The sequence below is a fragment of the Petromyzon marinus genome, unplaced genomic scaffold, assembly GCF_048934315.1.
Source record: "Petromyzon marinus isolate PM22_M1 ecotype Great Lakes invasive population unplaced genomic scaffold, UKy_Petmar_22M1.pri1.0 PM_G_Scaffold_10, whole genome shotgun sequence".
NCBI lineage: Eukaryota > Metazoa > Chordata > Hyperoartia > Petromyzontiformes > Petromyzontidae > Petromyzon > Petromyzon marinus.
In genome coordinates, this window is record NW_027422651.1 from 5,290,455 (window position 1) to 5,362,543 (window position 72,089).

General features: G+C 47.1%; 2 protein-coding genes across 4 annotated transcripts; one reads left to right on the forward strand and one right to left on the reverse strand.

Moving 5' to 3' along the window:
• The first annotated feature begins 3,844 nt into the window (after nucleotides 1-3,844).
• On the forward strand, nucleotides 3,845-20,466 carry LOC142908634 (E1A-binding protein p400-like). The gene is made up of 12 exons (XM_076059400.1): nucleotides 3,845-3,859; nucleotides 4,233-4,286; nucleotides 4,601-4,737; nucleotides 5,487-5,543; nucleotides 5,766-5,844; nucleotides 8,813-8,908; nucleotides 13,918-14,091; nucleotides 14,956-15,009; nucleotides 15,418-15,554; nucleotides 17,033-17,089; nucleotides 17,488-17,572; nucleotides 20,431-20,466. The coding sequence occupies exons 1-12, from the start codon at nucleotides 3,845-3,847 to the stop codon at nucleotides 20,464-20,466; spliced, it is 981 nt and encodes a 326-aa protein (XP_075915515.1).
• A 17,467-nt stretch (nucleotides 20,467-37,933) lies between these two features.
• LOC142908611 (potassium voltage-gated channel subfamily A member 3-like) lies at nucleotides 37,934-47,301 on the reverse strand. 3 transcript variants are annotated; one of them, XM_076059375.1, is made up of 3 exons: nucleotides 47,203-47,301; nucleotides 46,839-46,907; nucleotides 37,934-40,140 (listed from the first exon to the last, which is right to left on the reverse strand). In XM_076059375.1, exon 3 carries the CDS (start codon nucleotides 40,116-40,118, stop codon nucleotides 38,730-38,732), a length of 1,389 nt encoding a protein of 462 aa, XP_075915490.1. In that variant the 5' UTR covers nucleotides 40,119-40,140; nucleotides 46,839-46,907; nucleotides 47,203-47,301; the 3' UTR covers nucleotides 37,934-38,729. The 3 variants fall into 3 exon arrangements, with proteins under 3 accessions (XP_075915490.1, XP_075915491.1, XP_075915492.1); XM_076059376.1 differs by having other exon boundaries at nucleotides 46,839-46,904; nucleotides 47,203-47,261; XM_076059377.1 differs by lacking the exons at nucleotides 46,839-46,907; nucleotides 47,203-47,301 and adding an exon at nucleotides 41,317-41,528.
• Nucleotides 47,302-72,089: the final 24,788 nt, after the last annotated feature.

Consider the following 72,089-nt stretch of genomic DNA (forward strand, 5'->3'; position numbering starts at 1 on the left):
GGGTGCACATACACACACGAGCGCTTACTTGCAGACACGGACGAGTGGAGATGCACGCACGAGTGTGGTCACCACCTGGCTAGCTACACTAGTCACGTGATAACTAGTATACTAAACTATACACTACACTATACACTACACTATACACTACACTATACACTACACTCTACACTGCACTATATACTACATTTCTATACACTACACTATACACTACACTACTATACACTACACTATACTAAACACTATTTTACACTACACTATACACTTATACACTACAATATGCACTACTTTACACTACACTATACACTACACTATACACTACACTATACACTACACTATACACTACACTATACACTACTTTACAATACACTATTATACACTACACTATACACTACACTACTATACACTACTATACACTACACTATACACTATACACTACACTATACACTACACTATACACTACTACACACTAGTGCTGCACTAGTCCCCAAACTGCAAAGACAAAGGCTCCCCAATGTAGACTGACGCATCCACAGACCCACACGTGGACCCACGGATTCGCACAGAAACCCACGGACTCATCGACTCCCACTGGGCGTGCGCTGTTAGCGAGCACCGGTGAGGGTCGCGATGGAACAACACCAGGGGCTGGTGTGGACAGAACCACGGCTGGCCGCTTGTCTCTCAAATTCTGATGTTAGCACCCCCACCCACCTCACCACCTTAATTATGGCTGAGTCCACCTAAGTGACGCTCAGGACTGCTTCAGGTAAGGGGCCGACCTTAAATGACGTCACGCGATTTTAGAGGATTTTTGACCCCCCATCGTCATACGACGTCACACAAAGTCAGACCCCTCCCCCTCAATTATGACGTCACAAAGTTCTGCCCCCCTCCCCCCCCCCAAAAAAAAACATGCTTCAAATCCCTTTAAACTGTTGTCATTGTAGTGCGTATTTAATGTAGCGCTGCACTCTGTGTGTGTGTGTACACACACACAGTGTGTGTACACATACACACTGTGTGTATGTACACACAGTGTGTATACACAATAATGTCCACGTTGTTACTGAGTTCACGCACCCAAGGGAGGGGGCAATGGAAAATTAATCTAAATCAACTTAAACTCCATCCCCGCTCTGTGACGTCACCACGAGCATGACCTCTTCGGCATGAAGTGCCTACGGGAGGTGTAACTCGCTAGTGACGTCATGTCACCAAGGTATTCACACTCCCCCAAACCCGTCCACGGCGCTCTTCAGCGTGACGTCACCTCCGCTTGGGTCACCGCCGATATCAATCCAGTGCCAATCCTTATTTGGGCAAAGGTACGCGCAGTGACTGGCGGTTCATTAACATAATGTATTCGTTGAAGCCGTTGAGTGTTTATTGCGACGGGTTCAGCAGCCACGCCCCATCCCTCGACATATGGCCCGGACTCATTAACATAATTTATTCAGTTACAGAGCCGCTCATTGTGGGAGGGGCGTGTCTCTTACCCCGGACGTGACGTCATGTTACCTGCTTACGCGCGCGACGTCGCGAGGTAACGGGAGGCTGCGGGTGGGTGAGTGAGTGGGTGAGCGGGTGGGTGAGCGGGTGGGCGAGTGAGTAGTTGAGTGGGTGAGCGGGTGGGTGAGCGGGTGGGTGAGTGGGTGAGTGAGTGAGCCTCACCTGCAGCGTGGGTGGACAGCAGCTCGGCCGTCACCAGCGAGTGAGTGAAGTGGAAGAGGGACGACGTGAACTCCTCCTCCTCCGCAGCTGCCCACCGTGCACACGAGGCCACCGCGGGGTTCACCGCGGGGTTCACCGCGTTCTACTAAAGCAAACTAAAACTGCCTTTTATTTGACCAGGCAAGGCCCCGGTGAGTTGCTGTGCAGCGCTGTTTTAGAAGCGACCCCGGCCACCACAAATGACAGCCCCACGAAGTGGGCCGCTGTCGTCGCCGCGTCAAGAAGCGTGAACAACAATAATGTTACATCGGAGGGGATGGTGCTCGTAACGTTACGAAAGAGGGCAGAATGAAAGTTCTCGATTTGAAGCTTTCGTGACTGCAAGGATCCACGCTCTTTGGTTCTATTCGGTAAAGTCACGTAGGTAAAAAAATTTAAACAAAAATCACGACGTTTCAGGCCACAACACAAGCGGCCTTCATCAGGTGACAGTCTGGTCCCTTCAGCTGATGAAGGCCGCTTGTGTTGTGGCCGAAACGTCGTGATTTTTGTTGTTTTAATTTTTTTACCTACGTGACTTTACCGAATAGAACCAAAGAGTACAGAATGAAAGTGTTAATCTTTTTTTAAAAAATAAACTTTTTTGGAAGTGTTGCATTCACAACTTTTGCTCAAAATTTTTTTTGTTATTCATGGCAACCCATTTTTCTAACCATCCATCCGTTTGGCGTTAAAAACCATTTAACGCTACTGCTACCTCACACCTCCAATGTGCACGGTTGGTTACGTACAATGCGAAATACGTTCAACATACACACATACCCTCTTGTGTCCATCTAATTCATTGACTGAAGTGTAAGTGTGATTATAAATGCATTCTTTGTTAAGTAAAAATAAACACAATTTTAATAATTTTAATCAGAATGTCTTACTGACTGGCAATCATTACATACTTTATTAAAATCGATTTTTTTTTATTTGTTCATTCATGCACCATTATGATTTTGTTGAGATCTCTGCTCCACATCTTAAACCACACATTTCTAACTTAATCCCCTTGTACTGCCGGTGTGCACAGAGGAGTGGAGGGATGGGGGGATTAAAATAACGTGCCCATTATTTCATCTGCTCCACCGCCAGGGGCAGCGGTGGTGGTGGTGCCCGGCACCAGCTGCAGCTGCAGGGTGACAGCCGCTCACTCAGCCAGCCACTCACTCAACCAGCCACTCACCCAGCCACTCACCCAGCCGCTCACCCAGCCACTCACCCTGCCACTCACCCAGCCACTCACCCACCCACTCACCCAGCCAGCCACTCACCCAGCCACTCACCCAGCCACTCACCCAGCCAGCCACTCACCCACCCACTTACCCACTCACCCACCCACCTACTCACCCACTCATCCACCCACCCACTCACCCACCAACTCACCCACCCACTCACCCACCAACCCACTCACCCATCAACCCACCCACCTACTCACCCACCCACTCACCCACCCACTCACCCACCCACCCACTCACTCACCAACCCACTCACCCACCCAACTACTCACCCACCCACTCACCCACCCACCCACTCACTCACCCACTCACCCACCAAACCACTCACCCACCCACCTACTCACCCACTCATGGGTGAGTGGGTGGGTGGGTGAGTGGGTGGCTGCGTGGGTGAGTGAGTGAGGCGTGGATGGGTGGGTGGTTTGGTGAGCGGGTGGGTGGGGGGTGGGTGGGTGGGTGGGTGAGTGAGTGGGTGGGTGAGTGAGTGGGTGAGGGAGTGAGTAGGTGGGTGGGTGGGTGAGTGAGTGGGTGTGTGAGTGAGTGAGTGGGTGGGTGAGTGAGTGGGTGGTGGTGATGCTGCCGCTGACGATGGTGACAATAATGATGTTGATTATGAGTTTCTCACACCATCAGCTTCAGCAGAATCATCAGCATCATCATCAGAATCATCAGCATCATCATCAGCTTCATCATCAGCATCATCATCGGCTTCAGCAGAATCATCAGCATTATCGGCATCTTCATCGTCATCATCGTCATCACCGTCACTGCGGTGGTGGTGGTGGTGACGGTGTTTGTGAGCTGACTGTCACCATGGTGACGGTGGTGGTGGTGACGGTGATGGTGAGCTGACTGTCACCATGGTGACGGTGGTGGTGACTGTCACCATGGTGACGGTGATGGTGAGCTGTCTGTCACCATGGTCACGGTGGTGGTGGTGACGGTGATGGTAAGCTGACTGTCACCATGGTGATGGTGATGGTGGTGACGGTGGTGGTGGTGAGCTGACTGTCACCATGGTGACGGTGGTGGTGAGCTGACTGTCACCATGCTGATGGTGAGCTGACGGTGATGGTGAGCTGACTGTCACCATGGTGATGGTGAGCTGACGGTGATGGTGAGCTGACTGTCACCATGGTGGTGGTGAGCTGACTGTCACCATGGTGACGGTGGTGGTGAGCTGACTGTCACCATGGTGGTGGTGAGCTCACCATCACCATGGTGACGGTGGTGGTGAGCTGCTGATCGTCTTCGTGCCTTTAATGTCTCCCCCAGCTCCTCCACGACTTCCACCCCAAGAAGAAGCAGAAGACCAAATGCGTCTACAAGGTGAGTGGCTGGTGAGCGAGCCGCTGGTTAGCAGGTGAGCGGGTGGGTGGGTGGGTGAGAGGGGTGAGCGGGTGGGTGAGTGGGCAGGCGGGCGAGGAGGTGGGTAGATGAGCGGGCGAGCGAGCCGCGGGTGAGCGGGTGAGCGGGTGAGGAGGCGAGTGAGCGGGTGAGCAGGTGAGCTAAGTGGGTCTCAGTGGTGGTGGTGATGGTGGTGGCGGCGATGATGATGGCTGTAGTGGGTCTCATGGTGGTGGTGATGATGATCATTTGACTGCTTCCCTCCCTCCCCCTCCCTTCCCTCCCTCCCCACGTAGACGAAGAGCAGGCAGCCGCTGTGCACCAGCCAGATCTTCGCGCAGGACGAGCACACGGCTCAGACGGAGCTCTTCTCTGCCAAGTTTGAGCTGGCGCGGAGCAGCGCTGCCAAGCGCAGGATGTCACTCAAACCCGTGTGGGTGCCCGCACGCTCACCCACCCACTCACTCGCTCACCCACTCACTCACTCACCCACTCACTCACTCACCCACTCACTCACTCACTCACCCACTCACTCACCCGCCCACTCACTCACTCACCCACCCACCCACTCACCTACTCACCCACTCACTCACCCACTCACCCACTCACTCACCCACCCACCCACTCACCCACCCACCCACTCATTCACTCACTCACCCACCCACCCACTCACCCACTCACTCACCCACTCACTCGCCCACTCACCCACAAACTCACCCACCCACTCATCCGCTCACTCACCCGCCCACCCTGACGTTGCGTGTGTGCGTGTGTGTGCGTGTGTCTACGTGCGTGTGTGTGAGTGTGTGTCTGCGTGTGTGGGTGTCTGCGTGCGTGCGTGTGTCTGTGCATGTGTGTGCGTGCGTGTGTGTGTCTGTGCATGTGTGTGCATGTGTGTGCACGTGTGTGTCTGCGTGCGTGTGTCTGTGCATGTGTGTGTGTCTGCGTGCGTGTGCGTGCATGTGTGTGTCTGTGCATGTGTGTGCATGTGTGTGTCTGTGCATGTGTGTGCGTGTGTGTGTCTGTGCATGTGTGTGTCTGCGTGCGTGCGTGTGTCTGTGCATGTGTGTGCGTCTGCGTGCGTGCGTGTGTGTGTCTGTGCATGTGTGTGTGTCTGCGTGCGTGTGTGTGTGTCTGCGTGCGTGTGTGTGACTGTGTGTGTGTGTGCTGCGCTCTTTTCAGGTTGGGGACAAATCTCTTCCAGAAGAATCCCAAACACGTGTCGGTGCTGTCGGAGAGGTGAGCACCCCGCACCGCTGATGGTGATGATGGTGATGGTGTTGATGGTGGTGTTGATGGTGTTATTTATGGTGTTGATGTTGTTGATGGTGTTTTTGATGTTGTTGATGTTATTGATGGTGTTGTTGATGTTGTTGATTGTTGTTGATGGTGTTCTTTATGTTGTTGATGGTGTTTTTGATGTTATTGATGTTATTGATGGTGTTGTTGATGTTGTTGCAGCGGTAACAGCTACGAGACGCCGCTGTCACCTGTCCAGGTGGCAGCGCTCAGGGCGGAGAGAATCGCTAAGGAGAAGAAGGTGAGAGTGGGGGGGGGAGAGTGGGGGGAGAGTGGGGGGTGGGGGGGGGGAGAGTGGGGGGAGAGTGGGGCGAGGGTGGGTGACTGAGTGCGTGGGTGAGTGGTGGGTGAATGGGTGAACATGCAAACACACATGACTCTGATAATAACAATATAATGCATTGTCTTCAATAACAATGTAACTTGAACGATATGATGCATTGTCTTTAATAACAATGTAACTATAACAATAGGATGCATTGCCTTTAATAACAATGTAACTATAACACTAGGATGCATTGTCTTCAATAACAATGTAACCGTAAAAATAGTATGCATTGTCTTCAATAACAATGTAACTGTAACAATAGGATGCATTGTCTTTAATAACAATGTAACTGTAACAATATGATGCATTGTCTTTAATAACAATGTAACTATAACACTAGGATGCATTGTCTTTAATAACAATATAACTGTAACAATATGATGCATTGTCTTTAATAACAAAGTAACTATTACAATAGGATGCATTGTCTTTGATAACAATGTAACTATAACAATAGGATGCATTGCCTTTAATAACAATGTAACTATAACACTAGGATGCATTGTCTTCAATAACAATGTAACTATATCTTCTTTGGTTCTTTCGGTAAAGTCACGTAGAATGAGAATAAAATAATAAATTGATAAATTGTAACTATAACAATATGATACATTGTCTTTAATAACAATGTAACCATAACAATAGGATACATTGTCTTTGATAACAATGTAACTATAACAATATGATGCATTGTCTTCACTAACAATGTAACTATAACGATATGATGCATTGTCTTTAATAACAATGTAACCGTAAAAATAATATGCATTGTCTTTAATAACAATGTAACTATAACAATATGATGCATTGTCTTCAATAACAATGTAACTATAACAACAGGATGCATTGTCTTTAATAACAATGTAACTATAACAACAGGATGCATTGTCTTTAATAACAATGTAACTATAACAATAGGATGCATTGTCTTTAATAACAATGTAACTATAACACTAGGATGCATTGTCTTTAATAGCAATGTAACTGTAACAATAGGATGCATTGTCTTTAATAACAATGTAACCATAAAATATGATACATTGTCTTTGATAACAATGTAACCATAAAAACAGGATGCATTGTCTTTAATAACAATGTAACTATATCTTCTTTGATTTTTCGGTAAAGTCACGTAGAATGAGAATAAAATAATAAATTGATAAATTGTAACTATAACAATATGATACATTGTCTTTAATAACAATGTAACCATAACAATATGATACATTGTCTTCAATAACAATGTAACCGTAAAAATAGTATGCATTGTCTTCAATAACAATGTAACTGTAACAATAGGATGCATTGTCTTTAATAACAATGTAACTGTAACAATATGATGCATTGTCTTTAATAACAATGTAACTATAACACTAGGATGCATTGTCTTTAATAACAATATAACTGTAACAATATGATGCATTGTCTTTAATAACAAAGTAACTATTACAATAGGATGCATTGTCTTTGATAACAATGTAACTATAACAATAGGATGCATTGCCTTTAATAACAATGTAACTATAACACTAGGATGCATTGTCTTCAATAACAATGTAACTATATCTTCTTTGGTTCTTTCGGTAAAGTCACGTAGAATGAGAATAAAATAATAAATTGATAAATTGTAACTATAACAATATGATACATTGTCTTTAATAACAATGTAACCATAACAATAGGATACATTGTCTTTGATAACAATGTAACTATAACAATATGATGCATTGTCTTCACTAACAATGTAACTATAACGATATGATGCATTGTCTTTAATAACAATGTAACCGTAAAAATAATATGCATTGTCTTTAATAACAATGTAACTATAACAATATGATGCATTGTCTTCAATAACAATGTAACTATAACAACAGGATGCATTGTCTTTAATAACAATGTAACTATAACAACAGGATGCATTGTCTTTAATAACAATGTAACTATAACAATAGGATGCATTGTCTTTAATAACAATGTAACTATAACACTAGGATGCATTGTCTTTAATAGTAATGTAACTGTAACAATAGGATGCATTGTCTTTAATAACAATGTAACCATAAAATATGATACATTGTCTTTGATAACAATGTAACCATAAAAACAGGATGCATTGTCTTTAATAACAATGTAACTATATCTTCTTTGATTTTTCGGTAAAGTCACGTAGAATGAGAATAAAATAATAAATTGATAAATTGTAACTATAACAATATGATACATTGTCTTTAATAACAATGTAACCATAACAATATGATACATTGTCTTTAATAACAATGTAACCATAACAATAGGATGCATTGTCTTTGATAACAATGTAGCTATAACAACAGGATGCATTGTCTTTAATAACAATGTAACTATAACAATAGGATGCATTGTCTTTAATAACAATGTAACCATAACAATAGGATGCACTGTCTTTAATAACAATGTAACTATAATAACGGGATGCATTGTCTTTAATAACAATGTAACTACGACAATATGATACATTGTCTTTAATAACAATGTAACTATAACAATAGGATGCATTCTCTTTAATAACAATGTAACCATAACAACAGATGCATTGTCTTTAATAACAATGTAACCATAACAACAGGATGCATTGGCTTTAATAACAATGTAACTATAACAATAGGATGCATTGTCTTCAATAACAATGTAACTATAACAATAGGATGCATTGTCTTTAATAACAATGTAACCATAACAATACGATGCATTGTCTTCAATAACAATGTAACTATAACAATATGATGCATTGTCTTTAATAACAATGTAACCATAACAATAGGATGCATTGTCTTTAATAACAATGTAACCATGACAATAGGACGCATTGTCTTTAATAACAATGTAACTATAACAATAGGACGCGGCGGCCGCGGGCGGTGTGGGGCCGCCGCCGCCGGATCTCACCGCCGACCAGCCGCAGTGGCTTGTCAACGAGGACTGGGCCCTGCTACAGGTGACGCGGTGGGGGGTGAGGGTGGTGGGTGAGGTGGGGAGGGTTTAAGGGTTTACATCACGGTTAAGGTTTAGGGGTTTAGGCCACCCACCCACTCGACAACAACCACCGCTGCGGTGTTGTCGCTTGTTCCAAGTGGAGACGCCCAAGTGCTACTAAAGCACTTGCTGATGGCAACTTCTTCTTGGGTTCTTGCGGTAAAGTCACGTAGAATGAGAATAAAATAATAAATTTGGTAAAATAAAATAACACAATAAAATTCTCATTTATTTTATCAATTTATTATTTTATTCTCATTCTACGTGACTTTACCGAAAGAACCAAAGAAGATGAATCCTTGCAGTCACGAAAGCTTTAAATCGAAACATGGCAACTTCGCCAGCCAGCCCAGGCCTCCCCGCATGCTGGAGCTGGCTTCTCATTATTGCCGGGGACGTCGATTTTAATCCAGGCCCCGTCTTTCCCTTGTGGCGGCTGCGGCATGAACGTCAATGCAAATTCCATCCAACGCGACGGTTTGCAAAGCTTCGTAACGCAAACGCTGCGCTGCTTTAGCCCGCATCCCCAGCTCAAATTCCGGCCGGTTCTGCAAATTGTCCAGTCCAACAACTCCACCTTGCACAACCACAACACGAAACGTCCACGACAAAAACGACCTTAAAATCCTTCGACCAAAACATGACGGCGTCAACGACAAATCTCTTGAACTCTGCACCTTCCTACAAGATAACTCCATTGACGTAGCCGCCATCAAAGAAACAAAATTAAAATCCACTTCTCGCGTGCCCCGACTTACAAAATGTCACTTTCCTCCGTAAGAGAGACCGACCAACAGCCGGTGGCGGTCTCCCTTTACCTCATCCACGACAGCATTCAATTTGAAGATATTAAAATCCCAATGCCTCATTCTGATATCACCGTATCAAATCCCGTCTGGGCCCGCTCACCGTAATCAACGTCTACATCTCGGCGACGAGGTCTTGCCCTCGCAACTATGAGTTCAATATATATCGACTTTTACCAAACGACGACTCAATTGTTATTGGAGATTTCGACGCCCGCAAAAAAAGGCCGCAGTCTTCCCCTCCCCGATGCACGTGGCGACCTCATTGCTGGTATCTTGAACGGCTCCCCTTATGGGGTACTCGATGAAAAGAATCAAACCAGAGTTCCGTCATCACCTTGCCCTTCAATAGCGTCAGGAAAACTCCTTTCATCAATCGACTGGCGAGTCTTTTTGAGGCCCTTGGAGCCGACCGCCCACCTATTGCGTTGACCCTCAATGCCGCCAAACATTCACAAACTCCTAAAAACCGTTCACTCGATGCTTTCGGTAAAGTCACGTAGAAGAGAAATAATAAAATAATAAAACAATAAAATTCTCACGACGTTTCGATTGCTAAACAAACATGCAATCATCAGCAGGTGTGAAATCCACAGCGAGAAGATTTTGAAAAAAAAAAAGTGGCGTTTTTTTAATGATGATTGCAAATGTTGTGAGAATGATTTTTTAAAAATATTTTTATTATTTTATTGTTTCCCTTCTACGTGGTGGTGACTTTACCGAGAGAACCCAGAATATGAATCCCTGCAGTCACGGAAGCTTTAAATCTACATTTAAATCCTAAAAACCGCTTGTATTACAACTTTAAAAAAGGAAACTGGCCACTTTTCACTTATGGTTCAGAATAATTATTCACCGACAACATCAACCATAGCCACACATCCCCAAATAACTCTGAAAAGAATTTCAGAAACATCATCGCGACTACCACCAAGCACACCGTCGCTGGGGGGTTGCTGCAAGCAACACCTTCCCTGCCTCCCTAAACAAGCCTCAACGCTAATAAACCAACGGAACACCATTAGGACAAACAATCCTACATCACCACAAATCCTCCCGGCCTTCAATATTGAAATCACAACGCTAATCAATCAAGCCAAAACAGGGAACGCTGGCACGAGTTTGTCGAATCTTTTGAACACCACCAAAACTCATCAAAACTTTGGAAGACCATCAAAGCCTTAGACCAGTGGTTCTTAACCTTGTTGGAGGTACCGAACCCCACCAGTTTCATATGCGCATTCACCGAACCCCTCTTTAGTGAAAAATAAAATGTGATTTTTTTCAAATTCAAGACGTAGATATGTTTTTTATTGGTACACAAAATGAGCCGTGCATGAACATTACCTTGTTCAAAGAATAAAACCAACACAATGCATAAACTCACAACAAATTACATACCTGGAAATCAATGTGACTTCTGCTGTTGCCTTTGAGAGATCAGTTCAGATATGCGTGGCTTCACCTTGGCAAGTGCCACTCTCATGTCATTTTCACAACAAAGTCTGTTCCTTTTCTTCGTTTTTATGTCCAGCATCCTCGAAAAGGATTGCTCACAAAGATATGTTGTAACAAATGGTATAAAAAATCCAGGGCTTTCTTAGCAATAACTGGATACTTGTTCATTTGTCGACACCAAAACGTTGAGAGCGTTGTTGTTCTGAAGAGTTGCTGTTGAACCTGGCTCTGCTGAATTTCAATGATTTCGTCGAGGAATTCATCATTGACATCTGCTGTTTCAACAGCAAACGTGAACGGCTGTCTCACCCATGCTGGATATGACTCTCTTGTAGGGAAATATCCGTCGAGAGACTTTGCAAGCTCATCTAAGTGCGTGGCAATTGTATGCTTCAGTTCCGTGGATACAGAAATATTTCCGATTCCAGACACATCTTCGATCTTACTTGCACAGTCGTCCAGAAGCGGGAAGTTTGCGAAGTTATTGTTCTCTGTTCGTCGTTTCCATAATGGTAGCTTTTTTTGAAAAGCCTTCAGGTGTTCTTCCGCTTCCATGATATTGACTCCACCACCCTGCATCTGCTGATTGAGATGATTGAGAGCTGCGAATATATCAGCCATGTACGCTAAAATGAGAATGAACTCAGGATTTTTGAAGCAATCTACATGGCAGTGTTGGTGCTCTTGCAAAAACAGGGCTAATTCCACACGCATGGCAAAAACACGATTCAGCACCTGTCCCCGGGATAACCACCGAATATTAGAATGGAGCAGAAGTACCTCAAATTCAGAGCCCATTTCTTTACACAGCTCACTGAAGATGCGGTGCCTCAGAGCACTTTTTCGCACATAGTTCACACATTCCACCACAGTTTTTAATACTTCTGCCATTTTTGGAGGTAAGGTTTTTGTTGCCAACGCATGCCTGTGCAGAATACAATGCGTCACAATGATGTGTGGTGCATCGGCCTTTACTAGCGCACCAAAACCAGACTTTCTTCCCAGCATGACTGGAGCTCCGTCCGTACAAACTGCAGAAACCATATCCCATGAAAGATTGTTGTCTCTGAAGAAGTCATCCACAAGCTTCTTCACATCGGCTGCCTTCGTTGTTGTTGTAAGAGGCTTACAAAATAAAAACTCTTCTTTTATCATGTCGTCTTTCACATAGCGTACAAAAACAGCAAGCTGGCTTAGATCAGAAACGTCTGTGGTTTCGTCGAGTTGAAGGCTGAATTTTGCCGGGCTTGAAATCAGATCCGCGACTACTTGAGCCAAGATGTCTTTACTCATGTCTTCTATTCTGTCACTGACGGTGTCATTTGAAAGGGGAATTTGGGATAATTTACCTTCGGCCGCTGTTCCGAGTATCAGATTCGCCATCTTTAATGCAGCTGGTTTCACAAGTGGTTCACCAATGGTGTGTGGATTGCCCTGCTTTGCGATCAGGTAAGCAACTTCGTACGATGCTGTCAGGATCGGTTTGTTAACAGGTACAAATCCAAGAGCAGGCAGAGTGGCCTTTTCATCGAATCTGGCTCTCTTCACCCTGAATTCAGCAAGTGTTGTGTTCTTGTATTCCCCGTCTCCATGCAGCTTCAAGAAGTGTTCCTTTAGTTTTGCCGGTGCAAGACTAGAGTTGCTCAACTTGGCGTTGCAAATCATGCAGATAGGACGCTCACTCCCATCACGTTCCGTGATACATGAGAATCCATGTTGTACATATTCGTCCGACCACTTTCTTCTTTTGCCCGACATAGTTAGTATGGATAAAATATTAAAGAAATCACACGACGTACGACAACAACAGTCACACGTTGACTACTGAGTACGCACTAAATTCCCCGCAGCGCTGATTGGCCAAGCAGTGTAGCATGATCATCTGCAGCCAGTGATGGCCAAGTGGGCCGTGTGTGTCATCACAAATTTACACAATAATTCAAGTGTGTCCGGACCTCCGTGGCGGGGGCTCTGCCGAACCCCTGAGATCGACTCACCGAACCCCTGGGATTCGATCGAACCCAGGTTAAGAACCACTGCCTTAGACGGACACTCCAAACCGCCAATTGCACAACCACTTTCAACAACATATCCGATCTTGAAACTACTGGTACCAGTCATCGGCAAGTCCACTCAGCTCCACGTCCTCCTGTACCATGTCACTCCATCTCTTCTCTGGCCCGGGCCGTGCCCGTTTAGCCCCCTCTATCCGGCAGAACAAAAGCTGTTTAGGCATGCCGGACCACAGACACACACGCACACAAACTTACCCACTCACCCACCCACCCACTCACCCACCCACCCACTCACCCACCAACCCACTCACCCACCCAACTACTCACTCACCCACCCACCCACTCACCCACCCACTCACTCACCCACTCACCCACCCACCCACTCACTCACCCACCCACTCACCCACCAACCCACTCACCCACCCAACTACTCATCCACCAACCCACTCACCCACTCACCCACCCACCCACTCACTCACCCACTCACTCACCCACCAACCCACTCACCCAACTACTCACCCACCCACTCACCCACTCACCCACCCACCCACTCACCCACCCACTCACTCACCCACCCACCCACTCACTCACTCACCCACTCACCCACCCACTCACCCACCCACCCACGCACTCACCCAACTACTCACCCACCCACCCACCAACCCCCCCCTCCCTCCGTGTCTCCTCACCAGGCGATCCAGCAGCTGCTGGAGCTGCCGCTGAACCTGGCCCTGGTGTCCCCGGCGCACACCCCCAACTGGGAGCTGGTGAGCGATGTGGTGAACGTGGTGAGCCGCGTCTACCGCTCACCCAAGCACTGCCGCTCGCGCTACGAGGCCGTTGTGGTGCCACGCGAGGAGGGCAAGGTGGGTGGCTGGGTGGGGGGGTGGGTGGGTAAGTGAGTGGGTGTGTGGGTGGCTAGTGGGGGGGTGGGTGGGTAAGTGGGTTGGTGGGTGAATGGGTGAGTGGGTAGGTTGGTGGGTTAGTGAGTGAGTGAGTGGGTGGCTGGGTGAGTGAGTGGGTGCATAGGTGAGTGGGTGGGTGGGTGGGTGGCTGCGTGGGTGAGTGAGTGAGGCGTGGATGGGTGGGTGGGTGGTTTGGTGAGTGGGTGGGTGAGTGAGTGGGTGGGTTAGTGAGTGGGTGAGTGGGTGGCTGGGTGGGGGGGTGGGTGGGTAAGTGGGTTGGTGGGTGGGTGAATGGGTGAATGGGTGGCTGGGTGAGTGAGTGGGTGAGCTGACTATCACCATGGTGACAGTGGTGGTGGTGACGGTGATGGTGAGCTGTCACCGTGGTGACGGTGATGGTGGTGACGAGCTGACTGTCACCGTGGTGATGGTGATGGTGAGCTGACTGTTACCATGGTGACGGTGGTGGTGAGCTGACTGTCACCATAGTGATGGTGAGCTGACGGTGATGGTGAGCTGACTGTCACCATGGTGACGGTGATGGTGAGCTGACTGTCACCATGGTGACGGTGATGGTGAGCTGACTGTCACCATGGTGACGGTGATGGTGAGCTGACTGTCACCATGGTGACGGTGGTGGCGAGCTGACTGTCACCATACTGATGGTGAGCTGACGGTGATGGTGAGCTGACTGTCACCATGGTGATGGTGAGCTGACGGTGATGGTGAGCTGACTGTCACCATGGTGGTGGTGAGCTCACCATCACCATGGTGACGGTGGTGGTGAGCTGCTGACCGTCTTCGTGCCTTCAATGTCTCCCCCAGCTCCTCCACGACTTCCACCCCAAGAAGAAGCAGAAGACCAAAGGCGTCTACAAGGTGAGTGGCTGGTGAGCGAGCCGCTGGTGAGTGGGTGAGCGGGTGGGTGAGTGGGCGAGTGGGTGGGTGAGCGGATGGGTGGGTGAGTGGGCAGGCGGGCAAGCGGGTGGGTGGGTGAGTGGGTGAGCGGGTGGGTGGGTGGGTGGGTGAGCGGGCGGGCGAGCGAGCCTCGGGTGAGCCGGTGAGTAGGCGAGTGAGCGGGTGAGCAGGTGAGCTAAGTGGGTCTCATGGTGATGGTGGTGGTGGTGATGATGATGGCGGCGATGATGATGGCTGTAGTGGGTCTCATGGTGGTGGTGATGATGATGGCGGCGATGATGATGGCTGTAGTGGGTCTCATGGTGGTGGTGGTGATGATCATTTGACTGCTTCCCTCCCTCCCCCTCCCTCCCCTCCCTCCCCGCGTAGACGAAGAGCAGGCAGCCGCTGTGCACCAGCCAGATCTTCGCGCAGGACGAGCACACGGCTCAGACGGAGCTCTTCTCTGCCAAGTTTGAGCTGGCGCGGAGCAGCGCTGCCAAGCGCAGGATGTCACTCAAACCCGTGTGGGTGCCCGCACGCTCACCCACCCACTCACTCGCTCACCCACTCACTCACTCACCCGCTCACTCACTCACTCACCGACCCACTCACTCACCCACTCACTTACTCATCCACTCACTCACCCACCCACTCACTCACCCACTCACTCACCCACCCACTCACTCACTCACCCACTCACTTACTCACCCACTCACTCACCCACCCACCCACTCACTCACCCACCCACTCACTCACCTGCCCACTCACTCACCAACTCACCCACCCACTCACCTACCCACTCACCCACCCACCCACTCACCCACTCACTCACCCACTCACCCACCCACCCACTCACTCACCCACTCACCCACCCACTCACCCACCCACCCACTCACTCACTCACTCGCCCACCCACCCACACACTCACCCACTCACCCACCCACTCACTCACTCATCCACTCACCCACTCATCCACCCACTCAATCACTCATCCACTCACTCACCCGCCCACTCACCCACCCACCCACTCACTCACCCATTCACTCGCCCACCCACCCACACACACACTCTTCCACCCACTCGCCCACCCACCCACACACACACTCTTCCACCCACTCACCCACCCACTCACTCACCCACTCACTCGCCTACCCACCCACCCACTCACTCACCCACTCACTCACTCACCCACCCACTCACCTACCCACTCACCCACCCACCCACCCACTCACCCACCCACCCACTCACTCACCCACTCACCCACCCACCCACTCACTCACCCACTCACCCACCCACTCACCCACCCACCCACTCACTCACTCATCCACTCACTCACCCGCCCACTCACCCGCCCACCCACCCACACACACACTCTTCCACCCACTCACCCACCCACTCACTCACCCACTCACTCGCCTACCCACCCACTCACTCACCCACTCACCCACTCACTCGCCCACTCACCCACTCACTCACCCACAAACTCACCCACCCACCCGCTCATCCACTCACTCACCCGCCCCCTCTGACGTCGCCTGTGCGTGCGTGCGCGTGCGTGTGTCTACGTGTGCGTGCGTGCGCGTGCGTGTGTCTACGTGTGTGTGTGTCTGCGTGCGTGCGTGCGTGTGTCTGTGCATGTCTGTGAATCTGCGTGCCGTGTGTGTCTGTGCATGTGTGTGTGTCTGCGTGCGTGTGCGTGTGTCTGCGTGCGTGCGTGTGTGTCTGTGCATGTGTGTGTGTCTGCGTGCGTGTGTGTGTGTGTCTGTGCATGTGTGTGTGTCTGCGTGCGTGTGTCTGTGCATGTGTGTGTGTCTGCGTGCGTGTGCGTGTGTGTCTGTGCATGTGTGTGTGTCTGCGTGCGTGCGTGTGTGCGTCTGCGTGCGTGCGTGTGTGTGTCTGTGCATGTGTGTGTGTCTGCGTGCGTGTGTGTGTGTGTGTCTGCGTGCGTGTGTGTGACTTTGTGTGTGTGTGACTGTGTGTGTGTGTGCTGCGCTCTTTTCAGGTTGGGGACAAATCTCTTCCAGAAGAATCCCAAGCACGTGTCGGTGCCGTCGGAGAGGTGAGCACCCCACACCGCTGATGGTGATGATGGTGATGGTGTTGATGATGGTGTTGATGATGGTGTTGATGGTGTTGATGATGGTGTTGATGATGGTGTTGATGGTGTTGATGATGGTGTTGATGGTGTTGATGATGGTGTTGATGGTGTTGATGATGGTGTTGATGGTGTTGATGATGGTATTGATGGTGTTGTTTATGGTGTTGATGGTGTTGTTGATGGTGTTGTTGATGGTTTTGATGTTGTTGATCGTGTTGATGGTGTTGATGCTATTGATAGTGTTGTTTATGGTGTTGATGTTGTTGATGTTGTTGATGGTATTGATAGTGTTGTTGATGGTGTTTTTGATGTTGTTCATGTTATTGATGGTGTTGTTGATGTTGTTGATGTTGTTGCAGCGGTATCAGCTACGAGACGCCGCTGTCACCTGTCCAGGTGGCAGCGCTCAGGGCGGAGAGAATCGCTAAGGAGAAGAAGCTGAGAGTGGGGGTGGGGGGGGAGAGTGGGGGGAGAGTGGGGGGAGGGTGGGGGGAGAGTGGGGGGAGAGTGGGGCGATGGTGGGTGACTAAGTGCGTGGGTGAGTGGTGGGTGAATGGGTGAACATGCAAACACACATGGCTCTGATAATAACAATATGATGCATTGTCTTCAATAACAATGTAACTATTACACTAGGATGCATTGTCTTTAATAACAATGTAACTGTAACAATATGATGCATTGTCTTTAATAACAATGTAACTATAACACTAGGATACATTGTCTTCAATAACAATGTAACTATTACAATAGGTTGCATTGTCTTCAATAACAATGTAACTATTACAATATGATGAATTGTCTTCAATAACAATGTAACTATAACAATATGATCCATTGTCTTCAATAACATTGTAACTATAACACTAGGATACATTGTCTTAAATAACAATGTAACTATAACAATATGATGAATATGTCTTCAATAACAATGTAACTATAACAATAGGATGCATTGCCTTTAATAACAATGTACAGTGAGGGATAAAAGTATTTGATCCCCTGCTGATTTTGTACGTTTGCCCACTGACAAAAAAATGGTCAGTCTATAATTTTAATGGTAGGTTTATTTGAACAGTGAGAGACAGAATAACAACAACAAAATCCAGAAAAAAAAGCATTTCAAAAATGTAATAAATGTATTTGCATTTTTATGAGGGAAATAAGTATTTGACCCCTCTGCAAAACATGACTTAGTACTTGGTGGCAAAACCCTTGTTGGCAATCACAGAGGTCAGATGTTTCTTGTAGTTGGCCACCAGATTTGCACACATCTCAGGAGGGATTTTGTGCCACTCTTTGCAGATCTTCTCCAAGTCATTAAGGTTTCGAGGCTGACGTTTGGCAACTCGAACCTTCAGCTCCCTCCACAGATGTTCTATGGGATTAAGGTCTGGAGACTGGCTAGGCCACTCCAGGACCTTAATGTGCTTCTTCTTGAGCCACTCCTTTGTTGCCTTGGCCGTGTGTTTTGGGTCATTGTCATGCTGGAATACCCATCCACGACCCATTTTCAATGCCCTGGCTGAGGGAAGGAGGTTCTCACCCAAAATTTGACGGTACATGGCCCCGTCCATCGTCCCTTTGATGCAGTGAAGTTGTTCTGTCCCCTTAGCAGAAAAACACCCCCAAAGCATAATGTTTCCACCTCCATGTTTGACGGTGGGGATGGTGTTCTTGGGGTCATAGGCAGCATTCCTCCTCCTCCAAACACGGCGAGTTGAGTTGATGCCAAAGAGCTCCATTTTGGTCTCATCTTACCACAACACTTTCACCCAGTTGTCCTCTGAATCATTCAGACGTTCATTGGCAAACTTCAGATGGTCATGTATATGTGCTTTCTTGAGCAGGGGGACTTGCGGGCGATGCAGGATTTCCTTCACGGCATAGTGTGTTACCAATTGTTTTCTTGGTGACTGTGGTCCCAGCTGCCTTGAGATCATTGACAAGATCCTCCCGTGTAGTTCTGGGCTGATTCCTCACCGTTCTCATGATCATTGCAACTCCACGAGGTGAGAACTTGCATGGAGCCCCAGGCCGAGGGAGATTGACAGTTCTTTTGTGTTTCTTCCGTTTGCGAATAATCGCACCAACTGTTGTCACCTTCTCACCAAGCTGCTTGGCAATGGTCTTGTAGCCCATTCCAGCCTTGTGTAGGTCTACAATCTTGTCCCTGACATCCTTGGAGAGCTCTTTGGTCTTGGCCATGGTGGAGAGTTTGGAATCTGATTGATTGATTGCTTCTGTGGACAGGTGTCTTTTATACAGGTAACAAGCTGGGATTAGGAGCACTCCCTTTAAGAGTGTGCTCCTAATCGCAGCTCGTTACCTGTATAAAAGACACCTGGGAGCCAAAAATCTTTCTAATTGAGAGGGGGTCAAATACTTATTTCCCTCATTAAAATGCAAATTAATTTATAACATTAACATGCGTTTTTCTGGATTTTTTTGTTGTTTTTCTGTCTCTCACTGTTCAAATACACCTACCATTAAAATTATAGACTGATAATTTCTTTATCAGTGAGCAAACGTACAAAATCAGCAAGGAATCAAATACTTTTTCCCTCACTGTACCTGTCACCGGATAAGTAAGCTCTTGAGTGAAATAAAATTCCTTGGCTAAAAATCATTGCTAATCCCATTTTATAAGAATGCATTTTTCCTTGTGGGATGCTTTGGTCTCTAATTATATTCTACCAGGTTCAAAGCGTTTTTCCAAGATGCATTTTTGTTCATAGGTTGCATTGAGCAATTCACACAATTTTCCTGTGCAGCAGAAGTGTTATTTTTACATCACCATAATGATTTAGAAATACAATACTATGTTACTTGATGATGATGACGACGACAATGTTGATATGCAGTATTTACTTTTTTTAATGGAAAATAATACAAAAATAAAACTGAGACACCTTTATATATCATCATCATCATCAGCCATGGTCAATGAATGGAGGCCTCCCCAACCCACCACCTTTGACGATGCTATGATGTAATAATCCAACTATGACCTGCACACGAGCTGATTTCATTGCTCCATCTCCCAACTGATGCGTTACATTCTTTGACTGCCATGCCTGTTAACAATGGTTACTTTACAAATAATTCTGGTCCCACCATATGGTGTTGTTCAGGAGATTAATTTGCTAATTGACATTGTTTTGATCTCTCAGTTGTTCAGCAACAGCACTTGCATGTAACAACAATAATATATCTTCATCAACATCACGATACACTAAATATGAGCTTGGGTAAACAATGATCTTTTAATGATTTATATGTGCTGATCTCTCATTGCTTAGCTTATTGAAAATGTGGAGGAAGATACCGTATTATAGACCAAAAAATATCCATAATATACAATCACAAAGCAAACATTGTGTGTCATTGCCGAGTACATGATATGAACTGGATAATCCAATAATTGATTCACATTCTAATACATACGTGTGCACATCTGTTAATATTTTTTTCACCTTGCGCAACAAATACGTTACAAATGTGAAATTAAATTTAGTATGCGTGGAGAACGTCTTTCACACCGTACGTAGCCAACCGTGCTATAATCGGAGCTGCGACATGATTCCCTGATTGCATGTGCATCCATGTGTTGCTTTGTGCTCGGATTGCTTCTTTTTTCATCGTCAACAGTTACAACAATAAACGCACATCAGTGCTTTAATCAAGCATTCTTATTTTCAGTGGTCGTGGGTGCTGTGTCAAATTATTTCCATGCATTTAGGGCGATTTTAACTTGGGGACAAATGATCGGAGTAGGTTACATGTCAAGACGTTATGTAAAGACCGCGAGAGGTCGCTTAGTATATCAACTAAATGTTGCAAATTCTTGGTTCTTTCGGTAAAGTCACGTAGAAGGGAAACAATCAAATAATAAAAATATAAAACAATAAAATTCTCGCTAGAAGGGAAACAATAAAATAATAAAAATATAAAACAATAAAATTCTCTATTATTTTATTGTCTTCCCTTCTACGTGGTGGTGACTTTACCGAAAGAACCAAGAATATGAATCCCTGCAGTCACGAAAGCTTTAAATCAACAATTTAAATGTTGCAAGTTTGACAAATGAAAGAAAGTAAATTGAGTTATGTAGAAAAAACAGCTTGCACAAGCTTCTGCCCACCCCCCAGCACACAAATCCTCCCAATCCCCCCCCCCCACTTCTCCCTTTCCACCTCCCCACCAGTATATAGCAGCCTATAAATGAAACATGCAAATAAAACAATATGCAGCAAAATCTTGGTTGCATGCTCGTTTCAAATTATTTGAATGATAAACAAAGCTTCGAGGGTTATTTTGCATTTTAGTAAATACCATAACCAAGCAAATGTGAAATAGAATTGAGAGTCAAATGACTTATCATCAAAGTCATTCTCTATCCGCTTCTGGAAGGCCTTCCAATGTCCATCTCTCAATTGTCTTGCGAGTGATCTGAAACAATGATCAGGAACGGAACTCACTGACAAATCAAATGTAACAATCGCACACGTTGGGAATTTCGCTGCGAGACAGAAAGCGGGACACAATGGATGGGCACAAGTGCGAGTAGAGCATATAAGTACAGTACAACAATGGATCCTTCAGCTGACCACCTTGCACCCCTGCAGCTGCCCATGCCAACCTGCTATGCGTGTGGTCAGCACTGCGCCAGCAACATCCAAGTTAAAACCTGATTATCTTCCAGGATTTGACTAGATCGGGTACATTCTGGGTTATTTGGGCATAGCTGCTGCTGCAGATGATGATTGAAAAGTTTTCATCCTGTGAACAAACGTAGCCCGCCATTATGGGAATGTGGAAATTTCACCTTGTTTGGTTGCTGGCATTGGTGATGAGAGTCACTCGATGCTTTTTATGTAAGCAAGAAAATACTTCGTATTTTTTTTATGGAATTGATTGACAAATTGTACGTGAATTTAAATTTTGATTTAAAGCTTTCGTGACTGCAGTAATTCATATTCTTAGTTTTTTCGGTAAAGTCACGTTGAAGAGAAACAACAAAATAACAAAATATATATAAAACAATAAAAAATTCTCACGACGTTTCGACCATAACTCAAACGGTCATCATCAGGTGTGTCGGTTTGCATAAATGTATTTTGAAAATGGCATATCTATTTATTTATATATATATAAATAATAACGTTTGCGTCACGCGCAACGATTGGCAGTTTGCCCAGGACTAGTCCATCTATTTTTTGAAAAGAGGAGGGGGGAGACGAAATTTGTTTTTATGTATGCTGTCTGAAAGCCACTGTAAGCGTGAACAATCAATCAAGAACTGAAATGATTTATCAAATCTTTCCAATGATTGCTAAGATAGAATCCATCTTCTCGGTTGAAATTGTCTCTGTGCTTGTATATGTGGATAGCCTCATGAACGAATCTCTCATGGAAGCCAGATGGCTTACAAAGAACCTCCGTCTTGGAAAAGTCAATGGCATGTGAGCCTACTGAATTAGAACAATGATCTGCTACGGCCGAGGTGTTGGTCCTACCGTGTTTAAGGTCTGCTTTATGTTCACGAATGCGGTCCGAGATATGGCGTTTGGTTTCTCCAATGTAACTACTACCACAGAGGCAACTTAGTTTGTAGACACCAGGGTATTGTATGTCCGGAATCACATCTTTTACAGACGGAACCAGATCACGGATTTTATGTAATGTGTTGAAACGGACCTGGATCTTGTGTTTATTCAAGATTTTGGAGATCTTTTTTGTGATCCCAGCAATGTAGGGTAAAGTGATGGTTTTGAAAGGCTCCTCAAGAGGGTTCTTCTTCATGGTTTGAGTGATAGCTTTGCGGATTGTATAGTCGGAGTAACCATTAGCCCTAAGAGATTGGTGTACGTGCTTGAGTTCACTGCTTATGTGTTCCTGGTCGGATATGCATTGGGCTCTATGATACAGAGTCTTGATGAGAGAATTCTTCTGTGATGGACGGTGGTGTTTTATATATATTTTGTTATTTTGTTGTTTCTCTTCAACGTGACTTTACCGAAAAAACTAAGAATATGAATTACTGCAGTCACGAAAGCTTTAAATCAAAATTTAATCGCCTCTACGGGGAGGGTTTTCACATAACTTTAAGATCCTTCAACAAACTCCGGGATAAGAAAGCTCAGCTGATCGAGTCTCTCACCTTCCTGAAGAGATGCCGCGACTCTGGGGTAATACCAATCGCATTTACACTCACCTCTGCTACTGTAACTTCTTCTAATGCGAAACGAATTCTTTTCAAAACTAGCTTAGCTCTTATCTCAGAAAAAATCAGACTTATACGCACAGAACTAGATCAGTTAGACAAGACACTCTACAAATCACACTTATCATTGACGGCAATAATGTCCACATCGGATTGGGAACATGTAGACAATATGACTGCCTCTTCAGCTGCTACTATGTCGACCAAATGTAAGGAAAACCTGATTTCCAAATTTAACCTCCTCTTCAACAAAAGACCGGACCCACACACCAAAAAGTTAGACGTTAATAAAGTCGTAATTAATCGCAGTAACAGTTCTATTTCCGATGGTCTGAAATCCGTTTTAGCTAAAGGTCTAAACTTTGCAGTCACACCTAAACACATACCAGTTAATGATATAATTGCCCAAGTAGACGTTGCTCTCAGGGGCCTGGGTCACATCACTGCAGACGTAGCAAGATCTGAAATCGCTGCAACCCTCAAAAACGCTAAGATGCCAGCTAGCAACCTCAGCAAAGATGAGCGTTTTGAATTATATAAATTAAAAAAGAGGAATGATATTGTAGTTCTCTCAGCTGACAAAGGCAATGCTACTGTAATCATGGATAAAATAGAATACAACAACAAAATTAAAGAATTACTCGACGATGGTAGTTATACAAAAATAAAAAGAGATCCCACCAACAGCCTCGTCACACAAACCAACAAAATAATTTCTGATTCAACCGCATTAATTGATCAATCTAAACAGTTTTCGTTGAAACCTTCTGCTGCCAGGCCACCAAGATTATACGGCTTACCAAAAATACATAAAGTTGATACACCTCTTCGTCCCATAGTCTCTACTATCAGCTCCCCCACCTACAAACTAGCTCGTTTTTTGTCTGAAATCCTGCGTCCTTTCACTGGAAAGACCACCTCTGCGGTACAAAATTCTACTCACCTGGTATCAACAATCAAGGGTATTTCCCTGTCCCCAGACGACCTGCTTGTCAGTTTTGATGTAGTTTCCTTATTCACCAAGGTTCCTGTACCTGACATCATTGCAATCATTGAAGACTTGGTTCATCAAGGACTAAACACTGAGGTACCCCCCCTGGTGAGACACTGTTTAACCAATACATACTTCACTTGGAATGGAACTTTCTACAAACAAACTGAGGGCACCCCAATGGGCTCCCCCCTTTCTCCAGTTATAGCTAACATTTTCATGGAGAAATTTGAGACTGACGCCATCCAGACTGCCACTCTGCGCCCAACCTTATGGAAGAGGTACGTGGATGACACTTTTGTCATCTGGCCACATGGCCGGCCTGCTCTAGACCAATTCTTCGACCACATCAATTCCATACACCCAGCCATCAGATTTACCATGGAAGTCGAAATAGATGGCAAGATACCTTTTTTGGATGTCCTAATTAAAAAGAGACCTGATGGTTCAATGAGCCACTCTGTCTACAGGAAAGCTACCCATACGGATGCTTATCTGAAACCGGATTCCCACCACCATCCATCACAGAAGAATTCTCTCATCAAGACTCTGTATCATAGAGCCCAATGCATATCCGACCAGGAACACATAAGCAGTGAACTCAAGCACGTACACCAAGCTCTTAGGGCTAATGGTTACTCCGACTATACAATCCGCAAAGCTATCACTCAAACCATGAAGAAGAACCCTCTTGAGGAGCCTTTCAAAACCATCACTTTACCCTACATTGCTGGGATCACAAAAAAGATCTCCAAAATCTTGAATAAACACAAGATCCAGGTCCGTTTCAACACATTACATAAAATCCGTGATCTGGTTCCGTCTGTAAAAGATGTGATTCCGGACATACAATACCCTGGTGTCTACAAACTAAGTTGCCTCTGTGGTAGTAGTTACATTGGAGAAACCAAACGCCATATCTCGGACCGCATTCGTGAACATAAAGCAGACCTTAAACACGGTAGGACCAACACCTCGGCCGTAGCAGATCATTGTTCTAATTCAGTAGGCTCACATGCCATTGACTTTTCCAAGACGGAGGTTCTTTGTAAGCCATCTGGCTTCCATGAGAGATTCGTTCATGAGGCTATCCACATATACAAGCACAGAGACAATTTCAACCGAGAAGATGGATTCTATCTTAGCAATCATTGGAAAGATTTGATAAATCATTTCAGTTCTTGATTGATTGTTCACGCTTACAGTGGCTTTCAGACAGCATACATAAAAACAAATTTCGTCTCCCCCCTCCTCTTTTCAAAAAATAGATGGACTAGTCCTGGGCAAACTGCCAATCGTTGCGCGTGACGCAAACGTTATTATTTTTTATATATATAAATATAAATAAATAAATATGCCGTTTTCGAAATAAATTTATGCAAACCGACACACCTGATGATGACCGTTTGAGTTATGGTCGAAACGTCGTGAGAATTTTTTTATTGTTTTATATATATTTTGTTATTTTGTTGTTTCTCTTCAACGTGACTTTACCGAAAAAACTAAGAATATAAATTGTACGTGATTTAAATAATATGAACAAACTGCCTTGTATTCCTGGTTCTTTCGGTAAAGTCACCACGTAGAAGGGACACAACAAAAACAGGTCCCTGCAGGGTGGGCTGGTAGGAACGCAATTTTATTACATTGTTACTTCCAAATGTTGGGTGCAATAAGACATATCAAGTCTCTGCGCTGTCTATTGCTGATTTTACACCCAACAGCATGAGATTTCACTTCGTTAAAGTATTGAAAGGGGACGGACAAACGGACACATTAATCTATTGCAGGCTGGTACACTCAGTTTACAACTTCGTTCCTACCAGTATAATAAAAATATAAAACAGTACAATTCTCACGACGTTTCGACTGCAACACAAGCAATCATCATCAGGTGTGAAAACCACAGCAAGAAAATTTGAAAAAAGTGGCAGTTATTTTTAACGATAGCACCACGGAGAGCGATTTGGCAGTGATTCAGATGGACGAGTCCATCTATGTTCGGAAAAGAGGAGGGGGGGAAACGAAAATAATGGATGCGGTCTGAAAGTCACCGTAAACGTTAAAAACAAACGCAACTTTTTTCAAATTTTCTTGCTGTGGTTTTCACACCTGATGATGATTGCTTGTGTTGCAGTCGAAACGTCGTGAGAATTTTATTGTTTTATATTTTTATTATTTTATTGTTTCCCTTCTACGTGGTGACTTTACCGAAAGAACCAAGAACATTAATCCCTGCAGTCACGAAAGCTTTAAATCAAAAAGTAAACTGCCTTGTATTTGGTTTAACACGTCGTAGGCTTTCGTGACCAATATCATCCCATAATACAGATTTTTTTGCGTTAGATCGCGTCAATATATAAATGTTGTGTCGTTAAACCTGCCACCACCCAACACAGCCAATAAGTAAGGTTTGTGACGTGAACAGAACGTGCCAATTCGTTACTGGTACAGCACATCGGTGTGTTGGAGCGCACAATCACAACATTTACAATCTGAGTACGACGTTTCGCTAGTAATTACAACAAGCCTTATCTGGCGACAGCCAGATTTGTGGATAAATCCTCCTGCTTATGCAATCTAACCCCCAAAAAACTATAAATTATGGATGATATTGGTCGCGAAAGCCCACGTGTTAAACTGACAAAACTCTTTGTTGGCGGTTCAGTGATGAGGGCGGATATGCTATAATGCAAAACAATCGTTTAATTAAATCTGAGATGATTTACAAGCATGCGTGTGACATTTTATAGCACACTATACACGGCAACATTATTATGTAAGCGTATTGCGTGTAAAGATGTGAACCATTAATTTTCATAAATTATTTTCACTTGTGCAAAACGGGAAAAAAACAGTTAATCATGAATTCATGAAATAACCTTGCCTGTAAAAATAGCTATCACAATGATTTCAATGTAATATTTGGTCATTAACATCGGCCACAATCGGAGGAAGTGGGAATATTTCTGGCTGTATAGCATTGCCACTAAAATGCAAAGCCATTCTATGGCAGTTTAGCAATGAGCAATTCCTGAAACTCAAGTTCATCCTCTTTAGGGCAATGTGTTTGACAAATGTCAGTTTCTTTGTTATTTTGTACTTGCACATCATTCCAGGTCCCTCGATTTACAAAAGGGATGCCGTTCTTAAACAAAAAAAGGACTTAAAACACGTGGAAAGCGAAACTGCGTAAATTTAACGATTTTCCCACTTTCATTTAATTTTCGGGATGCGTTTCGGACGGCCACTCCAACTCTACTCCTAACCTAAAAACAGGTCCCTGCAGGGTGGGCTGGTAGGACCAGTCTCTGCGCTGTCTATTGCTGATTTTACACCCCAACAGCACGAGATTTCACTTCGTTAAAGTATTGAAAGGGGACGGACGGACGGACGGACACATTAATCTATTGCAGGCTGGTACACTCAGTTTACAACTTCGTTACTACCAGTAAAGTACACACCTATATCGCTTGTCACAGCGCAACAAAAACTACAATAGAGAACACAAATACCAAACAAATGTATATTAAAGTTAAAGCGAAGACGAAAAAAAATTAACCAGTTAAAAGGGTAAAACCTCTTCCTATATCTTGTTACTGGCAAATGAGGTCTCATAATGTAAATGCTCACCCCAAGCACCTCAATACTCTGATAGTGCGCTGTTTTTGAGTTGTACGCCTTTTGGCGTCTTCTGGTCCAACACCAATGGAGACTAGGCTCTAAGAAAAGCTGTCTCGGGTGTGAACCAATCAAATTCAAGGACAGTGCATATTATTATCAGAGTTGTCTCTTTTGTTTGCATTTTGACTGCTTGTGTTGTGGTTATTGCAAACATGATGCCTTGAATAAAGGTGTCAGTTTTTGTGCCAGTTAAAAGGGTAAAACTTATTACTATAACTCGTAAAAATCTCTGCATGTTGGAATGACTGGAAAGTTGACGTGCTGTAGGGATGCTGAGACTCTCTAGCGGATGGATGACGCAGCCTCACGGCCTGTTCTCGATTGATCCGGTGACACGTGCAGTGTGAAATTTCGTTCACGCGGAAAATCGATTTCGTGAATCGAAAAGTGTCCGTAATTTGTACAATTGCGTGAGCTAATTCCTTTGTCAAAGCGTTTTGCTTCCTCTCACACGGCTTAAAGGACGCGACCTGGGCTTGGCTGTTTTCACTCCAACGCTGTCCTCATGACAGCACGGTCCCTTCACCTGATGAAGGCCGCTTGTGTTGTGGCCAAAACGTCGTGATTTTTGTTATTTTATTTTTTGACCTACGTGACTTTACCGAATAGAACCAAAGAGTGATTGCGTGAGCGCCAAATGTCGTGAGCCGAACGTTCCTAAATCGAGGGACACCGGTTGTCGCAACTTGCCGTTTCTTATTCCGCTATCGTCAAATGGAACAACGGGGAAAAATGAGTCGATTGTTAACCTCCCTAACGCGTCTATTGGTACAGAACACCCTTACAAGTGTCTCTCTGAACTCGCGAGCGTGTAAGCCATACACAATGGGACTCGGACCTTGAGCATGAGGTTCTGCACCACGTGACTGGTCATAATAATCAAGAACGCGTTTTTCGCCATAGTACAGAAACACCGGCAGCGCCAAAAAAGAAATCTGCACCAAGTGGTACGTGACGGTTTTGCGAGCGCGCTTGGTTCGCCATCCCTAAGTTTCCCGCTGCGCTTTCCTGCAAATTGTATACAACGCGGTTGAGTGAACAGAACTTCGTCATGCGAGTTGGAATAAGCGAATGTATGGCTGTTTCTGCGTAGCATCACGCATGGTGGGATGCTTCTGGATACTACCCACGTGCATCAAGTCTTTGTTCAGCTTGCATACGCATCTCACATGTTATCGCGGATTGTGATTTACCACCATTTAAGTTGTTATAACGCGATGTTTCCATAACGCGCAGTTCTTCAGGAAAGCAACTACCATATTTGTTTCTATCTACGTGGCTTTACCGAAAGACCCAAAGAATAACTACCACATTATATGAGAACACATATAGCTTACAACTGTAATTGAACTCGGGCCGATGGATAAACTTGCGGTGTGGTAACTACCGTGCCACTCATGCCCCTAGTTTGCATAACAATTGCTTTTTCTTAATGTTACGTATGAATTGCTCTTACCTGGTATGAATATAATCAACACTTGATGTAATGGAGTAACAAGTTGTAACGTCCGCTACTGTCATATTATACGTGTAATTAAGTAAAGGGCTGGCCAAGCGAATTGTGAGGTGCTTTGTTAATCAAAACAATCCCTAAAGATGTGGCAAGAGCCAATGTTCACGATTGTGTGGACCGGGTGAGTTTTATGCATTCTCTAATGATCTCCCATGAAACTTGGCAGCCTGAGCAATTAGCAATTTGTCACCAAGTTCCCATGGGATCGAGCGTCCCCTGCATCTTTTTGCAATGTAACAAGCTGAACGTGTGGCAGTGTTTTTTTATTCATTGCAAATGGAACAACCTGGAATCGTGAGCCTAATTAGAGCGTAACATGAGTTGAGCTCTCGATACAGACGTACGTATATTGGTATACACTCGTGACATTAAAAAGCATGACAATTATAGAGCAATAATACAATGTGACACTTCAAATGAAGAATGCATGCATTTGTATGTAATTTCAGCATGGACACAATGTAATGTAATTACGACATGGAAGCATCAACTATCTTCTTTGGTTCTTTCGGTAAAGTCACGTAGAATGAGAATAAAATAATAAATTGATAAAATAAAATAACACAATAATGTTTATAATAATGTTTATTACATCCCTGCGTATGATGAAAATGTGGTCAGGACCTAAATGCCAATTTGTCGAGATCTGCTCTCCACGAGAGGGGGCTTCAGGAGAGAATTCGTTTAGTTTTGCTGTTCCTCCGTTGAAGGAGCGCAAGGCCACAGTGATTTGCAATGTGGGCCGTAGTTTTGTCACTGGGCACCGTCTTACAGTCTTCTATTTATGATGGAGAGCTTGCCGAGAATGAATGGCAGGCCTATAGTAATAGATTTTACCCTTTTAACTGGCACAAAAACTGACACCTTTATTCAAGGTGTAGTGGAGTAGATAATGCGCATAGGAATTGGCCATGTACAGTACATACAGACAGACAAGGAGAACGGGTCACACGAGGTCGAACAGGTGGTCGAGTCGCAAGTGCTGTAAACAAACCCAAGTAATTAAGGGAGTCGTGGCACAAGGGCTGTGATTGGTCGAGAGGCTGTTAGCGTTAAGTGGTGGCGTCGGAATGTCTGATGAGGGGGACAGGTGCGGGCTGGCGGGAAACGGCCAGCGAGCCACGTGGCAATTAATTAAGGCTAATGCGAGAGGGGATAAAACGCGAGGTGGTTTGAACGGAGGGGAGTTGCTGTTGGTGGTTGCTGTTGGAGAGTTGCTGCTGGGAAGTTGTTGCTGGGCAGTTGTTGGCGAGAGGTGAAGAGATACGGAGAAGACAGCTGGAAATGTTAGGGAAGAATAGATAGAGAGCCGGACCCCAAAGACAGTAAATAGCGATAGGGAGAGTCAGCGTTAGCGGAGATAGATAGAGTCACTGTGTGTGAATAGATGGAAGTCACTGCGTGTGAAGAGATAGCGGCGATACTGTGTGTGAGGAGATAGACGATGAACCATTGTGTGTGGAATAGATAGAAGACGAACCACTGTGTGTGGAAGTGATAGAAGACGAACCACTGTGTGTGGAAGGGAAGACACTGTGTGTGAAGAGATAGGCGAAGAAGCACTGTGTGTGGAAGGGGATGCACGGACGATGCTGAAGTAAATCGGAGTGTCCGAGTTAGCGGAGCACGGAGAGAATTACTGTGTGTACGGAACGATGGAATAAAAGTGACGGCGGAAAAAGAGACGGTTGTCGTCCGAGTGAATTCACGGCACTACATTTGGTGTCAGAAAAAGTACGGAACACGCCACGATGTCAAGGAAAGCGGCAAAGAAGAGAAATGTGCCAGTGGACTCGGGCGGCGACAGCGACACGACGATTTGCAGCCCGGCCAGATGGCCGGCAGTACTCTGGACGGTGACAGCGGTTCGGGTGATGCTGAAGGCCCAGGATCGCCGGAGGATTGGAGAGTCCTCATGACCCAGTGGGAGGCCAGAATGGAGAAGTTGTCGGAGGAATTCCAGAACTTCTTGACGGAGAACCGCATTCAACTACCCGTACCGGGTCCACCACCGGAGGTTGCCGCTCAGCCGGAGCGGTTGGAAGAAGATGACGACGAAGACGACCAGTCGGAGGGACCGCCACGACGGCTACACGTACAACGATTTGAGGCCAAGGTGGGAGATTGGACGGCATTCATACGAAGATTCCGTGCGGCTTACGAGTCCCTGAAGTGGACGGAGAGTGCCGCGTTACGAGCACTGCCGACGGCATTGGATGATGACTCCTTGGCGACTTTTAATGGACTCCCTGCAGCTGTCAGAAAAACATTGGACGGTGCTATTGCAGCAATGAGGAAGGTCTACGAGCCGCGGTCGGTCGCCAAACGTCGATTTCAACAGAGGAAACGGGAGGCCATGGAGTCCCCCCTGGCATTTCGCAGCGCCTTGCTGGCCCTCGCCCAGGTTGCGTACCCGGTGATGGACGAGGAGGGCTGGGACTCCCTGCTGCAAGAGAAGATGTTACAGCTGGCAAAGGAACTGAAAGTCGTCTTGTCGCTCCCGGACAAGGATGATGACGACGACGTGTCATCGTTGCTGATCGCCAGGAACATACAATTCAACCTTGATATACGAGACGAACCAGCAGCGGCGGTAGCGCAGCCGTCGCTGACGAACCCTGCCGGGGCTGCGAGCACGGTGGCGGTGGTGGTGGACGAGGCGCCTCCGATGGCAGCGGCGGCCGGAGTGTCGACCGGAGACCGACGGCGTCGTCCCGGGGCATATGGAGACGGCGTGCATCGGACATGCTACGAGTGAGGGCGGAGGGGTCATCTCGCCCGCGACTGCTGGAGACGAAGAGGTGGTCCTCCGTGGACGCCGAACAACTACGGCGGGTGGTTCCCCCAAGACCAAGGATCCCGGGTGAGTCGAGATGCATTCAATACACGGCCACCCTATCCACATCACTCATCCGCGTCATCTCAACCGTATTCATCGGGTTCGGATAGTACGCATAGCCGGGATATGTGGGGCGCGTTGGTACATCGTGTGTTGGGGGCCGCGCCGGGATCGTCGGATGTGATGGCATGTATTCAAGGTGTTATGGTACGGGTTATTGTGGATACCGGGGCATCGGCAACTCTCATTTCGTTGCAAACATTTCGGTCGCTGCCGACGTCGCCTGGATCGTTAGCGCCAGTGGAAGGGCCATGTGTAGCGGCAAACGGGGGTAGTTTGGGCATTATGGGCTGCGTGGTTGCGACAATTCAAATTGGGGAGGTTATTGTGACAGGAAGTGTTTTGGTTTCAATGGCCTTGGCGGCACCGTGTTTGTTGGGCACGGATTTTTTGCAAAAGATGCCAATTAAGATTTCAGTGGAAAAAGGTTGTTTGGAATTACCGTCGGGGAAATGTATGAAATTTTTGGGGGCGCCTTCGAAATTTGCGGTGGCGAACGGTGTGGTGCAGGCCGTGGTGAGCCGCACCGTGCGCGTCCCGCCTGCATCGCAAATATTGGTACCGCTACGGTTAAAGGAATTGCCTTGGGATGAGCTACAGGAGGGAGTGCTGTTGACACCCTCAAATGCTGTGTCGAGAATGCCCACCGTGGTAGGAGCTTTGACCATAATACCAACTTATTGTGATCCCTTCATTCAAATTGTAAACGCGGGGCACGAAGAGGTTGTTATTCAAGGGGGCACTCTGTTGGCGCACGCAACGGGTGCGCCGGGTCCAGAAACAAAAACATGTTTTGCTACGGGGCAGGATGAAATGTTGTCAAGGGAGGAGGACGATCCGGAATGATTAAGGGATCTTTACGAACAAAACCCAGAGTTATCGCCTGTGCAACGGTCGAGATTGCATGCGTTGCTAGTGGAATTTAAGGATGTGTTCAGTTCAGGGAAATACGTGGGTCGAACGACGTTGTTGCAGCATCGTATTGACACAGGGAACGCACCCCCGATCAGGTTAAATTCGCATCGTGTAGGTCCTCTTGAGAAAGAATGTATTCGGCGATCTGTTGAAGAACTGCTAGAGCAGGATATTATCGCCCCATCGTCCAGCCCGTGGGGAGCCCCTATTGTCCTTGTTAAAAAACGTGACGGAACCATGCGATTTTGTGTTGACTATCGGAAATTAAATAAAGTTTCGGTGGCGGAAGCATACCCGCTTCCACGAATTGATGATTCGCTGGACGCCCTGTCCGGTGCCAGAATCTTTTCGACCCTCGATTTGTTGTCGGGCTTTTGGCAATTGCCCTGGATAAAGAGTCAAGACCTAAAACGGCATTTCGGACACCACAAGGATTGTATCAATTTAACGTGCTCCCGATGGGACTCCACTCAGCGCCGGCGACCTTCCAGCGATTAATGGAACTCGTGTTGTCGGGCCTGCAGTGGGAGTCATGTTTGATATATTTAGATGATGTGATTGTTTTCAGTAGGAATTTCGATGAACATTTGCAACGGCTGCGCGCCATTTTTGGCAGAGTGCGGCGCGCTGGATTGAAATTTAAACCACAGAAGTGCCAATTGTTGAGAACATCGGTGAAGTATTTGGGGCACGTCGTTAGTGCGTCAGGAGTGGCCACTGATCCGGAAAAGACGAGTTGTGTGCGTACATGGCCAGTGCCGAAAACAGCAGGGGAAGTGCGTAGCTTTGTGGGCTTTGCATCGTATTATCGGCGGTTCGTTAAGGATTTTGCCACGATTGCTCGACCATTGCATACGCTGACCGGGAAAGGTGTAAAGTTTCAATGGGGGATTGCTGAACAGAAATCGTTTGAAGCGTTGCGGGCCGCACTGGCGGACGCACCACCGTTGGGATACCCGGATTTTACGAAGCGATTTATACTTGACATGGATGCCAGTGATACGGGCATAGGCGCGGTTTTGTCACAAATGGTTGATGGCGTCGAGAGAGTGGTGGCATATGGCAGCCGGGTGTTATCGCCGGCGGAGCAAAAATACTGTGTGACGCGTAGAGAATTGTTAGCGATTGTCCATTTTGTTCGGCAGTACCGACTGTATCTGTACGGCAGGGAATTTTTGATCCGCACTGATCACGCGGCACTACAGTACTCGCTGCGCGTGGATCAGCCGTCGGGGCAGATGGCTCGCTGGCTTGAGACCCTCCAGGAGTACTCTTTCACGATCCAACAGGAAAGGAACGCGCCATGTAAACGCGGGTGCTTTGTCGAGGTTGCCGCGACCGGCTGAGACGTGTCGGTGCGCAGAGGGCTCGCTGCGTTGCGGCCCACCGCTGCAATAGGTTCCGCAAATGGTCGCTGCAGCGGGTTCGGGAGTGCCAGGGATAATCCCTGGAGCAGAAATTGGATTGTTGGGGTTGTCATTGAAACAGTGGAAGCAACTGCAGGTAGAGGATTCCTCGCTGACCAGGATGAGGCTGCGTGCCTCTCGTTCAAGGGGATCGGAGGATCGCCCATTTTTGATGTTGACGGAGGGGTTGCTTGTTCGCTGGAATGTGGAAGCGCAAAAATTTTGTATTGTTGTCCCGAGGATGTTGCGGGGGAAACTCATTAACGAGATACATGAGAAATTGATGCATTTGGGGGAGAAGAAGACCGCGTTGACAGTGGGGAATGAATTTTACTGGCCGGGAATGTTTAATGATGTGAAACAGCATGTAAAAGCGTGCCAGGAATGTGCGCGGAGGAAAGCGCCGGCACGGCCATATCGTGTCCCATTGCAATCGATTCAAGTTTCGAGAGTGAACGAAATTGTGGCACTAGATATTTTGGGTCCGTTCCCCGTCACCCCCCGAGGGCACAAATATTTGCTTGTCGGGGTGGAATACTTAACTCGTTGGCCGATGGCCTGGCTGCTAGTAGACCAGTCAGCGACGTTGATCGCTGAGGCTTTCTTGAAAGGGTACGTCTTATATAAGGGGGCCCCGGAACAATTGCTTACTGACCAAGGCAGAAATTTTCATCGAAATTGATTAAAGACGTGTGTGACTCGCTGGGGACCAAAAAGATCCGGACGTCCCCGTACGACCCGCAGACTGACGGGATGGTCGAGCGGCTGCATAGGACGCTGACGTCCATGCTTTTGTCACCAAGTAAACACCGCTCAAGATGATTGGGACCTGCATGTTGCAGCGACGCTGGCCGAGTATAGATTGCCCCCGCATGCCTCAACGGGGTACTCGCCATTTTTTCTAATGTATGGACGGGAACCAGAAGCGCCGGCTATTGTTAAATTGGGAATTCGTAAGCGAGAGAAATCTACGACGGTGCCTGCTCCAATGCAGGTGGCTTTATAGACCGTCTGAGGGAAGCCCGGGAGGCTGCATTGAAAAATACGGCACGACAAGCCGCTAATGAAAGATTGTACGGCAGGCAGCAGCCACGAGAGCCGTGGAGTGTTGGAGATAAAGCCTGGTTGCCCTGCCCCATGGTGCCGGTGGGAACGTCCCCGAAGTTTCACCACCCCTGGCAGGGGCCCGTTGATATTGTGGAGGTTTTACGGGATCAGAGTGTGCGAATAAAATTCGATCGTCGGACATGGTTTGTTCACCCGTCGCGCTTGAAGAAATTTGTGTTACCATATGATGCGTCATCCCCCATCCGAATGCGGCCTGTATTGGATGTGTCCGACGAACCTGTGGGGAGGTCACAAGTGCGCGTGTCCCAGAGATCTACCCCCCGTGTGCCTGCAGGATCGCCCTTTTTGGGCAGGGTTACCGACCGGACGCCGATTGAACGGCCGCAAATCCGGACCAATGGCCATCCCGACCATGAACGACGGACAGCCCCGCCAGTGGAGTGTCGCTGGGACAGGGATGGGTGCAGGGTGGAGCCCAGAAGCGCCCCTCGTTGGCGAGACGAGCGAGGCCCTCCCTTACCGCAGGGTGTCCCGTGCAGGGGAGATGGGCCGGCAGCGGAAACCCGTTTCAGGAGGAATACAATACGTTGACTTTGGGGGTTTGGGAATTCTGTATAAAGGTGTTGTGTGCGTGTCGTTGTGTGGTTGTACAAAATGGTTATGTGTTGCGAATGCGTTATGTATATATGTTTTCATCGTTCCGTCCGCTTCACTCCACTACTCCAATTCGAGTATATCGTAGCCGGGAACGGCTAGGTTCTTTCATCACGGGGGGGGGGGGGGTGATGTAGTGGGGTAAACGATACGCATAATTAAATTGGCCACATACAGTACATACAGACATACAAGCAGAGTGGGTCACATAAGGTCGAGCAGGTGGTCGAGTCACGGGTGGCGTAAACAAAGCGAAGTAATTAAAGGAGTCATGGCACGAGGGCTGTGATTGGTCAAGAGGCTGTTAGCGTTAAGTGACGGCGTCGCGAAGTCTGGCCGTTGGACAGGTGGGAGCTGGTGGGAAAATGCCAGCGAGCCACGTGGCAATTAATTAAGGCTAATTGAAAAGGGGATAAAACGCTAGGTGATTTGAACGGGGAGTTGAGTTGTTGTTGGGCAGTTGTTGGCGAGAGGTGGAGAGATACGAAGAGGAGAGCTGGCAAATGTTAGGGAAGAATAGATTGAGAGCCGAACCCAAAGGACAGTAAATAGCGACAGGGAGAGTTAGCGTTAGCGGAGAGGTAGTTACGGCGGAGATAGGTACAGGGAGAGTTACAGATAGAGTCACTGTGTGTGCAGAGATAGATAGAGTCACTGTGTGTGAATAGACAGGCAAGTCACTGTGTGTGCGGAGATAGATAGAGTCACTGTGTGTGCGGAGATAGATAGTCACTGTGTGTGAATAGATAGATAGAGTCACTGTGTGTGAATAGACAGGCAAGTCACTGTGTGTGCGGAGATAGATAGAGTCACTGTGTGTGAAGAGATAGCGGAGACACTGTGTGTGAGGAGATAGAGAGAGAACCACTGTGTGTGGGAGGAGTATGAGCGGACGGTGCTGAGGTGAATCAGAGTGTCCGAGTTGGCGGAGCCCGAAGAGGAGAATTACTGTGTGTGCGGAACGATGGAATAAAAGTGACAGTGGAAGAAAGGCGGTTGTCGTCCGAGTGAATTCACGGCACTACATTTGTATTCATTTTTTAAATTATTTTTCAATCTACGTGACTTTACTGAAAGAACCCAAGACTATAGATGTTGAAACTGTTCTCAAAGATGAGGGTGGGTGGGGGACTTCTATCCTATGACTAGAGAGACGATGTTCGTACCATTCTCAAATATGGGGGGAGCTGTCGCCTTGGTGCGAACGTGGCAGGCCATGAGGCTTGTTTTATACAAACTTCACCACGCTGCCCAGCGCAGATTGCTGACCCGTTCAGGTATCACTCGCCACAAACACGTGAACTGTGCATCGGACTCGAGCTCAGGTTGGCCGGGTTTCCCCGAGCGAGTGCAACGCCTCATCGCGTCTGCCTTCACAGCGCAGGCAACACGACGAACCAAAGTGCCACGTCGTTACGAGTTGGAAATGAATTCCCTAGCGGATAAACGTGGGGTAACATTAACCTTCATTTGACATTGCTCTACACAAGCCATTGCAGTTTGTGATAAAGCCGACATTGAACTCATCCCAGATCTGCATTAAGACTGACCACCCCACTGTAAGCCGTGAACCCGGCTGCGTTGTGGCCACAGAGGGGAAGGAATGTTCGCGTTGGCAGCCTTTGCATGGTGCGCTTGCAAAATGCGGGCGGGTGGGTGGCTTGGTTTTCACTGCGAACGTCCTTCCAAAATAACGCCACACTGACAACCATGTACACGGAAACACTTGCGTTTCGCGGACATGAAGTTGATTTAAAAAAAAAACATTCATTTTACGTCACTCAAATTTCCCACTCGACCGTTAAAGCGCAGCGACAGGGGGCGGTGGCGTGACAGGTAAGCGATGTTGGCACGCGTTCACCACAAAGCAACGCGGCACGACAGGAAGCCACTGCGGTTTCACTCGCCGCGGACGTTAGCAGGAGTTGCGTTACGTCGCTTGTTTGAAACATTCACTCAAGGCATTTCTTTTTGATGTGAAGCTTTCGTGACTGCAGAGATTCATATTCTTGGTTCTTTCGGTAAAGTCGCCACCACGTAGAAGAGAAACAATAAAATAATGAAAATATATAAAACAATAAAATTCTCACGACGTTTCGACCGCGACACGAGCAATCGTCGTCAGGTTATGAAAACCGCAGCAAGAAAATTTTAATTTTTTTATTGTTTCCCTTCCACGTGGTGACTTTACCGAGAGAACCAAGAACATCGATGGCATTCCGTGACGACTTGGAAAGCGGGGGCATCAGACATCGGCCTCGACGCCTCTTGTCGACGCAGTTGCGGTCGAGCGGCTTGCAGGAGCATCTTCACCTCGAAGGCAGCGTCGTTGCTCACACCGTGGTGCATCTCCGTGTATTTGGACCTGCCCGTGGACGGCTTCCGCCGGGCGGTCCGCGAGGCGCTCGTCGCCGTGCGCCTCGCGGCGGTAAAAGTAGTTGAAGTTTGAGACGATGATGGGCACGGGGAGGGCGATGGTGAGCACGCCGGCGACGGCGCACAGCGAGCCCACGATCTTGCCCACCGCGGTCACGGGACACATGTCGCCGTAGCCCACCGTCGTCATCGTTACGACGGCCCACCAGAAGGCGTCGGGGATGCTGCGGAACTCCGAGTTTTGTTGGTCGGCCTCGGCGTAGTAGACGGCGCTGGAGAAGAGGACGACGCCGACGAGGAGGAAAAACACGAACAGGCCCAGCTCTCTCGTGCTCGCCTTCAAAGTCCGGCCCAGAATCTTCAAGCCCCTGGAGTGCCTGGACATCTTGAATATACGGAACACTCGCACCAGCCGGATCACCTTCAAAATCTCCAGCGACGTGGCCTGCTGGCCACGGCCCCGGCGCTTGGCCATCTCCGTGCCGAGGGTAACGAAGAAGGGCAGAATGGCCACGATGTCGATGATGTTCATGACGCTTTTGAAAAATCCTGGTTTGTTGGGACACGTCAAAAACCTCACCAGCAGCTCAAAAGAAAACCAAATGATGCAAATGGTTTCCACAATAAAAAATGGATCGGTGAAAGGGCTGCGATCCGTACTTTCGACCCGCGTGTCGTTGACGTCCTTTGCCGGGAGAAAATTCCGTCTATTCTCGTCCCTGAATTCAGGCAGAGTCTCGAGGCAGAATACTACGATGGAGATGAGAATGACCAGTACGGAAACGATGCCAATTCCCCTGGCCGGGACGGAACTCTCGGAGTACTCGAACAGCAGCCACACCCGCCGCTGGAACTCGTCCGATGGCAGCGGCTCCTCCTCCTCCTCCTGGATTAAGCCCTCGTCCTCCCGGAACTTGACCACGGCCTCGCCGCTGAGCTCGAAGAACTCGATCTCCTCGCCGAACACGTCGACTGAGACGTTGGCCGGCCGCCTGAGCCGCCCGCCGGACTGGTAGTAGCAGAGGATGGCGTCGAAGCTCGGCCGGTTCCTGTCCAGGAAGTACTCGTCGCGCAGGGGGTCGTAGAAGCGCGACCTCTTGCCGGGGTCGCCCAGGAGGGTGTCCGGGAACCGCTCGAGCGTCTCGAGCCGCGTCTCGAAGCGCAGCCCCGACACGTTAACGACGATCCTCCCGCAGTCCTCGCGCGTCAGCGGCGCTGCCGTCCCGGCGCCGGCTTCGAGCGGCGCCGCCTCGTCCATGGCGTCTGGGGGCGGGGTCAGGCTGGCAGGCGGCGGATTTCGACAGCGAGAAATGTCAGTGGGTACAAAGCCACGTGGGGTAAAAAAATATACGCGGGAAATCAGCGGCGGCGGCACAGGAATGAAATTGTATGTTTCGTATAAGTAAGAGTGGCTGTAAATACTCTTTGGTTCTATTCGGTAAAGTCACGTAGGTAAGAATAAAATAACAAAAATCACGACGTTTCGGCCACAACACAAGCGGCCTTCATCAGGTGAAGGGACCGAAACGTTGTGATTTTTGTTATTTTATCTTTTACCTACGTGACTTTACCGAATAGAACCAAAGAGTATGGATCGTTGCAGTCACGAAAGCTTCAAATCTAGAACTCCATCCGTCTGTTCCTGGCCCGGCACCCTCTTGTCAAATTGTAGAACCCATTGGTGGCACCGTGAGTCAAGAAATTTGCCCACCCCTGGGTTGGACTCTCGGGCGCGTTCTGCGCTCCTCTGGCTGTCACTCGGACTGGAAGAGTCACACTCCGACTCGGTGCATCACACAGCCTTGAGAACAACGTTTAAACTATACTCTTAGCTCTTTCGGTAAAGTCACGTTGAAGGAGACACAATAAAATAATAGTTTCATATATATTATGAGACCTCCTTTGCCAGTAACAAGATATAGGAATAGGTTTTACCCTTTTAACTGGCACAAAAACTGACACCTTTATTCAAGGCATCATGTTTGCAATAACCACAACACAAGCAGTCAAAATGCAAACAAAAAAGACAACTCTGATAATAATATTGGCACTTTCCTTGAATTTTGACGTCTTCTGGTCCACACCCGAGACGGCTTTTCTTAGAGCCTAGTCTCCACTGGTGTTGGACCAGAAGACGCCAAAATTCAAGGACAGTGGATATTATTATCAGAGTTGTCTTTTTTGTTTGCATTTTGACTGCTTGTGTTGTGGTTATTGCAAACATGATGCTTTGAATAAAGGTGTCAGTTTTTTGTGCCAGTTAAAAGGGTAAAACCTATTCCTATATGTTTTATATATTGTATTATTTTATTGTTTCCCTTCAACGTGACTTTACCAAAAGAGCTAAGAATATGAATCACTGCAGTCACGAAAGCTTTAAATCAAAATTTAACGTTTAAACTATTTCGTGGAAGTAAGTTGTTTTTGCTGTTGTCAGCAGGCGCATCTCTACACACTTGCAATGTCCTGCAACAGGCGGTGGCCTTGGGCTGCGGTCGTCTTTGCAACAGAGCTGCACTAAGCTCAGTGGGCCTCCTCAGCAGCTGCTGAGACTCAAGTCTGTAACGTGGATGAAGCAGCGGTGCAGTGGTTAGAACACTGAGCCATGACCCCATCCACCTGAGTTCAACTCCCGGCAATGGATAACATCAGTGGCCAATTATATAGGAACCTTGCCCTGTTCTGTCCCACCCGACATCCCCACCACCACCACCAACATCAACATCACGACCACCACCAACCAACATCATCACCACCACCAACATCATCACCACCAACATTCCCACCACCACCACCACCAACATCATCAATCATCACCACCACCACCATCATCACCACCAACATCACCACCAACATCACCATTACCACCAACAACATCACCACTACCAACATCACCACCACCAACATCCCCACCACTGCCAACATCACCACCACCAACATCACCACCACCAACATCACCACCAACATCACCATCACCACCACCATCACCACCAACATCACCACCACCAACATCACCACCACCAACATCACCATCACCACCACCAACATCACCACCACCAACATCACCACCACCAACATCATCACCACCAACATCACCACCACCACCAACATCACCACCACCATCACCACCACTAACATCACCACCACCACCACCATCATTAACACCACCACCAACATCACCACCAACATCACCACCATCACCACCACCACCAACATCACCACCACCAACATCCCCACCACTGCCAACATCACCACCACCAACATCACCACCACCAACATCAGCACCAACATCACCATCACCACCACCACCACAATCACCACCACCAACATCACCACCACCAACATCACCACCACCAACATCACCACCACCAACATCACCACCACCAACATCATCACCACCAACATCACCACCACCACCAACATCACCACCCCCATCACCACCACTAACATCACCACCACCACCATCATTATCACCACCACCAACATCACCACCACCAACATCACCACCATCACCACCACCACCAACATCACCACCACCAACATCACCACCATCAACATCACCACCACCAACATCACCACCACCACCATCACCACCACCACCACCACCAACATCACCATGACCACCACCACCAACATCACCACCACCAACATCACCATCAGCACCAACATCACCACCACCACCACCACCAACATCACTATCACCAACATCACCACCACCACCAACATCACCAGCACCACCAACATCACCATCACCACCACCACCACCAACATCACCACCAACATCACCATCACCACCAACATCACCACCAACATCACCACCACCAACATCACCACCAACATCACCACCACCAACATCACTACCACCAACATCACAACCACCACCATCACCACCACCAACATCACCACCACCACCAACCTCATCACCACCACCAACATCACCACAACCACCAACATCACCACCACCAACATCACCACCAACATCACCACCACCAACATCCCCACCACCACCAACATCACCACCAACATCACCACCACCAACATCACCACCACCACCAACATCACCACCACCAACATCACCACCACCAACATCACCACCACCAACATCACCACCAACATCACCACCACCAACATCCCCACCAACATCACCACCACCAACATCACCACCACCAACATCACGACCACCACCAACATCACCACCACTAACATCCCCACCACCACCAACATCACCACCACCACCACCAACACCACCACCAACATCACCACCACCAACATCACCAACATCACCACCACCAACACCATCACCACCACCACCATCACCACCACCACCAACATCAACATCACCACCACCACCATCACCACCACCACCATCACCACCACCAACATCACCATCACCACCACAAACATCACCATCACCACCACCAACATCACCACCACCATCACCACCACCATGAACATCACCATCACCACCATCACCACCACCACCATCACCACCAACATCACCAACACCACCATCACCAACATCACCACCACCAACATCACCACCACCACCAACATCACCACCACCAACATCACCACCAACATCACCACCACCAACATCCCCACCACCACCAACATCACCACCACCAACATCACCACCACCAACATCACGACCACCACCAACATCACCACCACTAACATCCCCACCACCACCAACATCACCACCACCACCAACATCACCACCACCACCACCAACATCACCACCACCAACATCACCACCAACATCACCACCACCAACATCACCACCACCAACATCCCCACCAACATCACCACCACCAACATCACCACCACCAACATCACGACCACCACCAACATCACGACCACCACCAACATCACCACCACCAACATCACCACCACCACCAACACCACCACCAACATCACCACCACCAACATCACCAACATCACCACCACCAACACCATCACCACCACCACCATCACCACCACCACCAACATCAACATCACCACCACCATCACCACCACCACCATCACCACCACCAACATCACCATCACCACCACAAACATCACCATCACCACCACCAACATCACCATCACCACCACCATGAACATCACCATCACCACCATCACCACCACCACCATCACCACCAACATCACCAACACCACCATCACCAACATCACCACCACCAACATCACCACCAACATCACCACCACCACCAACATCACCACCACCACCAACATCACCACCATCACCACCACCAACATCACCACCACCACCATCACCACCACCACCAAAATAACCATGACCACCACCACCAACATCACCACCACCAACATCACCATCAGCACCAACATCACCACCACCAACATCACCACCACCAACATCACCACCAACATCACCACCACCAACATCCCCACCACCACCAACATCACCACCACCACTAACATCACCACCAACATCACCACCACCACCAACATCACCATCACTAACATCCCCACCACCACCAACATCACCACCAACATCACCACCACCAACATCACCACCACCACCAACATCACCACCACCACCACCAACATCACCACCACCACCAACATCACCACCACCACCACCAACATCACCACCACCAACATCACCACCACCACCATCACCACCACCAACATCACCACCACCATCACCACCACCAACATCACCATCACCACCACAAACATCACCATCACCACCACCAACATCACCACCACCATCACCACCACCATGAACATCACCATCACCACCATCACCACCACCACCATCACCACCAACATCACCAACACCACCATCACCAACATCACCACCACCAACATCACCACCATCACCACCACCAACATCACCACCACCACCATCACCACCACCACCAAAATAACCATGACCACCACCACCAACATCACCACCACCAACATCACCATCAGCACCAACATCACCACCACCAACATCACCACCACCACCAACATCACCACCAACATCACCACCACCAACATCCCCACCACCACCAACATCACCACCACCACTAACATCACCACCAACATCACCACCACCACCAACATCACCATCACTAACATCCCCACCACCACCAACATCACCACCAACATCACCACCACCAACATCACCACCACCACCAACATCACCACCACCACCACCACCAACATCACCACCACCACCACCAACATCACCACCACCAACATCACCACCACCACCATCACCACCACCAACATCACCACCACCACCACCACCAACATCACCACCACAACATCACCACCACCAACATCACCACCACCAACATCACCACCACCACCATCACCACCACCAACATCACCACCATCACCATCACCACCACCAACATCACCACCACCAACATCACCACCACCAACATCATCACCACCAACATCACCACCACCACCAACATCACCACCACCATCACCACCTCTAACATCACCACCACCAACATTATCACCACCACCAACATCACCACCACCACCACCAACATCACCACCATCACCACCACCACCAACATCACCACCACCAACATCACCACCACCAACATCACCATGACCACCACCACCAACATCACCACCAACATCACCACCACCACCAACATCACCACCACCACCACCACCAACATCACCACCACCAACATCACCACCACCACCATCACCACCACCAACATCACCACCACCACCAACATCACCACCACAACATCACCACCACCAACATCACCACCACCAACATCACCACCACCACCACCATCACCACCACCAACATCACCACCATCACCATCACCACCACCAACATCACCACCACCAACATCACCACCACCAACATCATCACCACCAACATCACCACCACCACCAACATCACCACCACCATCACCACCTCTAACATCACCACCACCAACATTATCACCACCACCAACATCACCACCACCACCACCAACATCACCACCATCACCACCACCACCAACATCACCACCACCAACATCACCACCACCAACATCACCATGACCACCACCACCAACATCACCACCAACATCACCATCAGCACCAACATCACCACCAACAACATCACCACCACCACCACGACCAACATCACCACTACCAACATCACCACCACCAACATTACCACCAACATCACCAGCACCACCAACATCACCATCAGCACCACCACCACCAACATCACTAAATTCAGCTGACATAGCAAAGGGTGTTGAAAACAACACTATTTGTGTTATGCAGAAATGCATTAATTAACATTCAATCGCAACTTAGAGGTGTGAATCCAGGCTCAGATGTCCTTGAATGCTGGGATGAACAGATCCGACTTCAGCTGAATGTGTGTGCTGACTCCATTCTTATAAAGAGTTCCATAGGAAAACAAAAATAAACTATTGTTTTGATATAACCTCCGTGTTCAACAGAGTTAATATACTTTACTGCAAACACAAACTTGACACTGTCACACACTGCCATGGGTAAACAGGTGGTGGTGTGACCAGAACCATGCCTGGCCACCTTCATCTGCTCAGCATTAATTCTTCCTCACGCCACCAAATAATGAATCGAGGATCAATCAACATAGTCGAGGCTACCCGTGTCTCTGTCTCTCTCTCCCCGTGGTGAAGGTGTTCCCCTCCACACATTCAGAGTCAACAGCGGCACGCGCTTAGCGTCTTTGACCAATAGACATTGACGCACATATTGTTGGTTCTTTCAGTAAAGTCACATAGATAGAAAATAAAAATAACAGATTAAATTCAATAAGATAAAGACCACTTGTGTTGCGATCGAAACGTCGTGGGTTTATTGCTTCATTTTTTATTTTTTATTTTTCATTAAATTTATTATCTTTTATTTTATTTTCTATCTACGTGACTTTACCGAAAGAACCAAGAATATTAATTCCTGCAGTCACCAAAGTTTTAAGTAAAAACATTCACACACGTTGACAAAGCCTCACCTTGTGTTGTTGTGGGCAGGTCGCTTCTGATAACAAGAGCGGTATAGCAGCTCAAGCGGGCTTGGCCTGCTAACAAAAGAAAATAAAAACTGCGTGAATATTTACAATAAAACAAAGTTACAAAGTGGCGAGCCGGGTGAAGACAAATTAAACTTAAGCGAGATAATTAAAGTGAATGCAATCAGGCGAGGGCAGGAGGCAAGGCCCCGCGTGGCTAGGCCCCGCGCTGTAAAGTTCCAACCTGGACATCGATTCCCATGCTCGCTGCTACTCAACTGACATCCCTACGAGAGAGAGCGAGGCTCTACCTTGGTAAACAACAACAACAACCACCACCACAACCACAACGATGAGAATTTCTCACCTCGGATTTCAGTGCAAGCGCGCACACGGCAGCTTCCTGTTGCCTCGCAACTGCAGGAACTAGTATGACGTCACTTCCCTCCCAAGAGCGGCTGTTACTGTATAAATTATGTTAATGAGGCCGGCCCATATGTCGAGAGATGGGGGCGTGGGCGCTGAACCTGTCGCAATAAACTCGCGACGGCTTTAACGGACACATTATGTTAATGAGCCACCAGTCACTGGGCGCAGCTGTGCCCAAATAAGGATTGCCACTGGAACGATATCGGCAGTGACCCAAACGGAGGTGACGTCACGCTCAAGTGCGCGGTGGACGGGGGAGGGCTGAATAACCTGGTGACATGACGTCACTAACGAGGTACACCTCACCCTGGCGTTTCACACCGATGAGGTAATGCAGAGTGGTGACGTCACAGAGTTGGAGTTTAAGTTGATTTAGATTGGGTGTGTGAGCTCAACAACAACGTGGACATTATTGTGTATACACTGTGTGTGTGTACACTGTGTGTGTGTACACTATGTGTATACACTGTGTCACTGTGTCGCTGTGTCACTGTGTGTGTACACTGTGTGTATATACTGTGTGTGTACTCTGTGTGTGTACACTGTGTATATACTGTATGTACACTGTGTGTACACTGTGTGTACTATTTGTGTACACTGTGTATACACTGTGTGTTCAATGTGTGTGTACATTGTGTGTACACTGTGTATATACACTGTGTGTATACACTGTGTATACTGTGTGTGTACACTGTTTGTGTACACTGTGTGTACATGTGTGTGTACTGTGTGTGTACACTGTGTGTGTACACTGTGTACAGTGTGTACACTGTGTACACTGTTTGTACAGTGTGTGTGTACACTGTGTGTACATTGTGGGTGTACACTGTGTGTACACTGTGTGTGTGTACATTGTGTGTGTACACTGTATGTACACTGTGTGTGTGTACACTGTTTGTGTCCGCATTGAACCGAACCCCCGGCAAGGCCATCTGCTTAATGACGAGAGAAAATTCACGCGAAATGTCCTTTTCAATGAAGTCTTCCAGATGTAAATTGATACAAGCTTTTAATGAAGAAATAAAATCATCTAATGCAAAACACAACACAATTCAAAGATGTTTCATTTTAAAACTTCAAAACGGAGCATGGAGTACTTGCGTGAATGCGTCCTTCGTGTGCAAATGTTGTGACTTTCCTGGCCTGAAGGCCGTAAATGTGTTGGACCCTTATTGGTGCACAGCGTCTCAACAACAGCAGTGGGGTTTGCTTCAACAGATAGGTAACGAACATCCAGACGTGAATCAGCAAGGAGCATTTCTAGTCCCAGTTAGACAAAATCTACGTCAACACGTAAGACAAAACTACAATTTGTGTTGTAGAGAATGTACCTCCTCCTATACGTGTAACTTTCAAGTGGTATGCCTTGTAACTGGTGAATGATCCGAGCGTGCTCCCTATTTCAAAGATAATGAGTTGCTCCAGAGGCAAACGCTTCGTGAAACACGAAAGTACCCTTTGACCTGTATCACAAGAACAACGGGTCTCACCTGAGTCCTCTGTACAGGTTACTTCCAAACACACACACACTTTGTCCTAACATCACTTATTCAATGTGTGACCCTCAGATAAAATGTTAAATGCACAATCAGACAAGTATTCATTATAAATCATTGACGGGCATATTAGCAACATTGAATTACTGCAGCGAAATTGACTGCATCACGTTACATCGTATTAACAAGAAGTTATTTTACAAATACGCACTGTCTTCTTAACCGTGTATGTACAACGTACTATTGTTGCGTCATTCAAAACGAGTAGGCCGTTGCATGCTGGCGTCTGGGTCAAAATGTATCAAATTCTAAACATTACGCTACAAATAATAGATCACGGCGTTTCGATGGCAACACAAGCAATCGTCATCAGGTGGGACAAGCACAGCAGCAATAAGAGGAAACTGCTGGAGTAGGCGCCTACTACTTCAGCAGTTTCTCTTGCTGTGGTTGTCCCACCTGATGACGATTGCTCGTGTTGTGATCTAAACGCCATCATCTGTTATGTTTCTACCCACGTGGTGACTTTACCGAAATAACTCAAGAGTGTGGATTCCTGCAGTCACGAAAGCTATGAATCAAGATTACCTACAAACTACACAACTGAAATTACGCATCAATCATCGCCCCCTGACAGGCTCTTGTCCACATGCAGGCTGGTGTAGGACCACCACCTTGTGCCACACAGGTGCAGCTGCTACTTGGGGATGCTCTTCGAGTGCTTCAGACGAGATACAAAACTCCGAGTTGCTGAGGCGGTTAAGCAAGCACCGTGTAACTGCAATTATTATAACATAGTGAATGCTTGGGGGCTTATTGTCTCTCGCTCCTGGTTAGAGATCTACCCAACCCACGGGCCCACAAAGACTGGCCGCTCTTACTCTGCAGGTTGAACCTAGGAACTGAGTGTCCAACTTCACGTTCTTGTCATTAAAGGCCTGTGACAAAGGTGCATCTATTGTAGCGACATCGTCTCTGGCTTACACATCTACCGGGTCTCCACTTGACTTTGTATTGTCTAGGAAGTCCACCCACACCTCCACTTCCACAAACTGCTGGGAGTTGCCTCGCTCTGCCTCAGTCAGAATTCTCCTCCTGCTTTACGATGTGAAGGTCCCATTTTGGAGTTGAATCTTCATCTTCACATTTTACCTTCACTTCTTCGCTCATCACTTCTTCCCTCTTCACCATCACTTCTTCACATTTCACCTTCACCTCTTCATATTTCACCTCGATACCTTTAAAAGTGTCCAAGCTGGGATATTCGTCCGGTTCGTGATTCACGAGGGATGGGTTCATTGCGGCACTTTGACTTTCACAAGCTGATTTCAGACTCCACTCCTTGTGGATCTTCTGATGCTTCTGTGTTCTCTGGTGTACTTGAAGATTTGATGAACGTGCAAATGCCTTCCCACACACACTGCACTTGAAGGGTTTCTCTTCTGTATGTGTTCTCTGGTGTTTTAAAAGCAGATGAATCTGAAACTGTCTTCCCACACACACTGCACTTGAAGGGTTTCTCTTCTGTGTGTGTTCTCTGGTGTTTTTTAAGAGCAGATGACCGTGAAAATGCCTTCCCACAAACACTGCACTTGAAGGGTTTCTCTCCCGTGTGTGTTCTCTGGTGTAATACGAGATTATATGACTGTGTAAACGCCATCCCGCACATCGTGCACCTGAAGGGTTTCTCTCCCGTGTGTGTTCTCTGGTGTTTTACAAGATCAGATGACTGTGCAAATGCCTTCACGCACACACTGCACTTGAAGGGTTTCTCTCCTGTGTGTGTTCTCTGGTGTTTTTTAAGAGCAAATGACCGTGTAACCGCCATCCCGCACACACTGCACTTGAAGGGTTTCTCTCCCGTGTGTATTCTCTGGTGTTTTCTAAGAGTAGATAAATCTGAAAATGCCTTCCCACAAACACTGCACTTGAAGGGTTTCTCTCCCGTGTGTGTTCTCTGGTGGTTCTTAAAAACTGATGGCCATGCAAATGCCTTGTTACACACAGTACATTTGAAGGGTTTCTCTCCAGTGCGAGTTCTCTGGTGCCGTGTCAAATTTCCAGTCCGGTCCGTGCTGTATGCACGCTGGTCGCATTGTTGACTTGTCGTACCGAGCTGCGCTGAGTGCCTTTGCTCCATCAGACCAATTCTGCAGAAGAAGCGTCAGCTGCAGACAGAAAAAAAGAATATCCACACCATCTACACGTCAGGCACAGAGGAATGCACACGTGACTTACACGTCTATACTTATTAATATATTCATGATGTAGTGAAAAAGTTTCCCAAATTCATCAGATTTGATGAATCTGCAAACGCCTTCACGCACAGAGTGCACCTGAAGGGTTTCTCTCCACGGGCTGCTATGGCACACAATGAGAGGGCAAATGTCATTAATATGCCTGGAAGTCCTCATATCTGCAAAATGAATGTTAACCCAAAACTCCGAGCACACAATTTCGGCTGTCTGACTACAAAGGAATATTTATGAAAGCTAAATTCGGCTGACATAGCAAAGGGTGTTGAAAAAAATACTATTTCTGTTGTGCAGAAATGGATTAATTAACGTTCAATTGCAACTCAGGTGTGAATTCAGGCTCATATGTCCTTGAATGCTGGGGATGAACAGTTCCGACTTCAGCTGCATGTGTGTGCTGTATTCACCTCCTGTTTCCATTCTTATAAAGAGTTCCAGCGGAAAACAAAAATAAAATATTGTTTTGATATAACCTCCGTGTTCAATAGAGTTAATAGACTTTACTGCAAACACAAACTTGACACTGTCACACACTGCCATGAGTAAACAGGTGGCGGTGTGACCAGCACCATGCCTGGCCACCTTCATCTGCTCAACATTAATTCTTCCTCACTCCACCAAGTAATGAATCGAGGATCAATCAACATAGCCGAGGCTATCCGTGTGTCTGTCTCTCTCTCCCCGTGGTGAAGGTGTTCCCCTCCACACATTCAGAGTCAACAGCGGCACGCGCTTAGCGTCTTTGACCGATAGATACATTAACACACGTATTGTTGGTTCTTTCAGTAAAGTCACGTAGATAGAAAATAAAAATAACAGATTAAATTCAATAAGATAAAGACCACTTGTGTTGCGATCGAAACGTCGTGGGTTTTTTGCTTTATTTTCAATTTTTTTATTTTTCATTTAATTTATAATCTGTTATTTTCATTTAATTTTCTATCTATGTGACTTTACCGAAAGAACCAAGAATATTAATTCCTGCAGTCACCAAAGTTTTAAGTCAAAACATTCACACACGTTGACAAAGCCTCACCTTGTGTTGTTATGGGCAGGTCGCTCCTGATAACAAGAGCGGTATAGCAGCTCAAGCGGGCTTGGCCTGGTAACAAAAGAAAATAAAAACTGCGTGAATATTTACAATAAAACAAAGTTACAAAGTGGCGAGCCGGGTGAAGACAAATTAAACTTAAGCGAGATAATTAAAGTGAATGCAATCAGGCGAGGGCAGGAGGCAAGGCCCCGCGTGGCTAGGCCCCGCGCTGTAAAGTTCCAACCTGGACATCGATTCCCATGCTCGCTGCTACTCAACTGACATCCCTACGAGAGAGCGAGGCTCTACCTTGGTAAACAACAACAACAACCACCACAACAACCACAACGATGAGAATTTCTCACCTCGGATTTCAGTGCAAGCGCGCACACGGCAGCTTCCTGTTGCCTCGCAACTGCAGGAACTAGTATGACGTCACTTCCCTCCCAAGAGCGGCTGTTACTGTATAAATTATGTTAATGAGGCCGGCCCATACGTCGAGAGATGGGGGCGTGGGCGCTGAACCTTTAACGGACACATTATGTTAATGAGCCACCAGTCACTGGGCGCAGCTGTGCCCAAATAAGGATTGCCACTGGAACGATATCGGCAGTGACCCAAGCGGAGGTGACGTCACGCTCAAGTGCGCGGTGGACGGGGGAGGGCTGAATAACCTGGTGACATGACGTCACTAACGAGGTACACCTCACCCTGGCGTTTCACACCGATGAGGTAATGCAGAGTGGTGACGTCACAGAGTTGGAGTTTAAGTTGATTTAGATTGGGTGTGTGAGCTCAACAACAACGTGGACATTATTGTGTATACACTGTGTGTGTGTACACTGTGTGTGTGTACACTATGTGTATACACTGTGTCACTGTGTCGCTGTCACTGTGTGTGTATATACTGTGTGTGTACTCTGTGTGTGTACACTGTGTATATACTGTATGTACACTGTGTGTACACTGTGTGTACTATTTGTGTACACTGTGTATACACTGTGTGTTCAATGTGTGTGTACATTGTGTGTACACTGTGTATATACACTGTGTGTGTACACTGTGTGTATACACTGTGTATACTGTGTGTGTACACTGTTTGTGTACACTGTGTGTACATGTGTGTGTGTACTGTGTGTGTACAGTGTGTACACTGTGTACAGTGTGTACACTGTGTACACTGTTTGTACAGTGTGTGTGTACACTGTGTGTACATTGTGGGTGTACACTGTGTGTACACTGTGTGTGTGTACATTGTGTGTGTACACTGTATGTACACTGTGTGTGTGTACACTGTTTGTGTCCGCATTGAACCGAACCCCCGGCAAGGCCATCTGCTTAATGACGAGAGAAAATTCACGCGAAATGTCCTTTTCAATGAAGTCTTCCAGATGTAAATTGATACAAGCTTTTAATGAAGAAATAAAATCATCTAATGCAAAACACAACACAATTCAAAGATGTTTCATTTTAAAACTTCAAAACGGAGCATGGAGTACTTGCGTGAATGCGTCCTTCGTGTGCAAATGTTGTGACTTTCCTGGCCTGAAGGCCGTAAATGTGTTGGACCCTTATTGGTGCACAGCGTCTCAACAACAGCAGTGGGGTTTGCTTCAACAGATAGGTAACGAACATCCAGACGTGAATCAGCAAGGAGCATTTCTAGTCCCAGTTAGACAAAATCTACGTCAACACGTAAGACAAAACTACAATTCGTGTTGTAGAGAATGTACCTCCTCCTATACGTGTAACTTTCAAGTGGTATGCCTTGTAACTGGTGAATGATCCGAGCGTGCTCCCTATTTCAAAGATAATGAGTTGCTCCAGAGGCAGACGCTTCGTGAAACACGAAAGTACCCTTTGACCTGTATCACAAGAACAACGGGTCTCACCTGAGTCCTCTGTACAGGTTACTTCCAAACACACACACACTTTGTCCTAACATCACTTATTCAATGTGTGACCCTCAGATAAAATGTTAAATGCACAATCAGACAAGTATTCATTATAAATCATTGACGGGCATATTAGCAACATTGAATTACTGCAGCGAAATTGACTGCATCACGTTACATCGTATTAACAAGAAGTTATTTTACAAATACGCACTGTCTTCTTAACCGTGTATGTACAACGTACTATTGTTGCGTCATTCAAAACGAGTAGGCCGTTGCATGCTGGCGTCTGGGTCAAAATGTATCAAATTCTAAACATTACGCTACAAATAATAGATCACGGCGTTTCGATGGCAACACAAGCAATCGTCATCAGGTGGGACAAGCACAGCAGCAATAAGAGGAAACTGCTGGAGTAGGCGCCTACTACTTCAGCAGTTTCTCTTGCTGTGGTTGTCCCACCTGATGACGATTGCTCGTGTTGTGATCTAAACGCCGTCATCTGTTATGTTTCTACCCACGTGGTGACTTTACCGAAATAACTCAAGAGTGTGGATTCCTGCAGTCACGAAAGCTATGAATCAAGATTACCTACAAACTACACAACTGAAATTACGCATCAATCATCGCCCCCTGACAGGCTCTTGTCCACATGCAGGCTGGTGTAGGACCACCACCTTGTGCCACACAGGTGCAGCTGCTACTTGGGGATGCTCTTCGAGTGCTTCAGACGAGATACAAAACTCCGAGTTGCTGAGGCGGTTAAGCAAGCACCGTGTAACTGCAATTATTATAACATAGTGAATGCTTGGGGGCTTATTGTCTCTCGCTCCTGGTGAGAGATCTACCCAACCCACGGGCCCACAAAGACTGGCCGCTCTTACTCTGCAGGTTGAACCTAGGAACTGAGTGTCCAACTTCACGTTCTTGTCATTAAAGGCCTGTGACAAAGGTGCATCTATTGTAGCGACATCGTCTGAAGCTTACACATCTACCGGGTCTCCACTTGACTTTGTATTGTCTAGGAAGTCCACCCACACCTCCACTTCCACAAACTGCTGGGAGTTGCCTCGCTCTGCCTCAGTCAGAATTCTCCTCCTGCTTTACGATGTGAAGGTCCCATTTTGGAGTTGAATCTTCATCTTCACATTTTACCTTCACTTCTTCGCTCATCACTTCTTCCCTCTTCACCATCACTTCTTCACATTTCACCTTCACCTCTTCATATTTCACCTCGATACCTTTAAAAGTGTCCAAGCTGGGATATTCGTCCGGTTCGTGATTCACGAGGGATGGGTTCATTGCGGAACTTTGACTTTCACAAGCTGATTTCAGACTCCACTCCTTGTGGATCTTCTGATGCTTCTGTGTTCTCTGGTGTACTTGAAGATTTGATGAACGTGCAAATGCCTTCCCACACACACTGCACTTGAAGGATTTCTCTTCTGTATGTGTTCTCTGGTGTTTTAAAAGCAGATGAATCTGAAACTGTCTTCCCACACACACTGCACTTGAAGGGTTTCTCTTCTGTGTGTGTTCTCTGGTGTTTTTTAAGAGCAGATGACCGTGAAAATGCCTTCCCACAAACACTGCACTTGAAGGGTTTCTCTCCCGTGTGTGTTCTCTGGTGTAATACGAGATTATATGACTGTGTAAACGCCATCCCGCACATCGTGCACCTGAAGGGTTTCTCTCCCGTGTGTGTTCTCTGGTGTTTTACAAGATCAGATGACTGTGCAAATGCCTTCACGCACACACTGCACTTGAAGGGTTTCTCTCCTGTGTGTGTTCTCTGGTGTTTTTTAAGAGCAAATGACCGTGTAACCGCCATCCCGCACACACTGCACTTGAAGGGTTTCTCTCCCGTGTGTATTCTCTGGTGTTTTCTAAGAGTAGATAAATCTGAAAATGCCTTCCCACAAACACTGCACTTGAAGGGTTTCTCTCCCGTGTGTGTTCTCTGGTGGTTCTTAAAAACTGATGGCCATGCAAATGCCTTGTTACACACAGTACATTTGAAGGGTTTCTCTCCTGTGCGAGTTCTCTGGTGCCGTGTCAAATTTCCAGTCCGGTCCGTGCTGTATGCACGCTGGTCGCATTGTTGACTTGTCGTACCGAGCTGCGCTGAGTGCCTTTGCTCCATCAGACCAATTCTGCAGAAGAAGCGTCAGCTGCAGACAGAAAAAAAGAATATCCACACCATCTACACGTCAGGCACAGAGGAATGCACACGTGACTTACACGTCTATACTTATTAATATATTCATGATGTAGTGAAAAAGTTTCCCAAATTCATCAGATTTGATGAATCTGCAAACGCCTTCACGCACAGAGTGCACCTGAAGGGTTTCTCTCCACGGGCTGCTATGGCACACAATGAGAGGGCAAATGTCATTAATATGCCTGGAAGTCCTCATATCTGCAAAATGAATGTTAACCCAAAACTCCGAGCACACAATTTCGGCTGTCTGACTACAAAGGAATATTTATGAAAGCTAAATTCGGCTGACATAGCAAAGGGTGTTGAAAAAAATACTATTTCTGTTGTGCAGAAATGCATTAATTAACGTTCAATTGCAACTCAGGTGTGAATTCAGGCTCATATGTCCTTGAATGCTGGGGATGAACAGTTCCGACTTCAGCTGCATGTGTGTGCTGTATTCACCTCCTGTTTCCATTCTTATAAAGAGTTCCAGCGGAAAACAAAAATAAAATATTGTTTTGATATAACCTCCGTGTTCAATAGAGTTAATAGACTTTACTGCAAACACAAACTTGACACTGTCACACACTGCCATGAGTAAACAGGTGGCGGTGTGACCAGCACCATGCCTGGCCACCTTCATCTGCTCAACATTAATTCTTCCTCACTCCACCAAGTAATGAATCGAGGATCAATCAACATAGCCGAGGCTATCCGTGTGTCTGTCTCTCTCTCCCCGTGGTGAAGGTGTTCCCCTCCACACATTCAGAGTCAACAGCGGCACGCGCTTAGCGTCTTTGACCGATAGATACATTAACACACGTATTGTTGGTTCTTTCAGTAAAGTCACGTAGATAGAAAATAAAAATAACAGATTAAATTCAATAAGATAAAGACCACTTGTGTTGCGATCGAAACGTCGTGGGTTTTTTGCTTTATTTTCAATTTTTTTATTTTTCATTTAATTTATAATCTGTTATTTTCATTTAATTTTCTATCTATGTGACTTTACCGAAAGAACCAAGAATATTAATTCCTGCAGTCACCAAAGTTTTAAGTCAAAACATTCACACACGTTGACAAAGCCTCACCTTGTGTTGTTGTGGGCAGGTCGCTTCTGATAACAAGAGCGGTATAGCAGCTCAAGCGGGCTTGGCCTGGTGAAAAAAATAAAAACTGCGTGAATATTTACAATAAAACAAAGTTACAAAGTGGCGAGCCGGGTGAAGACAAATTAAACTTAAGCGAGATAATTAAAGTGAATGCAATCACGCGAGGGCAGGAGGCAAGGCCCCGCGTGGTTAGGCCCCGCGTTGTAAAGTTCCAACCTGGACATCGATTCCCATGCTCGCTGCTACTCAACTGACATCCCTACGAGAGAGAGCGAGGCTCTACCTTGGTAAACAACAACAACCACCACCACAACTATGAGAATTTCTCACCTCGGATTTCAGTGCAAGCGCGCACACGGCAGCTTCCTGTTGCCTCGCGACAGCAGGAAGTAGTATGACGTCACTTCCCTCCCAAAAGCGGCTCTGTAACTGAATAAATTATGTTAATGAGGCCTGACCATATGTCGAGGGATGGGGGCGTGGGCGCTGAACCTGTCGCAATAAACTCGCGACGGCTTTAACGGACACATTATGTTAATGAGCCACCAGTCACTGGGCGTAGCTTTGCCCAAATAAGGATTGCCACTGGAACGATATCGGAAGTGACCCAGGCGGAGGTGACGTCACGCTCTAGAGCGCGGTGGACGGGGTCGGGATGAATACCTTGGTGACCTGACGTCACTAGCGAGGTACACCTCCCCCTGGCGTTTCACGCCGATGAGGTAATGCAGACTGGTGACGTCACAGAGTTGAAGTCTAAGTTGATTTAGATTCATTTTACATTGCTCCCTCCCTTGGGTGGGTGAGCTCAGCAACAACGTGGACATTATTGTGTATACACTGTGTGTGTATACACTGTGTGTGTGTACACTGTGTGTATGTACACTGTGTGTGTACACTATGTGTATACACTGTGTGTGTGTGTACACTGTGTGTACACTATGTGTATACACTGCGTGTGTGTACACTGTGCGTGTACACTTGTGTGTGTACACTATGTGTACACTGTGTGTGTCACTGTGTGTCGCTGTGTGTCACTGTGTCACTGTGTGTGTCACTGTGCCTGGCACAAGCGTCGTGGTGACGTCACCGCCACTTAGTGGCAAATGGCGGTTGTTGTTGTGTCACTATGTCATTGTGTGTGTCACTGTGTGTGTCAGTGTCAGTGTGTGTACACTGTGTATACACTGTGTCACTGTGTGTCGCTGTGTCACTGTGTGTGTGTACACTGTGTGTGTGTATATATACATTGTGTGTGTACACTGTGTGTATATATACACTGTGTACCCTGTGTGTTTGTACACTGTATATACTGTATGTACACTGTGTGTACACTGTGTACTGTTTGTGTACACTGTGTATACACTGTGTGTGTACACTGTGTATAAACTGTGTGTACGCTGTGTGTGTGTACACTGTGTGTGTACAATGTGTGTGTACATTGTGTGTGTACACTGTATATAGACTGTGTGTATACACTGTGTGTATACTGTGTGTGTGTACACTGTGTGTACATTCTGTGTGTACACAATGTGTGTGTGTACACTGTTTGTGTACAGTGTGTACACTGTGTGTACAGTGTGCGTACACTGTATGTACACTGTGTGTGCATTGTGTGTACATTGTGTGTGTGTACATTGTGTGTATACACTGTGTGTATAAACTGTGTGTGTATACACTGTGTGTGTGTACACTGTTTGTGTCCGCATTGAACCGAACCCCCGGCAAGGCCATCTACTTAATGACGAGAGAAAATTCACACGAAATGTCCTTTTCAATGAAGTCTTCCAGATGTAAATTGATACAAGCTTTTAATGAAGAAATAAAATCATCTAATTCAAAACACAACACAATTCAAAGATGCTTCATTTTAAAACTTCAAAACGGAGCATGGGGTACTTGCGTGAATGCGTCCTTCGTGTGCAAATGTTGTGACTTTCCTGGCCTGAAGGCCGTAAATGTGTTGGACCCTTATTGGTGCACAGCGTCTCAACAACAGCAGTGGGGTTTGCTTCAACCGATAGGTACGAACATCCAGACGTGAATCAGCAAGGAGCATTTCTAGTCCCAGTTAGACAAAATCTACGTCAACACGTAAGACAAAACTACAATTCGTGTTGTAGAGAATGTACCTCCTCCTATACGTGTAACTTTTAAGTGGTATGCCTTGTAACTGATGAATGATCCGAGCGTACTACCTATTTCAAAGACAATGCGTTGCTCCAGATGCTTCGTGGAACACAAAAACACCATTTGACCTGTATCACAAGAACAATGGGTCTCACCTGAGTTCTCTGTACAGGTTACTTTCAAACACACACACACTTTGTCCTAACATCACTTATTCAATGTTTGACCCTTATAGATCAAATGTTACAAATATGCACAAAATCAGACACGTATACATTCTAAATTATTAACAGGCATATTAACAAAATTGGATTACTGCAGTGAAATATACTGCATCACGTTACATCGTATTAACAAGAAGCTTTTAAAAAAAAGCTGCACAGTCTGCTTCACAGTGTATGTCAAACATACTGTTGTGTCATTCAAAACGAGTAGGCCATTGCATGCTGGCGTGTGAGTGAAAATTTAGCAAATTCTAAACATTACCTACAAACTACACAACTGAGATGACACATCAATCATCACCCCCTACTGACAGGCTCTTGTCCACATGCAGGCCAGTGCAGGGCCACCACTTTGTGCCACACAGGGGCAGCTGCTACTTGGGGATGCTCAAGCGTTTGAGATACAAAACTCCGAGTTGCTGAGGCGATTAAGCAAGCACCATGTAAAAGCAATTATTATGATAACATAGTGAATGCTTGGGGGCTTATTGTCTCTCGCTCCTGGTTAAAGATCTACCCAACCCACGGGCCCACAAAGTGTTCAACTTTGCATTCTTGTCATTAAAGGCCTGTGACAAAGGTGCATCTATTGTAGCGACATCGTCTCAAGCTTACACATCTACCGGGTCTCCACTTGACTTTGTATTGTCTAGGAGCAAGTCCACCCACACCTCCACTTCCACAAACTGCTGGGAGTTGCCTCACTCTGACTCACAGTCAGAATTCTCCTCCTGCTTCACGATGTGAAGGTCCCATTTTGGAGTTGAATCTTCATCTTCACATTTTACCTTCACTTCTTCGCTCATCACTTCTTCACATTTCACCTTCACCTCTTCATATTTCAGCTTCACCTCTTCATATTTCACCTTTATACCTTAAAAGTGTCTAAGCTGGGATATTCGTCTGGTTCTTGTTTCATGAGGGATGGGCTCATTGCGGCACTTTGACTTTCACAAGCTGATTTCAGACTCCACTCCTTGTGGATCTTCTGATGCTTCTGTGTTCTCTGGTGTACTTGAAGATTTGATGAATGTGCAAATGCCTTCCTGCACACACTGCACTTGAAGGGTTTCTCTCCTGTGTGTGTTCTCTGGTGTTTTACAAGAGCAGATGACTGTACAAACGCCTTCACGCACACACTGCACTTGAAGGGTTTCTCTTCCGTGTGTGTTCTCTGGTGTACTTTAAGATGTGGTGACTGTGCAAACGCCTTCCCGCACAGAGTGCACCGGAAGGGTTTCTCTCCCGTGTGTGTTCTCTGGTGGGTCTGAAGAACTGATGGCCATGCAAATGCCTTGTTACACACAGTACATTTGAAGGGTTTCTCTCCTGTGCGAGTTCTCTGGTGCCCGTGTCAAATTTCCAGTCCGATCCGTGCTGTATGCACGCCGGTCGCATTGTTGACTTGTCGTACCGAGCTGCTGTGCTGAGGGCCTTTGCTCCATCAGACCAGCGTCAGCTGCAGACAGAAAATAAGAATATCCACACCATCTACACCTGAGGCGCGCGCGGCCAGCAGCGGCTGGCGGGGGCATTTGTGAGGGGGCTGAGGGAGCTGACGGAGGGGGCCGATGGAGCCGAGGGGGCCAACGGAGCCAGGGGGGCCGGGGGGGGCCGACGGAGTCGGGGGGGGGGCAACAGAGCTGGGGGGGGCGACGGAGCCAGGGGGGGCCAACGGAGTCGGGAGGGGGGGGCCGATGGAGCCGGGGGGGGCTGACGGAGCTGGGGGGGGCGACGGAGCCAGGGGGGGCCAACGGAGTCGGGAGGGGGGGGCCGATGGAGCCGGGGGGGGCCGACGGAGCCGAGGGGGCTGACGGAGCCGGGGGGCCCGGGGGGGGGCCGACGGAGCCAGGGGGGCCGATGGAGTCGGAGGGGGGCGACGGAGCTGGGGGGGGGCGACGGAGCCAGGGGGGCCAATGGAGTCGGGAGGGGGGGGCCGACGGAGCCGGGGGGGGCCGACGGAGCTGGGGGGGCGACAGAGCCAGGGGGGGGCCGATGGGGGTGGGGGCGGGGCCGACGGAGCCAGGGGGGGGCCGACGGAGCTGGGGGGGGCCGACGGTGTCGGGGGGGGGGGCGACGAAGCCAGGGAGGGGCGACGGAGCCGGGGGGGGGGCGACGGAGCTGGGGGGCGACGGAGCTGGGGGGGGGGTGACAGAGCTGGAGGGGGGGCCGACAGAGCTGGGGGGGGGGGCGACAGAGCCAGCGGGGGTGCGATGGAGCCGGGGGGGGGCGACGGAGTCAAGAGGGGGGACGGGGCGACGGCGCAAGCAGATGGAGCCGACACTGACTTTTTCACACATCATGCACTGACTCACTCACACATCATACACTGACTCACTCACACACCATACACTGACTCACTCACACATCATACACTGACTCACTCACACACCATACACTGACTCACTCACACATCATACACTGACTCACTCACACATCATACACTGACTTTCTCACACATCATGCACTGACTCACTCACACATCATACACTGACTCACTCACACATCATACACTGACTCACTCACACATCATGCACTGACTCACTCACACATCATACACTGACTCACTCACACATCATACACTGACTCACTCTCACATCATACACTGACTCACTCACACATCATGCACTGACTCACTCACACATCATACACTGACTCACTCACACCATGCACTGACTCACTCACACCATGCACTGACTCACTCACACATCATACACTGACTCACTCACACCATGCACTGACTCACTCACACATCATACACTGACTCACTCACACCATGCACTGACTCACTCACACCATGCACTGACTCACTCACACATCATACACTGACTCACTCACACCATGCACTGACTCACTCACACATCATACACTGACTCACTCACACATCATACACTGACTCACTCACACATCATACACTGACTCACTCACACATCATACACTGACTCACTCACACCATGCACTGACTCACTCACACCATGCACTGACTCACTCACACATCATACACTGACTCACTCACACCATGCACTGACTCACTCACACATCATACACTGACTCACTCACACCATGCACTGACTCACTCACACCATGCACTGACTCACTCACACATCATACACTGACTCACTCACACCATGCACTGACTCACTCACACATCATACACTGACTCACTCACACATCATACACTGACTCACTCACACATCATACACTGACTCACTCACACATCATACACTGACTCACTCACACATCATACACTGACTCACTCACACATCATACACTGACTCACTCACACATCATACACTGACTCACTCACACATCATACACTGGCTCACTCAAACATCATACACTGACTCACTCACACATCATACACTGACTCACTCACACATCATACACTGACTCACTCACACATCATACACTGACTCACTCACACATCATACACTGACTCACTCACACATCATACACTGGCTCACTCAAACATCATACACTGACTCACTCACACCATGCACTGACTCACTCACACATCATACACTGACTCACTCACACACCATACACTGACTCACTCACACATCATACACTGACTCACTCACACACCATACACTGACTCACTCACACATCATACACTGACTCACTCACACACCATACACTGACTCACTCACACATCATACACTGACTCACTCACACATCATACACTGACTTTCTCACACATCATGCACTGACTCACTCACACATCATACACTGACTCACTCACACATCATACACTGACTCACTCACACATCATGCACTGACTCACTCACACATCATACACTGACTCACTCACACATCATACACTGACTCACTCTCACATCATACACTGACTCACTCACACATCATGCACTGACTCACTCACACATCATACACTGACTCACTCACACCATGCACTGACTCACTCACACCATGCACTGACTCACTCACACATCATACACTGACTCACTCACACCATGCACTGACTCACTCACACATCATACACTGACTCACTCACACCATGCACTGACTCACTCACACCATGCACTGACTCACTCACACATCATACACTGACTCACTCACACCATGCACTGACTCACTCACACATCATACACTGACTCACTCACACCATGCACTGACTCACTCACACCATGCACTGACTCACTCACACATCATACACTGACTCACTCACACCATGCACTGACTCACTCACACATCATACACTGACTCACTCACACATCATACACTGACTCACTCACACATCATACACTGACTCACTCACACATCATACACTGACTCACTCACACATCATACACTGACTCACTCACACATCATATACTGGCTCACTCAAACATCATACACTGACTCACTCACACATCATACACTGACTCACTCACACATCATACACTGACTCACTCACACATCATACACTGACTCACTCACACATCATACACTGACTCACTCACACATCATACACTGGCTCACTCAAACATCATACACTGACTCACTCACACCATGCACTGACTCACTCACACATCATACACTGACTCACTCACACCATGCACTGACTCACTCACACATCATACACTGACTCACTCACACCATGCACTGACTCACTCACACCATGCACTGACTCACTCACACATCATACACTGACTCACTCACACCATGCACTGACTCACTCACACCATGCACTGACTCACTCACACATCATACACTGACTCACTCACACCATGCACTGACTCACTCACACATCATACACTGACTCACTCACACCATGCACTGACTCACTCACACCATGCACTGACTCACTCACACATCATACACTGACTCACTCACACCATGCACTGACTCACTCACACATCATACACTGACTCACTCACACATCATACACTGACTCACTCACACATCATACACTGACTCACTCACACATCATACACTGACTCACTCACACATCATACACTGACTCACTCACACATCATACACTGACTCACTCACACATCATACACTGACTCACTCACACATCATACACTGGCTCACTCAAACATCATACACTGACTCACTCACACATCATACACTGACTCACTCACACATCATACACTGACTCACTCACACATCATACACTGACTCACTCACATATCATACACTGACTCACTCACACATCATACACTGGCTCACTCAAACATCATACACTGACTCACTCACACCATGCACTGACTCACTCACACATCATACACTGACTCACTCAAACACCATACACTGACTCACTCACACATCATACACTGACTCACTCACACACCATACACTGACTCACTCACACATCATACACTGACTCACTCACACACCATACACTGACTCACTCACACATCATACACTGACTCACTCACACATCATCCACTGACTTTCTCACACATCATGCACTGACTCACTCACACATCATACACTGACTCACTCACACATCATACACTGACTCACTCACACATCATGCACTGACTCACTCACACATCATACACTGACTCACTCACACATCATACACTGACTCACTCTCACATCATACACTGACTCACTCACACATCATGCACTGACTCACGCACACATCATACACTGACTCACTCACACCATGCACTGACTCACTCACACCATGCACTGACTCACTCACACATCATACACTGACTCATTCACACCATGCACTGACTCACTCACACATCATACACTGACTCACTCACACCATGCACTGACTCACTCACACCATGCACTGACTCACTCACACATCATACACTGACTCACTCACACCATGCACTGACTCACTCACACATCATACACTGACTCACTCACACATCATACACTGACTCACTCACACATCATACACTGACTCACTCACACATCATACACTGACTCACTCACACATCATACACTGACTCACTCACACATCATACACTGACTCACTCACACATCATATACTGGCTCACTCAAACATCATACACTGACTCACTCACACATCATACACTGACTCACTCACACATCATACACTGACTCACTCACACATCATACACTGACTCACTCACACATCATACACTGACTCACTCACACATCATACACTGGCTCACTCAAACATCATACACTGACTCACTCACACCATGCACTGACTCACTCACACATCATACACTGACTCACTCACACCATGCACTGACTCACTCACACATCATACACTGACTCACTCACACCATGCACTGACTCACTCACACCATGCACTGACTCACTCACACATCATACACTGACTCACTCACACCATGCACGGACTCACTCACACATCATACACTGACTCACTCACACATCATACACTGACTCACTCACACATCATACACTGACTCACTCACACATCATACACTGACTCACTCACACATCATACACTGACTCACTCACACATCATACACTGACTCACTCACACATCATACACTGACTCACTCACACATCATACACTGACTCACTCACACATCATACACTGGCTCACTCAAACATCATACACTGACTCACTCACACATCATACACTGACTCACTCACACATCATACACTGACTCACTCACACATCATACACTGACTCACTCACACATCTTACACTGACTCACTCACACATCATACAATGGCTCACTCAAACATCATACACTGACTCACTCACACCATGCACTGACTCACTCACACATCATACACTGACTCACTCACACACCATACACTGACTCACTCACACATCATACACTGACTCACTCACACACCATACACTGACTCACTCACACATCATACACTGACTCACTCACACATCATACACTGACTTTCTCACACATCATGCACTGACTCACTCACTCACACATCATACACTGACTCACTCACACATCATACACTGACTCACTCACACATCATGCACTGACTCACTCACACATCATACACTGACTCACTCACACATCATACACTGACTCACTCTCACATCATACACTGACTCACTCACACATCATGCACTGACTCACTCACACATCATACACTGACTCACTCACACCATGCACTGACTCACTCACACCATGCACTGACTCACTCACACATCATACACTGACTCACTCACACCATGCACTGACTCACTCACACATCATACACTGACTCACTCACACCATGCACTGACTCACTCACACCATGCACTGACTCACTCACACATCATACACTGACTCACTCACACCATGCACTGACTCACTCACACATCATACACTGACTCACTCACACATCATACACTGACTCACTCACACATCATACACTGACTCACTCACACATCATACACTGACTCACTCACACCATGCACTGACTCACTCACACCATGCACTGACTCACTCACACATCATACACTGACTCACTCACACCATGCACTGACTCACTCACACATCATACACTGACTCACTCACACCATGCACTGACTCACTCACACCATGCACTGACTCACTCACACATCATACACTGACTCACTCACACCATGCACTGACTCACTCACACATCATACACTGACTCACTCACACATCATACACTGACTCACTCACACATCATACACTGACTCACTCACACATCATACACTGACTCACTCACACATCATACACTGACTCACTCACACATCATACACTGACTCACTCACACATCATACACTGACTCACTCACACATCATACACTGGCTCACTCAAACATCATACACTGACTCACTCACACATCATACACTGACTCACTCACACATCATACACTGACTCACTCACACATCATACACTGACTCACTCACACATCATACACTGACTCAATCACACATCATACACTGGCTCACTCAAACATCATACACTGACTCACTCACACCATGCACTGACTCACTCACACATCATACACTGACTCACTCACACCATGCACTGACTCACTCACACATTATGCACTGACTCACTCACACATCATACACTGACTCACTCACACCATGCACTGACTCACTCACACATCATACACTGACTCACTCACACACCATACACTGACTCACTCACACATCATACACTGACTCACTCACACATCATACACTGACTCACTCTCACATCATACACTGACTCACTCACACATCATGCACTGACTCACTCACACATCATACACTGACTCACTCACACCATGCACTGACTCACTCACACCATGCACTGACTCACTCACACATCATACACTGACTCACTCACACCATGCACTGACTCACTCACACATCATACACTGACTCACTCACACCATGCACTGACTCACTCACACCATGCACTGACTCACTCACACATCATACACTGACTCACTCACACCATGCACTGACTCACTCACACATCATACACTGACTCACTCACACCATGCACTGACTCACTCACACCATGCACTGACTCACTCACACATCATACACTGACTCACTCACACCATGCACTGACTCACTCACACATCATACACTGACTCACTCACACATCATACACTGACTCACTCACACATCATACACTGACTCACTCACACATCATACACTGACTCACTCACACATCATACACTGACTCACTCACACATCATACACTGACTCACTCACACATCATATACTGGCTCACTCAAACATCATACACTGACTCACTCACACATCATACACTGACTCACTCACACATCATACACTGACTCACTCACACATCATACACTGACTCACTCACACATCATACACTGACTCACTCACACATCATACACTGGCTCACTCAAACATCATACACTGACTCACTCACACCATGCACTGACTCACTCACACATCATACACTGACTCACTCACACCATGCACTGACTCACTCACACATCATACACTGACTCACTCACACCATGCACTGACTCACTCACACCATGCACTGACTCACTCACACATCATACACTGACTCACTCACACCATGCACTGACTCACTCACACATCATACACTGACTCACTCACACATCATACACTGACTCACTCACACATCATACACTGACTCACTCACACATCATACACTGACTCACTCACACATCATACACTGACTCACTCACACATCATACACTGACTCACTCACACATCATACACTGACTCACTCACACATCATACACTGGCTCACTCAAACATCATACACTGACTCACTCACACATCATACACTGACTCACTCACACATCATACACTGACTCACTCACACATCATACACTGACTCACTCACACATCTTACACTGACTCACTCACACATCATACACTGGCTCACTCAAACATCATACACTGACTCACTCACACCATGCACTGACTCACTCACACATCATACACTGACTCACTCACACACCATACACTGACTCACTCACACATCATACACTGACTCACTCACACACCATACACTGACTCACTCACACATCATACACTGACTCACTCACACATCATACACTGACTTTCTCACACATCATGCACTGACTCACTCACACATCATACACTGACTCACTCACACATCATACACTGACTCACTCACACATCATGCACTGACTCACTCACACATCATACACTGACTCACTCACACATCATACACTGACTCACTCTCACATCATACACTCACTCACTCACACATCATGCACTGACTCACTCACACCATGCACTGACTCACTCACACCATGCACTGACTCACTCACACATCATACACTGACTCACTCACACCATGCACTGACTCACTCACACATCATACACTGACTCACTCACACCATGCACTGACTCACTCACACCATGCACTGACTCACTCACACATCATACACTGACTCACTCACACATCATACACTGACTCACTCCCACATCATACACTGACTCACTCACACATCATACACTGACTCACTCACACCATGCACTGACTCACTCACACCATGCACTGACTCACTCACACATCATACACTGACTCACTCACAACATGCACTGACTCACTCACACATCATACACTGACTCACTCACACCATGCACTGACTCACTCACACCATGCACTGACTCACTCACACATCATACACTGACTCACTCACACCATGCACTGACTCACTCACACATCATACACTGACTCACTCACACATCATACACTGACTCACTCACACATCATACACTGACTCACTCACACATCATACACTGACTCACTCACACATCATACACTGACTCACTCACACATCATACACTGACTCACTCACACATCATACACTGGCTCACTCAAACATCATACACTGACTCACTCACACATCATACACTGACTCACTCACACATCATACACTGACTCACTCACACATCATACACTGACTCACTCACACATCATACACTGACTCACTCACACATCATACACTGGCTCACTCAAACATCATACACTGACTCACTCACACCATGCACTGACTCACTCACACATCATACACTGACTCACTCACACCATGCACTGACTCACTCACACATTATGCACTGACTCACTCACACATCATACACTGACTCACTCACACCATGCACTGACTCACTCACACATCATACACTGACTCACTCACACACCATACACTGACTCACTCACACATCATACACTGACTCACTCACACACCATACACTGACTCACTCACACATCATACACTGACTCACTCACACATCATACACTGACTCACTCACACATCATACACTGACTCACTCACACATCATACACTGACTCACTCTCACATCATACACTGACTCACTCACACATCATACACTGACTCACTCACACCATGCACTGACTCACTCACACCATGCACTGTCTCACTCACATCATACACTGACTCACTCACACCATGCACTGACTCACTCACACATCATACACTGACTCACTCACACCATGCACTGACGCACTCACACATCATACACTGACTCACTCACACATCATACACTGACTCACTCACACATCATACACTGACTCACTCACACATCATGCACTGACTCACTCACACATCATACACTGACTCACTCACACATCATACACTGACTCACTCTCACATCATACACTGACTCACTCACACATCATACACTGACTCACTCACACATCATACACTGACTCACTCACACCATGCACTGACTCACTCACACCATGCACTGACTCACTCACACATCATACACTGACTCACTCACACCATGCACTGACTCACTCACACATCATACACTGACTCACTCACACCATGCACTGACTCACTCACACATCATGCACTGACTCACTCACACATCATACACTGACTCACTCACACCATGCACTGACTCACTCACACATCATACACTGACTCACTCACACATCATACACTGACTCACTCACACATCATACACTGACTCACTCACACATCATACACTGACTCACTCACACATCATACACTGACTCACTCACACATCATACACTGACTCACTCACACATCATACACTGACTCACTCACACATCATACACTGGCTCACTCAAACATCATACACTGACTCACTCACACCATGCACTGACTCACTCACACATCATACACTGACTCACTCACACATCATACACTGACTCACTCACACAATGCACTGACTCACTCACACATCATACACTGACTCACTCACACCATGCACTGACTCACTCACACATCATACACTGACTTTCTCACACATACACTGACTCACTCACACCATGCACTGACTCACTCACACATTATGCACTGACTCACTCACACATCATACACTGACTCACTCACACCATGTACTGACTCACTCACACATCATACACTGACTCACTCACACCATGCACTGACTCACTCACACCATGCACTGACTCACTCACATCATACACTGACTCACTCACACCATGCACTGACTCACTCACACATCATACACTGACTCACTCACACCATGCACTAACTCACTCACACATCATACACTGACTCACTCACACATCATACACTGACTCACTCACACATCATACACTGACTCACTCACACATCATGCACTGACTCACTCACACATCATACACTGACTCACTCACACATCATACACTGACTCACTCTCACATCATACACTGACTCACTCACACATCATACACTGACTCACTCACACATCATACACTGACTCACTCACACCATGCACTGACTCACTCACACCATGCACTGACTCACTCACACATCATACACTGACTCACTCACACCATGCACTGACTCACTCACACATCATACACTGACTCACTCACACCATGCACTGACTCACTCACACCATGCACTGACTCACTCACACATCATACACTGACTCACTCACACCATGCACTGACTCACTCACACATCATACACTGACTCACTCACACATCATACACTGACTCACTCACACTTCATACACTGACTCACTCACACATCATACACTGACTCACTCACACATCATACACTGACTCACTCACACATCATACACTGACTCACTCACACATCATACACTGA

Bases quoted from the DNA above. Each gene is read 5' to 3' on its own strand.
- LOC142908634 (XM_076059400.1), top strand. The intron at 4,738-5,486 runs GTGGGTGCCCGC...CGCTCTTTTCAG, and splicing joins AGGATGTCACTCAAACCCGT to GTTGGGGACAAATCTCTTCC. The intron at 17,090-17,487 runs GTGAGCACCCCA...ATGTTGTTGCAG, and splicing joins GTGTCGGTGCCGTCGGAGAG to CGGTATCAGCTACGAGACGC.
- LOC142908611 (XM_076059375.1), bottom strand. From the start codon at position 40,118: ATGGACGAGGCGGCGCCGCTCGAAGCCGGCGCCGGGACGGCAGCGCCG.